Source organism: Lactuca serriola, chromosome 8 (genome assembly GCF_051521515.1).
Source record: "Lactuca serriola cultivar US96UC23 chromosome 8, Lser_US96UC23_V15, whole genome shotgun sequence".
Lineage (NCBI taxonomy): Eukaryota > Viridiplantae > Streptophyta > Magnoliopsida > Asterales > Asteraceae > Lactuca > Lactuca serriola.
In genome coordinates, this window is record NC_136415.1 from 323215039 (window position 1) to 323286549 (window position 71511).

Genomic DNA, 71511 nt, shown 5'->3' on the forward strand with positions numbered 1-71511 from the left:
AGCTTTAATGCACCTTCCAAGGCAACAAATGGCTCAAATAGGGGATATGGCGGCTAGGGTTTGGTATCCAGGGCTAAAGAGGCAGTAAGGAACCCTAGGAAGAAGATTAAGACGTTTATATAGGCTCCAAGTCCCGAATTTAGGGTTTCCCATGCACAGACCAGACTCGCTGAGTCACCTTGGCCGACTCGCCGAGTCGGTCACTTACTCCTCGACCCGGATCCCGCTCTGACTCGCCGAGTTCCTCCTTGGACTCGCCGAGTCGCCCCTTAACATTAAGGTTTTATTTCCTTTCTTGGTCTTCAAAACTTTGGGTGTTACATGCGAATTCTGTTATTTCGCAACAAACGCCCTTCCATGTGTGGGCTTGCGTACTTCTTCATCCTCCGTGTCTGTCGACTAGACTTCCAATCCTCTGAACTCACCTTGAGCCAAGTTTTCGTGTACAACAAAAGCAGGCATAGAATTATCATTAAATGTCTTCTTCCTAATCTCTTCCAGCTTTCGCATGTGATAGGCCTCCTCATCCTCTCCTTCATTCTTCTCATTCTTCCTTTGCAAGATGTTTTTTACCATGACAATAACTGCAATTGTATCCGTAGTCACCAACTACCTTTTTCTCCTTCTTCTTTTCCTCTTTCTAAGATCCACTTTTGTTCTCCTCTTTCACTTTCTCTGAGCTATAGCTTCCCCGCCAATTCCTATTTTTGCTTGAGGGAAACTTCTTCCTAGCAAAACGCTTAGGGTTAGACACCATTAAAGCAAAATCTTCGTTTGAGAGCTCGTACTCTGAATGATCTTAATCAGATCTGTCATCAGCAACAGTCTTGCCTTTCGCAACTAAGGCTAAAGACCCCATCCCAGACACCACCTTTGCTTCTTTCATTACTTCACTCTCTCATGCCTTCAGAATTCCTACAAGTCTCGCAAGACTATTGTTCTTGAACTATTTGTGTGCTTTAACAGTTGACACCACTGCCTTCCATTATGATCGTAATCCGTTCATGAACGTGACCTTTTGCTCAATCACCTCACGTCCAATCCCGTGCTTCGTCATCTTACTGAGAATATGATTATATCGATTGAAAGTGTCACTCAGAGTTTCTTCATGCTTTTGAACAAACTCGCCAAACTCGAATAACAAGAGCGTTTGAGTCGAGTGTTCTAGATCTGCGTCTGTGGAATAGAGCTCTCTCAGCCTATCCCATATAACATTTGATGTGCCACATGAACTTACAAGACGAAAAGTGTATGCTTGCAAAGCAAATCTGATGATCCTCATTGATTTAATGTTGCTTAAGAGTTTGTCTTTTTCGTCTTGAGGCACGTCCTTCACGTCAAGACGCAGTTGGTTGTATTCTTTCTGGGTTTTGATAGTTCTTTTGGTCTCTGTGTGAACAAACGGACCTTGAGTGATTGATTCACAGATCAGATAACCACTATCTTCCGAGCCTAAGACATAATCTTCAAAGTGCATTGCCCAGACTTCATATTCTTGAGGAAAAAGAATCGGGATTCTGGTTGTTGATTCGATGCTGCTTGAGATATTTAAGGAGTTAATGTTTGAATCGTCGTTCTGCATGGTGAAAAATCTTTTAATACCTGCAATTAATCAGTCTGTAAACACTTATTAGGTTAATATCGAGATCACAGAGTTACGTCAATAGATTAGTGACGGCTCTTAACAGATCCAATATTTGCGGAAACCCTAATAATTTCTTCAAACAGAAGAGATGCGTATTAAGTACACAGTCTCCTAATCTGATACCAATTGATAGGAATAAATCATTGATGATCGAATAGATTAAAACAAGTAAACAAGAACACGATATGATCAAACTGGTGCTGAATGATTAATAGTCACGCCTCAGAAGAACTCGATTAAGAATTGCTTTTGTAGAGGCGTAAAATAGGGTTACAAAGATAATTTTGAGAGTTAACTAAACTACGTAGTATGCATGCACCTTATATACTATAACCCTAGCAGTAAATACGAGTGGACATGCCCAACTCGTTTATACAAAATGGACTTAACAAAACAGGCCCAATGACGCAACATTAAATCTTCAACAGTGGTAGTAGAGGTGACGATGAAGGAGGTGGTTGGACGTCAAGGGCATAGCTATGCATTCAAATGGTGGGTCCTAGGACCTACCTTTTTTTCATTTTTAATACTACAAGTATATAGAGAAAAAAATTTAGGACCTACCTTATTTTTGCTAAAAGACTTACACTTTCATATTTTTTCAGTTTCATTTACATAAGGAACCATGTGATTTTTGGTTCTAGATTCGCCACTATTGGACGTGGTGGAGGAAGTTCTTTTTCGTTCACATTTAGTCTTTTTTTGCACACTATCGGGGTGTTTGGCTAAGCTTATGACTTTTCATAAGCACTTTTCAATTTATAGCTTATAACTAATAAGCTAATAAGTTAGGGGGGGGGGGGGGGGGGGTTACTTATAGATTTTAATTTATTTCCGGTATGATACATTGATAAGTTATTTTTATCCAAACACTCGTTTTAACGTATACCGATGTGGAACTGATAATAAGTTAGTTAAAAAATGAGCATAAATAAGTTTAGTCAAACACCCTCTATATATATCATCCAACTTGTTGAAACTGTTCACATATTACCTTTTTACCTAAAATAGCAAGTCGTAAGGGTAATATGTAAACATGTCCAACAAATTAGATGGTATATGATGTACCCAAAAAAAAAAACTAAATATGAACAAAATCATCGGTCCTCTTGAATTATTTTCCCCAAAATAAAATAGTTTTCTTATTTTGTTTAATCATCTTGAACAAACCAAATGCATCTTAATATATGCCAATATTACATGCCCCAAAAAGATAATCTAAAGACTATGCAACGTCAAAGATTTGGAATCTTGGCCCAAGTCTATAAGAAATGGGCTGATTTTAAGTTTTAACTAAATGAATAAACGGTGCTCGACCCAACTGGCCGAGTAACCTAATTTAAAACCCTAAACGACCTCTTTCGTCTTCTACCAGCTCATATCGCATTCTAGTTGCAGAGGCCGTCATCGAATCCAGAGGTATGCTCATCGATTCGAATTTTATGTTCATGTCTATTTGATTGATTTTAATTCCGAAGTTGTTGCTCTAAGAATCCGAATCATTTTTTTTTCTTTATCTCTTTGAAGCAGGAGCAAGATGAGTCGTGGAGCAGGAGGTGCGGGAGCCAAGGGCGGAAAGAAGAAGACATCGACGTTTGTGATTGATTGTGGAAAGCCTGTTGAAGACAAGATTATGGAGATTGCATCACTTGAGAAGTTTCTTCAGGAGAGAATCAAGGTCGGCGGCAAGGCCGGTAACCTCGGTGACTCTGTTACCATTTCACGCGAAAAGAACAAGATCTCCGTCACCTCCGATAGCAACTTCTCCAAAAGGTGCTTTACACGAATCTCCCTTGAACTACATTTCTTTTTTGTTGATTTGTTGATTGGCACATCATTGACACATTTTTTGTTAATTACAACATCCATTAGAGGCTAAGTTACACTTTTGGATCCATTTAGATCTTTTGGCTAAGATTATTCCTGAAAACATTGTTTGTTGTATGTTGTTTATTGTTTATGCATTGATTGGCAGCTTTCAGATGAAGAGTGTAGTGTTGATTTTTGTTGGTAATTTGAAGAAATTTATACATGATTGTTAGAATATTGTGTTGTTTATTAATTTGTATTGTATTGTTTTCCAGGTATCTTAAATATCTAACGAAGAAATACTTGAAGAAACACAATGTGAGAGATTGGCTCCGAGTGATTGCATCCAACAAAGATCGCAATGTGTATGAGTTGAGGTACTTCAACATTGCTGAGAATGAGGGTGAAGAGGAAGACTGAGCAGATCAGAGAAGTCGATTTTGCTTTTATGTTTGTTTTTTTTGGCTTTTTAAATTTGTTATGCCAGACATTTTTCTTTGTTGACCAGTCCAGAACTGTATTGTAGTAGAGATTTGAGTTATTATGCCTTTTCACTTGTCTTGATTACACCTCAATCCTTATTGCCTGCTTTGAGCTTTTGAATTCGTAGTTTTCTTTTGGGTTGATGATTTGAAACTGGTAAGATATATAATTTAACTAAATTTATAGTTATGTGTTTAGCATTAGTGATTAATAAATGTGAAAAATTCCATTTTGTAGTTCATAATTTATAAATTAACTTACTTATAAAAAATTAAATCATGCTATCATAATATTTTGAGAAATGGACTTAATAAGGTAATTAACTTTTCGGTTTGTTTATATCTGGGTAACTATCTTTTTTTTGTACACATTTGGGTAATATGACAATTATGACCGACTGTAGCAGGTTATATTCGGTCATAATGATTATATGTGAACATTTCCAAAAAGTTTGTTACACGAATGGTGCTTATAGTTTGGGTAATTTGTGTGTTTGGTCCGTAACTTATTTTTGAACTTGGATGATCCTTACTGTTTATTTTTGTTGTGTTTGGTCTTTGTCTTACCTTAAAAGACTATTGTGTCTTTTTTTAATTAATTTTCTTATATTTGTATTTATTTTTTATATATTTTTAAAAAATGATAGACCCCATATATTTGTATATCCTCACACTAAACTTGAAATCATATTCGAGAAATTTAAGTTTGGTCCCACCGGTCACAATTCTATTTGCATCCTCAACTTCTTTTTCCTTTCTAGCTTTAATGATATTAACGTCTTCACTATCTCTTCTTTTTTTGGTCCTTCAACTCCGGCGAACCAATACCATAACCCTTCTATTGGGTTGTGGTTGTGGAAAATTCAATGAAGAGACAGTGGGTTGTAGGGTTGGTTTGTCGAAGTTGAAGGACCGAAAAAATAAGGGATAATGAAGACGTCAATATCACTAAAAATGGAAATGAAATAGAAGTTGAGGATGATGAGAGATAGGATGGTGACTAGTGGGACCCAACTTAAAATTTTCAAATGTGGTTTCAGGTTTAAGGTAAGGAGATGCAGATATATGTGCGGTCTATTATTTTTTTTTAATATATAAAAAATAAATACATAAATAAGAAAAAAAATTAAAAATGAAACAATAGTCTTTTGAGGTATGACAGGGACCAAACGCACAACCAAAATAAACAGTATTGATCATCCAAGTTAAAAAAAATAAGTTAGGGACTAAACGTAAAAATTACCCAAACTACATGGACCATTCGTGTATTTTACTCTTACCTTTTCGGTTTGTTCACATCTGAGTAACTATCTTTTTTTTGTACACATCTAAGTAACAAACTTTTTGGAAGTGTTCACATATGACCATTATGACGGGTTATGACCGGATGTAATTGTCATATGTGAACACTTCCAAAAAGTTTGTTACTTAGATGTGTACAAAAAAAAATATCTAGATATGAACAAACCGAAAAATTAATTATCTTATTAAGTTCATTTCCTTAATATTGTTTGTTTTTTCTAGCATTTCCTTAATATTGTTTGTTTTTTCTGCTAGAGAGTAACCATGTTTAGTAGTGGAACTTTCAAAATGAGTGTGGAAATACCTTGGGTCATAAGTTTAAACTCATTTGGATTTAAGTAGATACTTTTTTCTCGTGTAAGCTAAACTAGAATGGGTCATGTTAGATGACTTACCTATTTTGTAGATATTTGTTGATAATGAAAAAAAAAATGAAAGGAATCTCTTTATTCTTAAAAGTAAATAAGTTTATTTTTCTATTTATAAATCTTTTCTAATAAATAAAAGATTTTTTTTTCTATTTATCACATTCTCATTCAATTTGTCAAATGTCATTTTATGGTTATTTTGAATTAATTTTTCTCCCACATGTCAATTTATGAGTTTTTCTATTTTATTAAATTCGACATAAAATTTTAGTATAATAATTGCAATAAATATAGTAATAAATAGGTATCATTTTCATTAATGAATTTACCTTTTAATTTCAAATTTCTCAAACTGAAAATTTTTTAGTTTCTTTTATTTATTTAAATTATATGTTTAAATTTAAAAGATAAAAACCATATATATTATAATAATTCATTATTTTTCTTACTTTCTTATAAATTCAAAGTTATCAAATATTTTGACATTTATATTTAATTCATTATTTTTCTTATTTTTTATAAATTCAATGTTCGCAAATATTTTGACCTTTATATATTTTTTTAAATCATCATTAATATTATATGTCACATGTTAACCTATTAATCATCGATTTAACATTTAAAATTTAAAATTTTCCATTTTAATTACATTAAATTAATAATTGATTTTTCATTTCAAATTTCAAATTTCACATTGTAATTGCATTAAATTAATAACATTAGAATAAAAAATAAAATTAAATTAAAATATACTATAAGATGATGTAATTTCATATATTTATTTAAATCAATGATTATAATTTTATATAACTAAAAAAATATCTCTTAATTAATAATTTTATGAAAAAACCCTTGCATTTTTTTCTATTTTTTTCGATTTACACCTTACATTTTCATTTTTTTCGATTTAGCCCCTATATTTTTTTCATTTTTTTGGATTAAACCTTAATTTAATTTTATTTTTTATAAAAAATCCTTACATCTTTGTTATTATGAAAGTTTTCTTATATTCAGTTCCATAAACCATAGTAGATGCACCAAACTTCATGATGGTTTGGACTAAATCTAAAGATATTGTATTGTAACTCCATTGTTTGACGATTGCATAAATTTCTCTTCCATGTGGCATCATTGATGTGGTGAATAATGTTGTAGGCGCATGTAATCATCTAAAAAGTTCAACCCAAGATGTGTAACAATCATCGGTATGACCAAGGATTATTCTCATTAGGAGTCAGATGGTTCGAAAATGAAAAAGAACAAACCCTCTCATATTCCTTTTCTATGCCAACGGATGTTATCCCTCTTGTCTTCTTGTCATTCTCATCTTCCATCATAGAACCCTATAACTCCCTAATGAGAATAAAAAAAGTCAACAATAACAACTTTTACCCTTCCTTCGCAATAACCAACATTAAAAAAAACTAAATGTAGATAACCCTTGATTAAACTAATAATCGATGGGAATCTTGGGTTGAACTTTTCCATATCATCATATGAACTTACAATGTTCTTGACCAATCGTCAATCAATGGGCTTACATGACCACCTCTTTAAATTTACTCAAAACCATCATGAAGCTAGAAGCATCTGCTATGAAATTATGGAATCGGATGCAAGAAATATTCCAAGATAACCACGATGTAAGGGTTTTTTAATATAAAAAAAGTTGAGGTTTAATCCGAAAAATGAAAAAAAATGTAAAGGATAAATCGAAAAAATAAAAATGGTAGCGCGAAATCGGGAAAAATAGAAAAAATGTAAGGGCTTTTTCAGGAAAAAATAATAAAGTTGAGGTTTAATTCGGAAAAAACCTATTATAGAATGTCCTTTTTGTGATTAACCCAAAATAAAAATAATTTTGTGTTAAATGTCACATTTCTAGATGCCTTATTCTTACTATCATGATGCATTTTAAGTATGCCACGTGTCATAGGTGAATGTAATTCCTAATTTTTCTTTTATAAAGATTATTCAAATTCAAATTGATTTGAAAATATTAAATGCTTTAAGAGATAATAATATAGAAAAAATGGACAATCCCTTAATACAAGGATAATTTTTAATATATATATATATATATATATATATATATATATATATATATATATATATATCACCTGGTTCCTGGTATGTAATTTAAACTAAGTATTTTTGCATTTTAGCTGGAACTCGGCGAGTTGTAGGCCCGACTCGCTGAGTAGGGTCGGGATTTCGAGCACGTTTAAGTTGGCGACTCGACGAGTCCATATCCTGGACTCGGCGAGTCCGCCAGTCTGGAAGAAACCCTAATTTCAAAGGGTTGCACCCTATTTAAACATCATTTTGTGCCTCATATCAGCCCCCATTTCGTCCAGAACACTCCCTCTCAAAACCCTAACCCCTCTTTTGGTAATTTGAGTGCTTTTGGTGCAATTCCTTGAAGTTTTGGAGAGAAGAAGAAGGTAGATCAAGAGGAGAGGAAGAAGATCCAGAATCTTTGTGCCATTTCAGAGCTTCTAGAGGTATTAGACTCGAAACGCTCTATGTTCCTTCATTATTATCTCATTAAGAGCTTATGATAGTCATTTTAAGGCCTCTTCTAGTCTTGATCTTTGAGTAATGAGCTTATAGTGTTAAGGGACTTCAGATCTAGGCATGATTGGGCTCTAGGAGCTCGGATCTACTGCCTTTAAGGAGCCATATTGCATGGAAGCCCTAGATCTACTCTTTTAGGGCATTTTGAGCCCTAAAACCTTCATTGGTGTTTATTTATACGTAAAGTTGGAAACTTTACGTTATAATCAAGCCCTAAGAACCCATTTCCATGAATGGAATGCACTGGATTCAAGCAGAATCGAGTATATAGTAATTACATGCATGCGACTCGACGAGTCGTTCTTCGGACTCGGCGAGTCGAGTCGCGAGTCCCCGATTTTTCCCCTTTTGAGTTATGCCAAGTGGGCTCAGTGAATCGGAAGCCAGACTTAGTAATGGAGGGACTCGAAGAGTTAATGCCCTGACTCGCGAGTCCAAGGCAACCTTCTTGCCTCAAGAACAGACTCGACGAGTTGTTCATACAACTCGGCGAGTCACCGACAAGAGTGTTCATCGGATGAAGATGGGCTCGACGAGTTGTTCATACAACTCGGCGAGTCGAATGAAGGACTATTGGATATCTGTATTTAAGGAGAACTCGTCGAGTCATGCCTAACTCGACAAGTAGGTTCGGGAGTGAGGACAATCGACTGGATAGGGACTCGACGAGTTAACGAGCCAACTCGGCGATTCGGGTCAGCTGGAAGTTGACTTTGACATTGACATTTGGCTTGGTTAGGGGTAAAATGGTCATTTTACCCTAAGGGCGATTAGCAGTGTTTGATTGAGTGTTTCGTGGGAATTACAGCCAGAGGATTTTCGGAGCAGCAGCAACAGACAGACAATTCCCGCGCAGATCAGCAGCTACTTCGAGGTGAGTTACCTTCCAGTAGCGGTGGGTCTACGGCCACAATGCCTGTGACAACCCGAAATTTCCATTCTGAACAAACCGTTTGAAGCCAATAGAAGTAGAATAGTTACAGTGAAAACTCAGATTTCGAGTATAAGTTTGGCAGTTTTCAGGATATTACACTTAAAGAGATATTAGGAGAGTGGATGCACTAGGGTTTTGTGCAACACTGTTATTCCAATACTCTAGGACATTAGAGTTCGTTCCAGGAATAAAAATATTTTCTGCCAAAAATATCTCAGGACTATAAATAGAATTCTGAACCAAATTGTTTCATTTGTTGAATTCCATTTAGAGAAAAGTCAAAATTCTCTCTCACAGATCTTTGGGTTTTTATCCCAAATTGTGAGTAACTCTTTCTAGTAGTGTTAGAAATCTTTAAATGTGTTCATAACATAGATTACATAGCTAAATCATCCGATTTAGGAGTTTACTCCCCAAGGTGTTCTTGGGCGGTAAACTCCCGAAACCAAGCCTAGATTGTCCCCCGTGATGTACTACTGCCTTGGACTTGTATAGGAGTGTATTAGGGACATGAAATCAACCTTGAATCACCCAAGTTTGGGAGTTCACGGCCCAAGAATATCTTAGGCCGTAAACTCCCTTGAACATGCCAAAAATTCTTTGAAAACACCTCCTAAAGCTTAGACTTAAATTAGGACAAGTACCCTAAAGTGTTTAAAGCCTAGGAAAACATAAGGAATCATTAATATTGAGGAGTTTACGGCCAAGACAAGTTCTTGGGCCGTAAACACCTATATAGGGGTCAAATGACACCCTAACTCCTTCCTTAAGCCAAGAGACCAATTTGGGCATGTACCTAAATGAGTTTTGGACTAGCTAACACACTTAGAACACCAAGAGTAAGGGAGTTTACGGCCCAAAAGGTTCTAGGGCCGTGAACTCCATAAAATGGTGCCAAATGGTGCCATAAACTCTTCTAAAGCCAAGTACAAAAGCCTAGTTTAGTTCCTAGTTAATTTAGAGACTTGAAAACACCATAAACACCCTCCCAAGGGAGTTTACGGCCGTAAACTCCAAGGGTATATGGTCCCTGGGCCGTAAACTCCTTAAAGGAGTTAATATGGCACCCAAACACTTGATTTAGCCTTGAAACAATTCACCACATGAGTTGTATAATTGATAGACTTCATTTAGGGGCTTTGTTGAGAGTTTACGGCCAGGAGTTTACTCCCCTGGGCCGTAAACTCCAATACATATGGTCATCTGACCATAAACTTCCATTAGAGGCATTGCACTCCTTTGTTGCAACCCATTAGCCTCCTAGCACTTGACCAAAAGTGTTTTCCTCGCGTTTAAATGTTTATACTTGTATAATTAGTGTTTTAATCACTAATTATTTATATACATATGTTTTCATATGTAATTAGAATCATTGTATGTGTCTAAGTCTTCACTTGACACCAAGCACTTGTCCGATCCTTCCGTACGATAACAGTCCGTTCAATTCCAGTCACTTACTGCAGGTGAGTTCATACCCCTTAACTAATGTTTTAAACTATTTTTAAATGTTTTATGGGGGGGGGATACAAGTAGAATCATGCTACTTATTATATCAATCACATGTGATTAATAAGTAGAATTATGCTAGTTATTACATCAATCACATGTGATTAATATACAACATTCAAATGATTTGGCTACTCATTAGCCGTTTTACCAAACAGTTTCCTTCAAATGATCTTTATAAACATTTTATATGTTTTAAACTCCTTATTACACTGTACATTTTACTCTGTATATTACATTTCAAACTTATTTACAATTGTGTTTCAAATAAATGTTTCTTTATACTAAACTGTTTTATCAAACCCATGCCTCCAAACTGTTTTATAGATTGACATCAAGTCGATCTTTTCTAAAGATAATAATTATGTTCAAATGTTTTACAAAACTTATTTATGCTTTTATATTATAAATTGCATGCCTCTATATGTATAGTTATATAAGAAATGTTTAAAAGACTTAGGAAGGTTATCCACCCTATTTCCTTTTCGCGCTTGAGATGTGGTCTGGTGGGATATCGGGTAGTCGTCCGAAAGTCGTTTAAATATTAGTTATATATCATGTGTACATATATAGTCATAAAAGGGTCCTTCCATGTAACGACCCGTTCCCGGTATGTTAATTCATTGGTAATTGTTGTAAGTTTTGCAAGAGGAACTCGGCGAGTTCATAGCCTGACTCGCCGAGTAGGGTCGCGGCTGCGAGCACGCGTGAGCCGGGGACTCGACGAGTCCATATCCTGGACTCGGCGAGTCCATCCGTCTGGGTGAAACCCTAAATCCCCGGGTTGCCCACTATTTAAACCACCTTATAACCCCCATTCTCGCCTCCCTCACCCTGTGAACGCAGTGAGAAAACCCTAATCCTCCCTTGGGAGCTTATAAGTGTTTTTGGTGCCATTTTGTGAAGGTGTGAAGAAGGAGAAGAAGAAAGAAGCAAGGAGAAGAGTTGGAGTGCAAAGATCCAAGGGCAAGTCTGAGTTATTTGAGGTATTTTCGGAGTTCCCTCTTGTTATATGCTTTAAACCTCCATTAGGGCTCTCCTAAGAGCTAGTTGATGCTTGTTCCAAGCCTTATGTGTGCATGTATGCCTTAATAAGTCGAGATATCTTTAGATCTGAATGATGGGGTGTTGTAGAGCCCAGATCTACTGTCTTTTTGGAGTTACTTTGCATATTAATCATAGATCTACCCATTTTGTGCATCTTTTAGCCTTATTTCCCTTTCTCATGAGGTTGTACACGTAAAGTTGGAAACTTTACGTGGTAAATCAGTTTATTGGACTCAGATCTATCAATTGTATGTGTTGGATTCAAACTAAATCGAGTAAAAATCAGTTGCATGGCGGCAACTCGGCGAGTCGGGAAGAACGACTCGGCGAGTTGGGTCGCGAGTCCCCGATTCCTTCATTTTGGTCAGTGTCGAGTGAATCCAGTGAGTTAGAGGGTGGACTCAGCGAGTTGAGAGTAGACTCAGTGATGGAGGGACTCGGCGAGTTGTTCATACAACTCGGCGAGTCCAAGGCAATCTTCTTAGGATCATGAACAACTCGTCGAGTTTGTTCATACGGCTCGGCGAGTCGGATGAAGATTGTATGAGTTCTTGGATCAAGAGGGTACTCGTCGAGTCGATGCCACACTCGACGAGTAGCAGCGTGTAGAACTGAGAAGTGAGAGTAGGACTCGACGAGTTGGGTGGCCCAACTCGGCGAGTCAGCCCAAAGAGAGTTGACTTTGACCAAGGGTAAAAGAGTCATTTTACCCCAAGTGCAGTGTTTAGTATTGATTGAGTGTGCTTATGGACTTGTAGCCGAGGAGATTCAGGAGCAGCAGTCGTTAGCTTCCCGAGCCACACACTCAGCAGCCAGCTTACGAGGTGAGTTTCCTTCAAGTAGGGACGGGTCTAAGGCCACAATGCCGGCCCGTCCAGGTAGCAGTAGTTTCCGGACTTCGGTCCGATGTAGCAGCTAGTATGTTTGATGCCTTCGTGGCTCAGACAGGATTTATGTGCTATGTTTTATGTGTTACGTGTTATGTGTTCCGGGCTACGGCTCGATGCAGTATGCAGTATATGTGTTCATGCTAGTTGATATGCTATGATATGTTTAGTCAGTTAGTTCCGGACTCCGGTCCGATGCAGGGGACAAGGTCCCAGTTAGTTCCGGACTTCGGTCCGATGCAGTTAGTTCCGGACTTCGGTCCGATGCAGGGGACAAGGTCCCAGTTAGTTCCGGACTTCGGTCCGATGCAGTTAGTTCCGGACTTTGGTCCGATGCAGGGGACAAGGTCCCAGTCAGTTCCGGACTTCGGTCCGATGCAGTTTCCGGGCTTCGGCCCGATGCAGTGGGCAAGGCCCAATATGTGTTATATGTTATTGTATGGTATGTGGTATTTTGGGGGAGCTCACTAAGCTTTGTGCTTACAGTTTCGGTTTTGGTTTCAGGTACTTCCGCAAGCAAAGGGAAGAGCTCGGGGTGATAGCATCGCACACACCACAATTTAGCTTTTATCCTGGGGATGGTTTTAGTTGTTTTGGATTTGATGTAGTATGATACACTTTTCCGCACAGTATTTTATTATGATTGGGATACATCGCGTATGTTTTTATGTTATGATATTCATAATATGGTTTTGATTATATTGAAAAATGAAAATTTTTGGGTCGTATTTTTGGGTCGTTACAAGTTGGTATCAGAGCCCTGGTTTGAGGGATTCGGATACACTTTCGGGTGTATCTGAACTCAAACTAAGGGGAAATAAAAAGATTTTTTTTAAAAAGGAAAATGTTTTCTAAAAGAATTTTGAAAGCACTTAGGAAGAAAGGAATTTTTTTTAAACAAGATAAGGGTGTGGTGCATGCGATCAGCCGAGCTCAAGTAAGTACTCCCAAATTACCCATACAAGTTATTTGTTCAGTTTCAGTTCAGTAGAATAACATGCTAGTATAGGACTAAGGATCTAGGAGGATGCCTTATGTGCCTGCTTTATGTGTTACATCTTTATGAGTATTGCATGCTAGTATTGAGTAGACAACAGTAGGATAGCCTGTTTAGGTTATGCCTGATAGTATGAGCTTAGCACTGCATGCTAGATCAGTTTCTCGTTTTGAGAATAGTTTTGCCTGAGTATGTTCCCTTATTCCGAATGCTGCTTGCTTCGTGCTTTGTGGGAGTTCTGAGTGATGGAAGTTAGCCATTAGATGAACACGTTACACCACATGTGATCAGGGTTAAATAATCCCAGAGTGCTGGAACTGGCCCTATTGCGCAGCTCTTGTTTGAGTCCAACCGTTATAGGGACGGGTCTTTTACTTGAAGGATTATCTGATCTTCGTCACATGTGATGGTGTTCAGGTGATGGTTAATTAGCATTATAAGGAGACCTGCAGCAGCTGAGGACTAGTTGAGTTGAGTCTGAGGTTTCCCTGGGGCAAGCCTAGGATGAGAGTAGCAGAGATCAGTAGTAGTAGAAGTGACTTGGTGGAGTAAGGGCAGTTCTTGAAGAAAGTACGAATAGATGTGGAAGGTAGTATGGGCCCGTACTACTGGAAGCAGAGGATCCGTACTCGAATCAAGAAAGGCTGAGACAAGACCAGGAAGCTAGTTGTAGTATCAATGATCCCTCAAGATATTTCTGTTTTCTGATGTAGTTGTGATGTGTTTCAGAATGGTGGTTCTGCGTTCGAGACCAGCAGCCGGCAGCGGAGGTGCCGGGGAGGGATCAGGTTCAGGTTCGGGGGATGAGCGCATGGATGAGCAGACCCGAGAGTTCCTTTCTTCGGAGATTACGCGCATCATTATAGAGCAGACTCCTGTGATCTTCGGTTCGATCAAAGAGGGGATTTTAGAGCTGATGGATGAGAGATTGGGCACCTTCCGTGCCGAAGTGGCGGCCATGATGGGGACGCGCACCCTTACTTTCAGGGAGTTCAGGGCATGTGGAGCTCCGGACTATCATGGGGAGCGAGACCCCATAGCGAGCAGCAAATGGTTGGCGGATGTGGCCAACGCTTTCCGCACTAGCAGATGTCCCGAGGGGGACAAGGTCAGATTGGCGTCCTGTCTTCTGAAGGACAGGGCACGTGATTGGTGGGAGGAGGTCGGGCATGCCATTGGGGATGATGCTGCATTGGACGCCATGACCTGGGCTGATTTCTCTACCAGGTTCAGGGCGGAGTTTGCACCGGTCATCGAGGTGCAGCAGCTAGCTAGGGAATTTCAGGACCTCACCCAGACTACAGAGACAGTGGCGGAGATCACCGCCAAGTTCAGGGAGAGGGCTCTTCTCGTTCCTCAGTATGTAGCTGATGAGGAAATGAAGAAGGCCCGTTATCATGAGATGTTGCGGAGCGATATCCGCCAGTTTGTGAGCCGGTCCAGCTGTAAAACGCTGGAAGATATGATTGCTAGAGCTCGGGAGAGGGAGATTGACCTTGAGATGGAGAAGAAGAGGAAACCGGAGGCGGTTTCGGGTTCAGGCGGTTCGGGCAAAAAGCCCAAGGTTTCGGATCACAGATCTAGGAGTCAGCAGAGCCACGGTCGATGTGGCAAGTGTGGGAGATTGCACGAGGGAGCGTGCAAGGCAGGGAGTTCCGGCTGCTACAAGTGCGGTCGGATTGGGCATTTGAGTAGGGATTGTACGGCCCCTGCTACTGCCGTCACAGCATCAGATCTGATTTGCTTTCAGTGCAATCAGAGGGGACATAAAAAGTCCCAGTGTCCGAGTTTAGCTTCAGCGGGGAAGGTGGCTGCGCCTGCCCCTGCTACCTTGAGGATTACAGATGGCCGGCAGGGCCGAGCTGATGCGCCAGTGGCGAAGAGTAGGGCGTTTCAGATGACAGCAGAGGAGGCGCGAGCGACTCCTGATGTGGTGACGGGTATGTATCTTCCCTTTTATCTCTTTATTATTATTGATTAAATGTTGCTTACGATTGAATGTTTTATTCAGGGTCGTTCTCTGTGAACGGCATTTCTGCTTTGGTATTATTCGATTCGGGGGCTACCCAATCATTCGTATCTCTTGCGCTTAGCAAGAGGTTCAGTAGAGCTCCAGGGGAGCTGGATTGTCCATTAGAGGTTGAGATAGCGGATGATAGGACCGTGAGGGTCGGCAGAGTGCACAGAGGGTGTTCTCTTCAGTTATTTGATGAGCAGTTTTCAGTGGATCTGGTACCTATTCCCCTGCGAGGGAATAAGGTTATTGTGGGTATGGATTGGCTAAGCCCTAATGGGGCGGTGATTGATTGTGAGCTTCAGCTAGTGAGGGTTCGCACTCCCAGTGGGGGAGAGTTGGTGATTCAGGGCGAGAGGCCACAGCGAGGACCGACCTTTTGTTCTGCCGCAAGGGCAAGGCGCTATGTTCAGCAGGGTTGCGCCGGTTTCGTAGCTTACGTTTTGGATGCCCGGGAGAAGGGCAAGTCGACAGTGGATGATGTTCCTATTGTTCGAGACTACCCGGACGTGTTTCCCGAGGATTTGCCGGGGATACCTCCTGAGAGACAGGTTGAGTTCAGGATCGACCTCATTCCTGGTGCGGCTCCGATAGCCAAGGCACCGTACCGACTAGCTCCCCCTGAGATGCAGGAGTTGTCTACACAGCTGCAGGAGCTGTTAGACAAGGGTTTCATTCGGCCGAGCAGTTCGCCTTGGGGAGCGCCGATCCTGTTTGTGAGGAAGAAGGATGGGTCGCATCGTATGTGTATAGATTACCGGGAGTTGAATAAGGTAACGGTGAAGAACCGTTACCCACTCCCGAGGATAGATGATTTGTTTGATCAGCTTCAGGGAGCGTCTTGGTTCTCCAAGATCGATCTACGCTCCGGATATCATCAAATGCGGGTTAGAGATGAGGATGTACAGAAGACTGCTTTCAGGACCAGGTATGGTCATTACGAGTTTGTGGTGATGCCATTTGGGCTCACCAACGCTCCAGCCGCGTTCATGGATCTCATGAACCGCGTGTGTAGGCCGATGCTGGATCGGTCAGTGATAGTGTTCATAGATGACATCTTGGTATATTCCAAGACGCAGGAGCAGCACGAGGAGCACCTGCGGGAGGTGCTAGAGGTTTTGAGGAGGGAGAGACTTTTCGCAAAGTTCTCCAAATGTGATTTCTGGTTGCGCGAGGTGCAGTTCCTTGGTCACCTCGTCAACCAGAAGGGTATTCTGGTAGATCCGGCCAAGATAGAGGCCGTGATGCAGTGGGAGGTCCCGAAGTCTCCATCTGAGATTCGGAGCTTCCTAGGGTTGGCAGGGTATTATCGGAGATTTATTCAGGATTTCTCCAAGATAGCAGTGCCACTCACCCGACTGACCAAGAAGTCAGTGGTATTTCGTTGGGGTCCGGAGCAGCAGACAACATTCGAGACCCTCAGGCAGAGATTGTGTGAGGCTCCGATTCTTACCTTGACAGAAGGAGTAGAGGACTTTGTAGTCTATTGTGATGCCTCGATCACAGGTTTGGGAGCAGTTCTGATGCAGCGAGGCCATGTGATAGCTTATGCCTCAAGGCAGTTGAAGCCTCACGAGGCTAATTATCCTACCCATGATTTGGAGCTGGGGGCAGTTGTGTTTGCCCTCAAGATTTGGAAGCATTACCTTTATGGGGTCCGTTGTACTATATACACAGATCACAAGAGGTTGAGATATCTTATGGATCATCCGAGTTTGAACATGAGGCAGAGGAGGTGGTTGGACGTGCTGAAGGACTATGACTGTGAGATCCTTTATCATCCAGGGAAGGCCAACGTGGTGGTCGACGCCCTAAGCCGCAAGGTGTCGGCGGCCCCTATCAGGAATCTGTGTATGAGGATGACAGTGATCACTCCACTGTTGGAGCGGATCAAGGAGGCTCAGATGGAGGGCCTCAAGGAGGAGAGGCAGAAGTGTGAGAGGATAGTGGGCCGAGTAGCTTCATTTGATTACGACAGTCGGGGTTTGTTGACGCTTCATGGTAGGGTATGGGTACCGTACTGGGGTGGGGTACGGCAGGTATTGATGGACGAGGCTCATAAGTCTCGATTTTCTATCCACCCAGGAGCGACAAAGATGTATCGAGATCTTCGACCTGATTATTGGTGGCCCTGCATGAAGCGGGACGTCGCCTGGTACGTCGAGAGATGCCTGACCTGCCGGAAGGTCAAGGCGGAGCATCAGAGACCTCACGGTAGGATGCAGCCGTTAGACATTCCCGTGTGGAAATGGGAGGACATTACCATGGATTTTGTCACCAAGCTTCCCCGGACCGCACGAGGAGTGGACTCGATATGGGTAGTAGTGGATCGGTTGACGAAGAGTGCCCATTTTATCCCGATCCAGGAGAGTATATCGGCGGAGAAGTTAGCCGATATCTATGTGCGTGAGATTGTGGCACGTCATGGAGTGCCGGTATCAGTGGTGTCTGACCGAGATGTCCGTTTCACATCCAGATTTTGGAAGCGGTTCCACGACGAGATGGGTACTCGTCTCCATTTCAGCACCGCTTTCCACCCTCAGACAGACGGGCAGAGCGAGAGGATGATTCAGACTCTCGAGGACATGCTTAGGGCATGTGTCCTAGATTTTGGTGGCAGTTGGGATACGTATCTTCCGTTAGCGGAATTCTCGTATAACAACAGTTACCATGCGAGCATTGATCGACCTCCCTTTGAGATGCTGTATGGGAGGAAGTGTAGGACCCCGATTTGTTGGGGGGAGGTCGGTCAGCGAGTCATTGGGAGCACAGAGGTGGTGCTCAGGACGACTGAGTTGATCCAACAGGTCCGTAGTAAACTGCAGACTGCTCAGAGTCGGCAGAAGAGCTACGCCGATAGGAGGCGTTCGGACTTGGAGTTCCAGGTGGGGGATATGGTCCTTCTGAAAGTCTCACCTTGGAAGGGTGTCATCAGGTTCCGGAAGAGGGGCAAGTTGGGCCCCAGATTTATTGGTCCTTTCAGGGTTTTGGCCCGGGTGGGTCGGGTTGCTTATCGGTTAGATCTTCCTGAGGAGCTTAGTCAGATCCACAACACTTTCCATGTGTCTCAGTTGAGAAAGTGTCTGGTGGATGAATCAGCAGTCGTTCCCCTAGAGGATATTCAGGTTGATAGCAGCCTGAATTATATTGAGAGACCGGTCGCAATTCTGGACCGGAAGACCAAGACCTTGAGGAACAAGGAAATTCAGTTAGTAAAGGTGAAGTGGCAGCACCGGAAGGGGTCTGAGTGGACGTGGGAGGCTGAGGAGGAGATGAGGGAGCACTACCCAGAGTTATTTGCAGATCCAGCCGTAGCAGACTTCGAGGACGAAGTCTGAGACAAGTGGGGGAGAATTGTAACGACCCGTTCCCGGTATGTTAATTCATTGGTAATTGTTGTAAGTTTTGCAAGAGGAACTCGGCGAGTTCATAGCCTGACTCGCCGAGTAGGGTCGCGGCTGCGAGCACGCGTGAGCCGGGGACTCGACGAGTCCATATCCTGGACTCGGCGAGTCCATCCGTCTGGGTGAAACCCTAAATCCCCGGGTTGCCCACTATTTAAACCACCTTATAACCCCCATTCTCGCCTCCCTCACCCTGTGAACGCAGTGAGAAAACCCTAATCCTCCCTTGGGAGCTTATAAGTGTTTTTGGTGCCATTTTGTGAAGGTGTGAAGAAGGAGAAGAAGAAAGAAGCAAGGAGAAGAGTTGGAGTGCAAAGATCCAATGGCAAGTCTGAGTTATTTGAGGTATTTTCGGAGTTCCCTCTTGTTATATGCTTTAAACCTCCATTAGGGCTCTCCTAAGAGCTAGTTGATGCTTGTTCCAAGCCTTATGTGTGCATGTATGCCTTAATAAGTCGAGATATCTTTAGATCTGAATGATGGGGTGTTGTAGAGCCCATATCTACTGTCTTTTTGGAGTTACTTTGCATATTAATCATAGATCTACCCATTTTGTGCATCTTTTAGCCTTATTTCCCTTTCTCATGAGGTTGTACACGTAAAGTTGGAAACTTTACGTGGTAAATCAGCTTATTGGACTCAGATCTATCAATTGTATGTGTTGGATTCAAACTAAATCGAGTAAAAATCAGTTGCATGGCGGCAACTCGGCGAGTCGGGAAGAACGACTCGGCGAGTTGGGTCGCGAGTCCCCGATTCCTTCATTTTGGTCAGTGTCGAGTGAATCCAGTGAGTTAGAGGGTGGACTCAGCGAGTTGAGAGTAGACTCAGTGATGGAGGGACTCGGCGAGTTGTTCATACAACTCGGCGAGTCCAAGGCAATCTTCTTAGGATCATGAACAACTCGTCGAGTTTGTTCATACGGCTCGGCGAGTCGGATGAAGATTGTCTGAGTTCTTGGATCAAGAGGGTACTCGTCGAGTCGATGCCACACTCGACGAGTAGCAGCGTGTAGAACTGAGAAGTGAGAGTAGGACTCGACGAGTTGGGTGGCCCAACTCGGCGAGTCAGCCCAAAGAGAGTTGACTTTGACCAAGGGTAAAAGAGTCATTTTACCCCAAGTGCAGTGTTTAGTATTGATTGAGTGTGCTTATGGACTTGTAGCCGAGGAGATTCAGGAGCAGCAGCCGTTAGCTTCCCGAGCCACACACTCAGCAGCCAGCTTACGAGGTGAGTTTCCTTCAAGTAGGGACGGGTCTAAGGCCACAATGCCGGCCCGTCCAGGTAGCAGTAGTTTCCGGACTTCGGTCCGATGTAGCAGCTAGTATGTTTGATGCCTTCGTGGCTCAGACAGGATTTATGTGCTATGTTTTATGTGTTACGTGTTATGTGTTCCGGGCTACGGCTCGATGCAGTATGCAGTATATGTGTTCATGCTAGTTGATATGCTATGATATGTTTAGTCAGTTAGTTCCGGACTCCGGTCCGATGCAGGGGACAAGGTCCCAGTTAGTTCCGGACTTCGGTCCGATGCAGTTAGTTCCGGACTTCGGTCCGATGCAGTTAGTTCCGGACTTCGGTCCGATGCAGGGGACAAGGTCCCAGTTAGTTCCGGACTTCGGTCCGATGCAGTTAGTTCCGGACTTCGGTCCGATGCAGTTAGTTCCGGACTTCGGTCCGATGCAGGGGACAAGGTCCCAGTTAGTTCCGGACTTCGGTCCGATGCAGTTAGTTCCGGACTTCGGTCCGATGCAGTTAGTTCCAGACTTTGGTCCGATGCAGGGGACAAGGTCCCAGTCAGTTCCGGACTTCGGTCCGATGCAGTTTCCGGGCTTCGGCCCGATGCAGTGGGCAAGGCCCAATATGTGTTATATGTTATTGTATGGTATGTGGTATTTTGGGGGAGCTCACTAAGCTTCGTGCTTACAGTTTCGGTTTTGGTTTCAGGTACTTCCGCAAGCAAAGGGAAGAGCTCGGGGTGATAGCATCGCACACACCACAGTTTAGCTTTTATCCTGGGGATGGTTTTAGTTGTTTTGGATTTGATGTAGTATGATACAGTTTTCCGCACAGTATTTTATTATGATTGGGATACATCGCGTATGTTTTTATGTTATGATATTCATAATATGGTTTTGATTATATTGAAAAATGAAAATTTTTGGGTCGTATTTTTGGGTCGTTACATTCCAGTTCATCCCATGCCCTTGGGTAGCAAGGGTATACATCCATGTCCATACGTACCAGTTAGATTACTAGTAAACTACCATATGGGTAGTTTAGGAAGATACTAGAACTATTACTAGAACACAATATCATACTATGAGTCAGTTCATTCATGAGTCAATACTTACTACTATGTGAACGTATACAACTATACTAGAGAAGAACATATACAACTATACTAGAGAGAGATTGTTCATTCATGAGCCTGTTTAGGTTATGCCTGGTAGTATGAGCTTAGCATTGTATGCTAGTGCAGTTCCTATTATGAGGATAGAGTTGCTTGAGATTGTTTCCTTTTGTCTGAATCTTGTTTGCTTTGTGCTTTGTGGGCCTTGAGTGATGGGAGTTAGCTGTTAGGTGAATACGTTAAAGTCACATGTGATTAGGGTTGAATAAACTCAGAGTGTTGGATTTGACCCTATGGTGTAGCTCTTGTTTGAGTCCTAACCATTTTGGGGATGAGTCCCTTACTCGAAGGATTATCCAAGCCTCGTTGCATGTGATTGTATTCAGGTAATGGCTAATTGGCATTACAAAGAGACCTTCAGCAGCTGAAGACCGGTTTGGGTGGCGTCAGAGGTTTCCTAGGGTAAGCCTAGGATAAGAGTATCAGAGATCAGCAGTGGTAAAAGGGATCTGGTGGAGTCAAGGCATTCCTTGAGGAAGGTACGGATAGATGTGGAAGGTAGTATGGGCCCGTACTACTGGAAGCAGAGGATCCGTACCCGACTTAGGGAAGGCTAAGACAAGACCGGGGAACTTGTAATAGATGTGATCCCTTTAAAGATATTAGTATCACTAATAGTTGCTTGTATGTATTGCAGAATGGTGGTACTACGTCAGAGGCCAGCAGTTGGCAGTTCTGGAGAGGGATCGGGTTCGGGATCAGGTTCCGAGCCAGCAGATGAGAGGCTACACGAGTTCATAGCGTCAGAGATCACGAGAGGCATCCTTGAGTCGACCCCCATCATTTTCGGGTTGATCAAGGAAGGGATAGTTGAGCTGATGGAGGATCGCCTCAGAGCATTCAGGAGTGACATAGCATCTGGCCAGTCAGGATCTCGCACATTGTCCTTTAAGGACTTCAGGGGCAGTGGTGCGCCGGATTTCCATGGGGCGAAAGGACCCCATAGCTGCCAGGCGGTGGATTGCAGACATCGAGTCTGCACAGTTGACTAGCTTCTTCCCCGAGGGGTCGAAGGTGAGATATGCAGCAGGACGTTTACGAGACCGAGCTAGAGATTGGTGGGAGTCCGCCGGTGACTCATTGGGAGCCTCGGCTGTTGAGGCTATGACCTGGTCGGACTTTGTGACCAGGTTCAGGGCAAAGTTTGCGCCGGATGTCGAGCTTCAGCAGTTGGTCAGGGAGTTTTTGGATATGAGGCAAACGACGGAGACTGTGGCAGAGATCACCGCCAAGTTTCGGGAGAGGGCGTTGTTGGTGCCCCAATACGCAGGTGATGAGGATATGAGGAGGACCCGCTATCATGACATGCTACGAGCTGATATTTGGGAGCATGTCAGTTTTTCAGCTTGCCCCACCCTAGACTCTATGATTTCCAGGGCAAGGGAGAAGGAGATAGATCTGGAGCACATATGGAAGAGGAAGGAAGAGGAGGGCCAGGTTACGGGAGGGGCTTCGGGGAAGAAGCCCAAGGGATCAGATGGTAGGCCGAAAGGCCTGTCGGGACCGGGCCGCTGCAGGAAATGCGGCAGGCCACATGAGGGGGCATGCAGATTGGGATCTTCGGGCTGCTATAAGTGTGGCAAGGCGGGGCACTTTAGCAGGGATTGTACTGCTCCTGCCTCGGTTATTCAGACGTCTGAGTTGCTATGTTTCCATTGCAACCAGAGGGGCCACATGAAGGCCAACTGCCCCTAGTTGACAGCAGCATCAACGCCAGTGAAGGCGCCAGCTCCAGCGACCTTGTGGATCACTGATGGCCGGCAGGGCAAGGCAGAGGCTCCAGTGGTGAGGAGCCGGGCATTTCAGCTGACTACCGAGGAGGCACGCGCCACACCCGATGTGGTGACGGGTATGATTCTTTTCCTCTATTTTATTTTTATGATGTTATGATATTGATATGTGCTCTGTGTATATGCGTTAGGCTCGTTCCATGTGAACGGTATCCCAGTTCAGGTGTTGTTTGACTCGGGTGCCACCCGATCATTTGTTTCTCTTGCGCTTAGCAAGAGGTTTACCGAGTCTTCGGGCATGTTGGATTGCCCTTTGGAGGTAAGGATTGCCGACGATCGATCGGTGCGAGCATCATCAGTGTTCAGAGATTGTGTCCTAAGGTCGTTTGAGGAGCGCTACTTGGTGGATTTGGTTCCCATTCAGTTGCGTGGGAACAAGGTGATTATAGGTATGGATTGGTTGAGCCCTAATGGGGCGGTGATAGATTGCGCACAGTAGCTGGTGCGGATCAGGACCTCGAGTGGGGGAGAGTTGGTGATTCACGGCGAGAGGCCATAGCGTGGACCCACAGTATGTTCAGCAGCGAGAGCTAGGCGCTACCTGCAGCAGGGTTGCGCTGGATATGTCGCGTATGTTATGGATACCCGGGAGTCGGGTAAGGCAACAGTGAGCAAGGTTCCGGTGGTACAAGACTACGCTAATGTGTTCCCAGAGGATCTTCCTGGAATACCTCCGGAGCGACAGGTAGAGTTCAGGATCGACCTAGTCCCTGGTGCGGCTCCGATAGCCAAGGCACCATATCGATTGGCTCCTCCCGAGATGCAGGAGTTGTCTACACAGCTGCAGGAGTTGTTAGACAAGGGATTCATTAGACCGAGCAGTTCACCCTGGGGAGCCCTGATTCTGTTTGTGAAGAAGAAGGACGGGTCGCATCGGATGTGCATAGATTATCGGGAGCTGAACAAGGTAACGGTGAAGAACCGTTACCCACTCCCGAGGATTGATGATCTCTTTGACCAGTTACAGGGAGCATCTTGGTTCTCCAAGATCGATTTGCGTTCGGGTTATCATCAGATGAGGGTCAGAGAGGAGGATGTGCAGAAGACCGCGTTTCGGACGCGCTATGGCCATTATGAGTTCGTGGTGATGCCGTTTGGGCTCACCAATGCCCCTGTCGTGTTCATGGACCTCATGAACCGCGTGTGCAGACCGATGCTGGATCGGTCTGTGATAGTTTTCATTGACGATATCTTGGTTTATTCCAAGACGCAGGAGGAGCACGAGGGGCATCTGCGAGAGGTGTTGGAGACCCTGAGGAGGGAGAGCTTATACGCTAAGTTCTCCAAGTGTGAGTTCTGGCTGCGCGAGGTGCAGTTTCTCGGACACCTTGTCAACCAGGATGGGATTTCGGTGGATCCAACCAAGGTGGAGGCCGTGATGAGGTGGGAGGTTCCAAAGTCTCCATCCGAGATTCGGAGTTTCCTGGGATTAGCGGGCTACTATTGGAGATTCATTCAGGACTTCTCCAAGATAGTTGTACCCCTGACACGGTTGACCAAGAAAGCCGTGGTCTTTTGATGGGGGCCTGAGCAGCAGGCAGCATTTGAGGTTCTGAGGCAGAGATTGTGCGAGGCGCCAATCTTAGCCCTGCCAGAGGGCGTAGAGGATTTTGTGGTATACTGTGACGTGTCTATTTCAGGTTTGGGCGCGGTATTGATGCAAAGAGGGCATGTCATTGCGTATGCCTCGAGGCAGCTGAAGCCTCACGAGGCGAATTACCCGACACACGATTTAGAGTTGGGAGCAGTGGTCTGCGCCCTCAAGATTTGGCGGCATTACCTCTATGGGGTTCAGTGTACCATTTACACGGACCACAAGAGCCTGAGGTATCTCATGGACCAGCCGAATCTGAACATGAGGCAGCGTCGGTGGCTTGACGTAGTAAAGGATTATGATTGTGAGATCCTTTACCACCCGGGGAAGGCCAATGTAGTGGCCGATGCGCTTAGACACAAGGCGGCGCCAATCAAGGATATTTGCGTGCGGATGACAGTGGTGATTCCGCTATTGGAGCATATTCGGGAAGCCCAGCAGTAGGCCATGAAGGAGCAACACCGGAAGAGTGAGCGCATAGTGGGTCAGGTTTCCTCCTTCGATTATGACAGCCGGGGATTATTGACACTACACCGTAGGGTGTGGGTGCCATATCATGGAGGCGTGCGCCAGGTCTTGATGGAGGAGGCGCACAAATCCTGATTCTCCATTCATCCCGGGGCAACAAAGATGTATAGGGATCTTCGTTTAGACTATTGGTGGCCCTGCATGAAGCGGGATGTGGCTTGGTATGTGGAGCGGTGTTTGACCTGCAGGAAGGTCAAGGCCGAGCATCAGAGACCGCACGGCAAGATGCAGCCGTTGGATATCTCGTTGTGGAAATGGGAAGATATTACGATGGATTTTATCACGAAGCTTCCCAGGACCGCGCGAGGAGTGGATTCGATATGGGTCATCGTGGATCGATTGACCAAGAGCGCCCATTTTATTCCGATTCAGGAGAGCATATCGGCCGAAAAGTTGGCCGACATCTATATCAGGGAGATAGTGGCGCGGCACGGGGTGTCGGTATCAGTGATTTCAGATAGGATGTGCGTTTCACTTCCAGTTTTTAGAAGAAGTTTCATGACGATTTGGGCACTCGTTTGCATTTTAGCACCGCCTTTCACCCGCAGACAGATGGTCAGAGTGAGCGGACCATCCAGACTCTTGAGGATATGTTGCGGGCATGCGTGCTAGACTTCGGTGGTAGTTGGGATACCTATCTTCCTCTAGCTGAGTTCTCATACAACAACAGCTATCACGCGAATATTGACCGTCCTCCCTTCGAGATGTTGTACGGGAGAAGGTGCAGGACCCCTATATGTTGGAGCGAAGTTGGCCAGAGGGTCATGGGGAGCACCGAAGTGGTGCTCAAGACGACCGAGAGGATTCAGCAGGTGCGGAGTAGGCTTCAAACCGCTTAGAGTCGGCAGAAAAGTTACGCCGATAAGCGTCGACCAGACCTGGAATTCCAGGTCGGGGATATGGTTCTCCTGAAGGTGTCGCCATGGAAGGGCGTCATCCAATTCAGGAAGCGAGGCAAGTTGGGCCCAAGGTATATCAGACCGTTCAGGGTTGTAGCCCGGGTGGGCAAGGTGGCGTACCGGCTGGATCTGCCAGCCAAACTCAGTCAGATCCACAGCACTTTCCACGTCTCTCAATTGCGGAAGTGCCTAGTGGACGACTCAGCAGTGGTGCCTTTGGAGGATATTCAGGTTGATGACAGCATGAATTACATTCAGTGGCCAGTAGCGATCCTCGACCGGAAGTCGAAGGATCTGAGGAACAAGAGGGTGGAGCTAGTAAAGGTGCAATGGCAGCACCGGAAGGGTTCGGAGTGGACTTGGGAACCGGTAGAAGAGATGAGGGAGCACTATCTCGAGCTTTTCCAGGAGCCAGCGGCAGACTTCGAGGATGAAGTCTAAAATAAGTGGGGGAGATTTGTAGCACCTGGTTCCTGGTATGTAATTTAAACTAAGTATTTTTGCATTTTAGCTGGAACTCGGCGAGTTGTAGGCCCGACTCACCGAGTAGGGTCGGGATTTTGAGCACGTTTAAGTTGGCGACTCGACGAGTCCATATCCTGGACTTGGCGAGTCCGCCAGTCTGGAAGAAACTGTAACACCGAAAAATTTTAAATTTATTTTATTCATATTTATTTCATAAAAATGCACATTTTTCTATATAAACACTTTTTATTTAAAATCATCAACAAGGTTTTCAGAACATTATGAAATTCCAGGATCTGTATTCATCACTCTTTTCTCTTGTGTGTGTACAATCGAGTCGCCGCCTTCCCGCGATTCTGAAGAACCTGAAACACATAACACGTAACACGGTAAGCACAAAGCTTAGTGAGTTCCCCAAAATACCACATACAACACATACGCCACTCAAGGCTACAATATGACCCTCCGGTCGGTGTGTCTCAGCGGAACCCTCCAGTTCCGTATCGTTGGACCCTCCGGTCCGGTCTATAAACTCCGCATAGCATAAATCACAAAGACATGATGCATAGCATATCACATATAACATAATACTCAATGTAAGCACATAAGACCCTCCGGTCACACATAACTACCACTCAAGGTAACGTATAGTGAGAAGACTCACCTCGGGTAATTCTCGAAAAGTCTCGAACTCGAAATACCGATCTAACCGCCGCCTAATCACATAAATAAATAACTCTAAATCAGCAATGGCTCTCAAAGGCTAGACAAGTCTTGTACTATGCTTCCCAGAAGGGTAAAAGACCATTCTACCCCTCCCCTGGCCCCATAGTCCACTGGTTGACTAAACACTACAAATCAACGGATGTCAACGGTCCAACTTTGACCAGACTCGTCGAGTCAGGCAACGAATTGGCGAGTCCACACGCGTAATCAGATTCCTCACAAGGTCTCACTCGACTCACTGAGTCGCCCACCCAACTCGTCGGGTCTCCACTGATCACGAAATTCGGGTAAACTCGATCCGACTCGTCGAGTCCTCCAATGGACTCGGCGAGTCTCCTCCATGACCAAACTCATCTGACCTTTGAGGTCAGATCTGCTTCACCAACTTGTAGATCTATCCTTCTAGCACCCACAAATCACGTAAAGGTCCAAACTTTACGTCCATGCATCATGATTAGAGCCATAAATGAAGAAATAGCCATCTAAATGGAAACTTAGGCTCAAACTCTCTATGTGACTGCATAAAGCTGAACATAGGGACTCTCTGGACCTCCCATGGTCCAGATCTAAGGCTTATTCCACATTGGGACCTCAAACATTCCATAAACCTTTAAAGAGAATGGTTAAGAAACCCTAGATTCATGAAATCAACATCAAACAGGAGAAATGGTCTGATTTGTTACCTCAAAGTGAAGCTCCAGGATTCATAACCTCAGCACATCAACCCCCTCTGGTCCCTCTTGCTAGAATCTCATCTTCTCTTTAGAAATGACACACCAAAATGCTCAAAATGGCTCTTCTTTACTCTCCAAGCTCTCAAGGATGATTTAGGGTTTCTATAGGGTAAGGATAGCCGCAATTGAAGACCTTAAGGCTCTTTAAATAGGTCCTAAAACCGGACAATTAGGGTTTTCCTCCACAGCGCCGACTCGGCGAGTCCAATGCTCGACTCGTCGAGTCCATTCATTTAAACACGTCACCTGATCGCACCCATACTCGACGAGTTAATCCACCAACTCACCGAGTCCCTTCGATTAAATCAAAATATATAGATAATATAACATACCCAAGAATATGGATGTTACAAAAAACCCTAATTTCAAAGGGTTGCACCCTATTTAAACATCGTTTTGTGCCTCATATCAGCCCTCATTGCGTCCAGAACACTCCCTCTCGAAGCCCTAACCCCTCTTTTGGTAATTTGAGTTCTTTTGGTGCAATTCCTTGAAGTTTTGGAGAGAAGAAGAAGGTAGATCAAGAGGAGAGGAAAAAGATCCAGAATCTTTGTGCCATTTCAGAGCTCTAGAGGTATTAGACTCGAAACGCTCTATGTTCCTTCATTATTATCTCATTAAGAGCTTATGATAGTCATTTTAAGGCCTCTTCTAGTCTTGATCTTTGAGTAATGAGCTTATAGTGTTAAGGGACTTCAGATCTAGGCATGATTGGGCTCTAGGAGCTCGGATCTACTGCCTTTAAGGAGCCATATTGCATGGAAGCCCTAGATCTACTCTTTTAGTGCATTTTGAGCCCTAAAACCTTCATTGGTGTTTATTTATACGTAAAGTTGGAAACTTTACGTTATAATCAAGCCCTAAGAACCCATTTCCATGAATGGAATGCACTGGATTCAAGCAGAATCGAGTATATAGTAATTACATGCATGCGACTCGACGAGTCGTTCTTCGGACTCGGCGAGTCGAGTCGCGAGTCCCCGATTTTTCCCCTTTTGAGTTATGCCAAGTGGGCTCAGTGAATCGGAAGCCAGACTTAGTAATGGAGGGACTCGAAGAGTTAATGCCCTTACTCGGCGAGTCCAAGGCAACCTTCTTGCCTCAAGAACAGACTCGACGAGTTGTTCATACAACTCGGCGAGTCACCGACAAGAGTGTTCATCGGATGAAGATGGGCTCGACGAGTTGTTCATACAACTCGGCGAGTCGAATGAAGGACTATTGGATATCTGTATTTAAGGAGAACTCGTCGAGTCATGCCTAACTCGACGAGTAGGTTCGGGAGTGAGGACAATCGACTGGATAGGGACTCGACGAGTTAACGAGCCAACTCGGCGATTCGGGTCAGCTGGAAGTTGACTTTGACATTGACTTTTGGCTTGGTTAGGGGTAAAATGGTCATTTTACCCTAAGGGCGATTAGCAGTGTTTGATTGAGTGTTTCGTGGGAATTGCAGCCAGAGGATTTCCGGAGCAACAGCAACAGACAGACAATTCCCGCGCAGATCAGCAGCTACTTCGAGGTGAGTTACCTTCCAGTAGCGGTGGGTCTACGGCCACAATGCCGGCCCACCAGTAGGGTTCGTATGTTAGGTAATTATCTTTGTGATATCATCTGGGTTTGCTACTATCTGATATGTTATATGCTAGCATGATATGTTGTATGTGTAGAGTTTGGTTGTTATGACCGAAGGGTAGTCAGACACCCCAGATACGTCTGACAGCATGTGATGATATGTTTGTATGCTGGCTTGCATGTTATATGCGATAGAGGTAGTAGGAGGGGACCAGTCCCGAGGTTCGGTTGTTTGGACCGATGGGTAGTCAGCACCCCAGAATGGCTTGACACGGGTAGGTCGGCGCCCCAGAATGGCTTGACACGGGTAGGTCGGCACCCTAGAATGGTCGTACGGGTAGGTCGGCACCCCAGAATGGCCGTACCGGGTTGGTCGGCACCCCAGAAATGCATGGCAGTATGTATGTGATATGATTGTATGGTATGTGGTACGATGGGGGAACTCACTAAGCTTCGTGCTTATAGTTTTCAGTTTTGTTTCAGGTGCCTCTTCAGCGAAGGGGAAGGAGCCGGCGCGGTAACGGCACATCAAACACACACACACTTTGGTTTTCCGCATTATAATGTATTCTGGGATTGTACTCTGACACTATTACTATTTTCATGTGTTGGGTATTTAGACACGAGATATGTTTATTGAAATGATATGATCGTATGATGTTTTACTACAAATATTTTACAAACTACTTAATATAAATGAAATTTTTTGGAGGTGAAATTTGGGTCGTTACAATATATATATATATATATATATATATATATATATATATATATATATATAACTCAAAATCTGTTATCTATTATACTTAATAAATCAAATTTTAACATGTTTCTTTGGTATAATTATGTATATATAGTTGTAAAAAGTTTTTTCATGGATTTTAAATGATTAAAAAAAGGGTTGATATTATTTTTGGGTGTGAAATGGAAAATTTAGACATTAAAGGTTATATCATTTGATAATTAGGTTTTAAAAGGTGTAAGTATTCCATTTTCATTTTTATGTTTTAATTTTTATGCGTGTTTTTAATTTTTCATAAGTTATATATAAAATGCTACAAAAATTATGCAGTTAAAGTAAATTATATATTTGCTTTTGAGACAACATGTTTTTATATATGAGCAATTAGCATCATCTAGAGTTAAAACTAAAGAATGACTTAAACTTTTAGTTATAGATAAATAAATCAAATTTATCAAACAGAACATGTATATAAAGAAGTATTTATAAATTTATGATTTTTTTTCATTTCTAATATTATTATTTTTAAACTGTTAATGTAGCTATGTATGTGTAATATCAGTTGTATATTATATGAAAATATTTTTTCATCTTTTCTTGTTTTTCTTTATTAAATATTGAATCTTTTTCTTATTAAATAATTATCATATAACATTCTACTTACAAAAATAAAATCTTATTTCAACATTATACTTCCAAATTTTTATTATTTCAACATTATATTTTTAAAGTCTTGTTATTTCTTCATATTTGTGTGGCTTTTTGTGTATACATTTATTAAATTACAATACCGTTCTACATTGAAAGTATAATTATGAGATACAAACAAATGAATATTATAAAAATCATATTTCATATTTATTTATCATTGTACTATCATAATCTTTCATATTTTCTATATATCATCATATTTTAGTATTGTATTTATTTTCATATTTTAACAATGTATTTTGAATTTCTAAATTGTCAATTTGTATAATACACGAGTTTCCAACCTAATTAAGTTAATATAATAACAAGATATATATAATATATGATTTTAAAGACAAAAATATATAAGATCAATTTTATATTAATAAAATAAATATAAACTCGATAAAAAATAGTGACGTTGAAAATGTTGAAAAAACCAATGTACTAATTGCAATAAACGAAAACACCGAAAATAAAATATAAAATAAAAACATAATTACTGCAGTTTACCAATCTTTATAATATTACTATGCTTGTGACACTTTTTTATATATCTTTGTTTACCGTACTTTAAAATATTAAATTTATAATATTAATATGTTTATGATACTTTTTACATATCTTGTTTATAATAAGGCTATGAGGAGGGGAGTACGGTCAGAATCATATGAGTTCTATGTGGCATAGTGAACACCATCTCTATACGGTTTAGGGAATGTCGTTTGAGGTGTGTTACAAAAATTGGGAACGTTCGTGTCTCTCTCTCTCTCTTTCTCTCATTCTTCCTCCCTCTCTCTATATCTCTCTTCTTTTATCTTTCATCTTTTTATGGTATACCACTCCCTAAATGTGATAAAAAAGTGTGCCAAAATAAAGAAGTGTGACATCACTCTCTCAATCTAAGATTATTTCCAAAAAAAGATGAGTGTATAATTGTCTACTCATATAGAGACTTAAAGTAATTTTATTTGATAGAGAGTTTTTTATATGTGCAAAATAAAAAAAACAATGTCCTTGTTTAATATATATATATATATATATATATATATATATATATATATATATATATATATATATATATATTAAACAAGGACATTGTTTTTTTTATTTTGCACATATAAAAAACTCTCTAACAAATAAAATTACTTTAAATATATCTCTCTCTCTCTCTCTCTCTCTCTCTCTCTATATATATATATATATATATATATATATATATATATATATAGTTTTCAAAAAATCATATTTGCCCAATTTTTTTAATATTTAAAACATTTTTATAATCATTTATTGTAATTTAACAATCACTGTAATTATAAAAAAATAAAATAACTATAATAACCTTCGATTATTATATACGATTACATTATATTTGGAACACAAAATGGAAACATGAACAACGCAAGGAATGACGTAGGGAACGACACAGGAGGGGACCACCTATAGTAGCAAGTTCATCGCTTGTAGTCATCGTCGCTGGACCAACTAGCTCTCCGTCAACAACAGCATCAAGGAGATTCAAAGACATGAGATTTCTTCCAAACGCCACCGTTTTGTCTTCATCAGCAATTTTGTCCACCTGTTTAGGAACATCTGCTTGAGGGTAAAGCCTCTCTCATTGACTTTCTCTTGGTTTCAGTTAATTTTGCAGCAAATTTTCGAAATTCAGTGATTTGGGAGGATAAAACTTGAGATAAGCTGATTTTAGGTTTCCCTTGTTATGCATTTAGATCGACATATATATGTTTAGGAGCATGGAATGTCACGTAAATCCAAATTTAACTTGTAAAAACGCATCACAAAGTCACTCTATAACTATAATTATAAACGTGTTTTAAGACCAAATATGAAAACCTATCGTATGGATTGAAAATCACATTCAATACTTATACCTGTAAAAAAAACATACTTATACTTGTAAAAAAACATAGAACAAATTACAGTAAACAGAAAGATTATACAAAAGCCACAACATTCGAAAGCTGAAACTTGTTTTGGTTTTTCTAAATAATCTCTTCTTAACACCCCCTAGATAGAATAAATACGAAAGTAGATTAACACACAACAACAAACAAGATTAGTTTGTGCTTCTAGGTTGTATCCAGAACATGGGCTTGAGAATGTACAACATAAAGTTAAAAACATCAAGTTCCTTCCTTAATTTGCTTTTAGGTATAAAATTCTTGATCTAATATTGTCACCATTGTTGAGTTGCTTGACTTCCACTTGACCTTCACGCTTGACTTTTTGAGCAAAAGCCAAAATGGTGGAGATTGTAGCAGCAGTTGATGGGTTTTTTTAGGTTCCTTTTGTCCTTAATTATTGTATTGAACTTGTTTTCATATATTACCACTTTCATTTAATGTACTCATAATTGGATCAAGAGCAATACAGCACCCTTAATTCCCAAGGAAAATTCATCATTTACATTACCAATACTTGATAATGTGATCTTATTGACCCGTTTCCCTGTTTTGATTAATGTCATCTTATTGAAACTGTTTCTCTGTTTTGATTTTATTGGCTTGTAATTGAATGCGTAATGGATTTTATCTTATTATTATTATTTTTTTTTATCAGATTGTATCTACTTTCATGTATTTTATTAATACTCATCATATATGAATAAAAATTAGGGATAAATAGTCGATTAAAAAGAAAGTTGGGTAAATGTGATATTTTAAATATTTATGAAGGATATAGAAACTTTGCTTTATAATAAGGGTATAATACTCAATTGATAAAATATAATTATAAATTATTAAAAAAACTATTTAAACAAATATTATATTTTGAAAGTTTATTTAAGATATACATAATATTTAGATATTAAACATGGACAAATGATATTTTGTTGTTTATTTAGGGTTATTTTGTTTAGTGTATAAACAAAATAACTATCATTCAGTTGTCAAATTATATAGTATCATTCAATATTTCTTGAAATCGGTTAAAGTTATAAGGTTTATATAGAAGCGAATTGGCAGTTATCCTTGAAACAGGAGATAGTGGAAGATCGAATTGATTAACAAGCTCGCTCTAAATCATCAATCATGGAAGTTGAGTGTTTTATAGGACGCTGCTTTGTACACTCACCAGCAGCTCCTCCTATTCTGCGCCAATCACTGTTTTCCAGTTCAATTCAAAGAAACAACAAAAATGGCAGCCTCAATGTTACAGCCAAAATCTGCTTCCACGAAAATGACCCCCATGACCACCTATTCTTCAAATCCGCCATTTCTCGAGCCTCCTATCGTTTCCAAGAAGCTCTTCGACCAGGTAAAACACTCACCTCTTTTAGGCATATCATCGAACACCTTATGCTCAAAGGAAAGACCATTCTTGTTTTTCAAATTTTGATTGTATAATGCAGAGCCTCTTTTTGTCGATCCTTACGCTGGCTGCTTTGTGCCTCCTGACCTTGACCTTGAGCTCGACAAAAATTCGGATCACCATTACTGCATTGGCACTAGATTTATCGATGATAAGTTGCTTAACGCAACCAAGGGCGCTGATGGAGCTAAACAAGTAGGTACCAAGTTCGTCAAAATTCCCTAAACTTCCTGAATCATCCATCTCTGCCTCTGCAGGTTGTAATGTTCACAGATGGAATGGATACTAGGGCTTATCGCCTCAATTGGCCTTCTTCAACTGTAATCTATGATGTATCACCACAATCAGTATTCAGTAAAGCATCTCAAAAGCTCAAAGGTTCGTAATTATAAGCATCTTCCAACGTTTTAGAAGCAAAGCAGATAATATTTGATTGAATGCGCAACAATCCTTATGATGGATTTTCTTAGAAATTCATAGATGTTGGTGCTAAAATTCCAAGAAGCTGTTTGCTTCTTCATGTTCCTTTGGAGTCATCTGATATGCAACAACTTTTACGTGATAAAGGATTTAATGGTTCCAGACCAAGTATATGGGTTTTCCAGGTGAACAAACCGATCATCTTCTAACTTCTAATCCCATTATCATCATCATCATCATCATCATCTGATCTTGCCCCTTTTTACTTTTTACTATAGGGTTTTCCAGTCACAAATTTGGCTAGTTTTAAGGAGATTCTGTTTATGGTTAGTAATTTAGCCATGAAAGGATGTCTGTTGGTGGGTGAATTTCCATTGTGGTTGACTGAAAATGACAAGGTGGCAAAGGTTGGCTCATACTCTAATGATTTTTTTTTTTACTGTTTTTACTATACCTGTAATGTTCACCATTTTAATGGCTTCTTGGACAGCTAAATGTGGAGACATGGATGTATGAGGTTTTCATGAGCTATGGTTTTCGAGTGCAAATCATAGGTTATGATGATGTGGCAAGAAGCCTTGGTCGAGAACAGGTAGAAGGAATCCCCAATAATTTGCTTTTTGTTGCAGAGCACCTACGCTTTTCTGATGATGAGGTAAGAGATAATTTATGGTCCCATTTGAATGTGTGTAAGTTGTTACATGTTTATGTAAACCTTTACAGATGGAGACTTGGAGGATGCAATTTCAGAGGGTCGAGGAAGAAGGTGATGAAGAAGGATTTGAGGAGCTCTAAAGTCTAAACACATTTTGTCAATCCTTATTACACACAATCATCAATTCTCTTCTTCATTGTCATAAGACTTTGTATCATTAAAAGAAATTATCATTACATTTTAAGTGATGGCTTTTTTTTTCATGCAATGATCTCTTTGGTTTCAAATAAATATTAATGCAATCACTCATCATATAAACAACAGATTCCCAACTTTCTCTGTATGAATACACACATTTCTAATCCTCATATCAAGAAATTACAATTTACATTACATTACGTCACACCATACACTTTAATCTTAGAATCTGATAACCACAAGAACATAACGAAAAGTAAGTTTTTTTTTGCTATTTCTTACATTTAATTAACCCTAGGACAAAAATGCTGGCTACCGTTGTAGGACTGGGATAGTTTGACGTGGCCTTATCACATTCATAACTCCTTGTGCAGTTTGCTATCAACATTAATTATTACAAAGTCAGAAAAATATATAAATAAACAAATAAATAAAGAGATTTAACTCGATACATAATTTTAACGAGTATTACTGTTTTACCTCAAAGAAGGAATTGAAGTTTAGTCGCAAAAGGAAACGCCTAAGAAAAGGGGCCCGCTGACTTCCCGCAAGCCTGCTACTTCGCAATATTGTGTACAATGAATTCGACTTCTTGTTAAATTCCTGTACTTCCCAAAAAAAAAATGTTAAAACTAATATTGATGTCAAAAGACGTAAATACCCTCATCATACATACAGAAAGACGAAAGCAAAAAATGACCTCGGTTATACGTTCGAGTTCAATGGTGCTTGCATTGGTTTCCTGGTTTTCAATCTTCCAGCAAAACTGCAAGCAAAGCTTCATGATTCCATCCAATATTCTTGACACTGAGCCAATATCCAAGAAGGATTGTGATATCAAAGCTGATAAGTATCTACAAAATACCAATTTAATTTAAACAATAAGATAAAAGCAAAAACATACTCTATTTTTATAAAAGAAATATATATATAGGTAGCTCACTCTTGATGAAAGTCCACAAGCTGAGCGAAATCACGTGACTCATCTATATGGGTTTGTAATACGTTCCATTGAGATTCTATGACATCAACTTGGATATAAAACTGAAGATTTCTAATCAAGAATGCCATATGTTCTCTAACACGCCACATAGGCCTAAAGCATTGTCTTCTTTGTTGTGATGTTGATGTTGATGTTGAACCATTTACACGTTTGGAAAAATTAGAGTGGTCTTGCTGCATTACTGATTCCCATGACTTCTCTAACTCCATCTGTGTCCTCTTTAACCGCAGTAAATACTGAAAAATCCTGCGATACCTGTTTACATTTTATAGATAAGGATTGTGATTTGAGTTTGGGATTGAGCATAAGGTGTTTGATAAAATGTCAGAAAGAAAACCTGGAGAGAACTTGTTGTGTGAAGAACAATTGTAAGGGCCAATCAATGGAATATTCTAGGGCTATACCATCCCACCCATCAAGTGACATCTCCATTGAAGTATCAGATAACAAACTTGAATCACCATCAACATATTTTGACTTGGATACATCTCCTTTTGTCCCAATCCCAGGCATCCTGGAAGTAGTTTATAAATATCTAATTATTCAAGTTACAATTCTGAAATAGAAAATGCATTATTTTACCTTAGTGTTACTCTTGAAAAATACTTATCATCATCACTAATAGTCTTTGTTACTGCCTGCATTACAAATATGTGAATCTTCATTTCAATCCATTTAAAATGAAATAAATTGGTTCTACTGCATCCAATTTTTTGAAGGGTAAATTACACGAATGATCCCTATGGTTTAGGGTAACTTGCGCGTTTGGTCCCTAACTTATTTTTCTAACTCGGAAGGTCCCTACTGTTTGTTTTTGTTACACGCTTGGTCCCTGTCTTACATAAAAAGTCTATTTTTCCCTTGATTTTTTAATTTATTTAAATAAACACACCCTCCATCTCATCCTCTCTCCTTACCTTACCTACTCTATCATTTTTCTCTATTTAAATAATTGTCTTTTTACGTAAGATAGGGACCAAACGCGTAACAAAAACAAACAATAGGGACCAAATGTGTAGCAATAACAAACAGTAGGGACCTTCCGAGTTAAAAAAATAAGTTAGGGACCAAACGTGCAAATTACCCCAAACCATAGGGACCATTCGTGTAATTTACTCTTTTTTGAGTTTTAAAAAAAAAAAAAATACCAGTCTGAATGGAACCAGAAGATCAGCTTCAGCAGTTGATTGTCGAGGTGGTAAACGCATCAACTGACGACTCTCCTCAAGAAAACTCTATTTTATACACAGTGAAAATCTTATTAAATTCACATTAAATAATATATATAACAAAATACAAATAAAAAGACGAAAATGGTCATTCATTGAATTACCTGGAAGAAATCGCCTTTTGCAAGAAGAAAGTAGTCTTTGATGGCTTTCAAATGTCCATTTAGATCAGCACGTACAACCACAAGCTGCACATATTACACATTAATTAATGTTCCAAGATATTAATCAGATCATAGAGACAAGATAAAAAGTAAAAAAAAAAAAATATAGTAAACATTTCTACCTGCCAAAGATGACTTGCTGCAATAGCTCTGATTGAATCAACAGAACCCTCAAATGATCTTTTGTGAAACTCAGATGATTCCTTAAGATTTTGAAGCATGGATTCAATCTTATCAGATTCAGATTGTGGCAAAAGTTCATCTCCCATTAATTTTGTATGTTTTGCATCTACAGAACGAAATGCAGAACTTGGATTACGAAGAACCCTAATTGCTTTTCCAGCAAATAGAATGGATTCTGCCACGTGTAATGGAATATATTCTGGCAACATATCCTGGAACAAACTTTTATGAAAATTAGCAGTTTTGAATAAAACATAAAAAAAAGAAGAAATTTAGTTATTAAGTACCGAGGAAATATGAAATCCCAAATGCCAATCACTTAAAGTTCCATCATTAACTGACATACGTGTTAACTTCTCAGTTATGTTCATATCTGAGTTTCCTTCTTTCCTAAAAACATTAAAATCAAAATCATCATTTAGACAGCTGTCAACAAACAGTATTGTATCACAAAAAGAACATTTAGAAAAAGTATTACTCAGAGATGAAAAATTCTCCATATTGATCGTGAAGAATCCCATACACCATCCAGGAAGCAAGTTGATTGTACATGACCTGATGTCCATGCCAAAGAAGTCTGTTCACAATACAAAGTTTAATAGTTTGTTATTTTTTATATTCTTTTTGATAAAAATATATATATATATATATATATATATATATATATATATATATATATATATATATATATATATATATATATATAATACCTCTGAATGCATGTTTGTAACTCTGGGACCCCACAGTGGCATCGTTTATGTAGAAGATTAAGAAGCTTCCCTCCACAAATGCCATCACGCTCAATCTCTAGAATCAGTTCATATAGAGGTGGCAAAAGAACAAAAAACTAAAAAAAAAAAAAAACTTGAATCATTAAGAGCTAAAAGAACATGAAAAAACAAAACAGTAATACAATGAGAGGAAAATACTGCACCTTGTTCAGGCCTTGAGTAACTGTAGCTAAGATGGGTAGATGATCTGAAAGTAACTTCTGCTCCATATGCAAAATGGCAGATCTGTAAACTGAAAGAATTTCTGTAATGCCATTGGCAATGGCCCTTCTATAAACACTCTGATTTTCCATCTTCTCTTTTGGAAAGACAGAAGTGTATGGCATAGGAGACTCATTCCCGGACCTTATCCAGCTTAAATTTCGTGACTTTGTGGCAAATCGATCAAGTTCACGATAGTAAAACCCTAAAGCAATCGTCTTCTCAATAATATCCCTGTGATTCATAACCATAACCACATGTTTAGAAGTTGATACTGACTGAAAGAGTTGCCAGAAATGTCAAAGATGTTAGGATATGAGATCAACCATTGTGCAATTATGATTATGAATACCGAGTTTATACGTACATTTACACAAATCTAGCAAGGACTTCAAGTTTTGTGCCTAAACTCGAAGTTGATTTATTAGTATGGATTATCCTAAAACAATTTCGTGCAACCCAAGGGAAGTGTCGATCAAATCCTCTCATCATCCAAGTTATTCGATTATCACAGCCCCAGACTCTAGCATATTCGACCAGCCAAGCGATAACTTAACTCGTACTCTTAAAAAAAGATTGAAATTCAAAAACCCTAGTGATTTGGGGAAATTTAAAGATTGAACAAAAAAGAAAAAACAGCAGATGATGAGAAATACCTTTCGCTGGGCTCGACAAAAGATATGTCGGAAGCAAGCTTGAAGGTACATTGATTGGAGATGGGGTCGTCGGGAGACAAACCAACGGATAACTGCCGATCTCTCTCGTCGACAATTAGGTCTCCTGTGTAGCCTAACAGTGACAGTAGGAGTTCGTGTAGCATCGCAATCACCAACTTGAAAGACGCACAAGAATTTGGGTGGGATCACAGAAAGAAAGATGGTCTTTGCGCTTCTCGTCTTTCAAATATCAAACTTGCAAACAAAAAACGTTCTTAGGCAAGGTTTTTTTCTTGAAAAAAAAAAAATTCTTTCACTTGAACACCATTAATTTTAGACCGTTAACTTATTATAAAATGAACATTTAGTGCTTTGATTCTATTTTTGTTAAAATATTATTAGTTTATAGGGCATATAAGGACCGAGCATATACGGGCAAGTGATGTGGCCATCTCGTGTGGGGTAGCTTAAGCACAGTACGTCTGGGTCTAATGTTGCTTGGAGCATAACAAAGACAAATATGGTGGTCTCTCTCTCATCCTAATACGATCGGCACTAGCCGGGCATGGGCACCAATCATACCTCAAAATATGCAAGTCTTATTGCTATGTATGAAGCTACCCCATACACACAAAAACACTAGTCGGGCATGGGCATCTTTTGTGCTTTGAAGATAGCTTCATATATGCCATGATGATACTGAATGTCTGACAATACTTCACGATAATGATTGTGTATTCCCGGTCGTTAGTTTTAGATTCGTGAGCAGGGATCAGATCAAGAGGCTAGTTTTAGATCCGTGAGTATGGATCGGGTAAAGAGATAAAACTTGTTATTAGTCCGGGAGTATGGATTAAGACTGAGTTAATTGTCCTTAGTCCGGGAGTATGGATTGGGCACAGTTATTGATCCGGGAGTATGGATCAGATCAGGATTAAGGTATAGTTAATTATCCATATTTCGGGAGTATGGATTGTGTACAAATATTGATCCAGGAGTATGGATCAGATCAGGAGGTTAGTTTTAGATCTGTGAGTGTGGATCAGGTAGTTTTAGATCCGTGAGTATGGATCAGGTAGTTTTAGATCCGTGAGTATGGATCAGGTAAAAATGTTAGTTTTAGATCCATGAGTATGGATCGGGTGAAGAGGATAGTTCTAGATCAGTGAGTATGGATCAGGTAAAGAGGAAAATTTTAGATATGAGAGTTTAGATCGTGTCGTTGTGAGGATCGATGGGGTGGGATAAGGGTTGCCTTTATATGGTGAAATTGTACAAGTTTGAATGTTCTATATATATAAATATATGATATAACATTGTGGGATGAAAACCCTATATGCTCACCAGGCTCCCAAGTCTGATCCACTCAGTTTTCTTTGTATCACAGGTATCAATACGAAGACATATTTCACTGAGAGATTAAAGGAGATGTAAATCACTAGTGTAAATAAATGTATGTTCTGTTTATGCTTATGTATCAGTATCGGAACATGACATCCCGAGATTTAGTTATATAATGAAAATACTTTTCTTTAAGAAATGTTTTGATAAATTCTTATCATATTTTGTTTTGGGAATAAATTCCGCAACCGTTTTCTTTGAAAGATTACTCTGATTTTTAAAAACAAAGCATAAACAAATCGGTCTTTTCTGGCCGTGAAATTGAGGATGTCACAGACCCACTCAGTTTATTTGTATCACATGTGTCGATATGAAGCTACATTACACTGAGAGATTAAAGGAGATGTAAATCACTAGTGTAAATGAATGTAAGGTCTTTTTATACTTATGTTTCTGTATTCATGATGACATCCCAAAGTTTTAATATAAACAAAATACATTTCTTCGGAAATGCTTTGATAATATATTTATCATGTTTTCTGGGAACAAATTCCGCAATATTATTCTTTAAAATGAATACTCTGATTTTCAAATAAGCATAAATAAAATTTTTAAAATGACCGTAAATTTGGGGATGTCACAGTATTTCTATAAAGAAGCTAGCAGACATCTACATTTGGGAGGTTGTGACACGACAAGGGGTGACGGTTTCGGTTGTTTCAGATAGGGATGTTTGGTTTACTTCCAGGTTTTGGAAGAGATTTCATGAGGAGTTGGGTACTCGTCTGAATTTTAGCAAGACTTTCCGCCCATAGACTGATGGTGTAACGACCCAATTTTCAAGACCAAAAATTTCTTTTTAATTAACCGACTCATAAAAATATTCATAAGAAAATACTGTGAAATCACAACATCTCATAAAACAATGTATCATGTCTGAAAACTCAAGTCATAAAATAAGAACATGTCAGAGTACAATCCCTGAATATCCATAGTGCGGAAAACAATGAGTGTGCGTATGATGTGTCGCTATCGTGCCAACTCCTTCCCTTTCGCTAAAGAGGTACCTGAAACCAAAACTGTAAAATGTAAGCACGAAGCTTAGTGAGTTCCCTCATCGTATCGCATACCATACAATCACATAACATACACATACTGTCAGGCATATGAGGGTGCCCAACCTACCCCTTCGGTCCTCTCGGCCGGATGCTGCCTAGCATACCTGGGTGCTGGCCTCCCCTTCGGTCCTCTCGACTGGATACTGCCCAACATATCTGGGTGCTGGCCTCCCTAGCGGTCCTCTCGACCGGATACTGCCTAGCATACCTGGGTGCTGGCCTCCCCTTCGGTCCTCTCGACCGGATGTTGGGACTATTTCACCCCTCTACTACTACCACATAGCATGAAACACATAATCATATTCTATCTAGTATGACTGGGTATAACCACCCCCTTTGGCTCTGTCGACCGGTAACCTTGGGGACTATCTTCCTTACTGTTACTAGCATCTAATATCATATCATACTAGCTCATAACATATCAGGTAGTAGCAAACCTAGATGAGTATCACAAAGACAATCATCTAACATACAACTCCTATTGGTGGGCCGGCATTGTGGTCGTAGACCCTCCACTACTGGAAGGTAACTCACCTCGAATGAGTAGCTGCTGATAATCTGTGCGGGAAACCTCTGTCTGCTGCTGCTCCGGAAATCCTCTGGTTGTAATCCCCACAAAACACTCAGTCAGAATCTGATATCTACTCTTAGGGTAAAATGACTATTTTACCCCCAACCAAGTCCAGGTCAAAATCAACTTCCAGTTGACCCGACTCGCCGAGTTGGGCCGTCAACTCATCGAGTCCCTAACCCTTTATCCCTCCTTGTCCACGACTCGACTCGTCGAGTTTAGCAACAACTCGACGAGTTCCTCCTCTACATGAACACCGAATGAAACCTTCATCCGACTCGCTGAGTTGTATGAACAACTCGTCGAGTTCACCTTCATCTGATGAACAAGTTTTGTCCTTGACTCGCCGAGTTGTATGAACAACTCGTCGAGTTCATCTTCAACCATAAGGAGATTGCCTTGGACTCGCCGAGTCTGTTCTAGCACTCGTCGAGTCCCATGAACTCCAGGTCTAAGGCTAAGTCCAATACGTTGGGTCCTTCCTTCGGACCTTCTACAACCCTTCTAACACCCAACTGAGTTCTTTTGACCCTCAAAAGATATGGGACTTTATGCCTTGGACTCGTCGAGTCCCAAGAATGGACTCGCCGAGTCTATAACATCCATGCCCTATTTCCTCGATTTCTAATGTACAACCTTTGACCAAATGATATATCCAAGCTCCTAAGCTCGATCTAGCACGTAAAGTTTCGAACTTTACGTGCATGCATGGGATTTTTTAGCCTAAAAGGCTCTAAAATGGCTCTTATGTTGCATGGGACCTTCATTGGGTGCAAAAGCAACCCAAATCTGCCTTGTGACTCCTCCTAAGACTTAGATTCAAAGTCTTGACCCCCAACCATGTTTGAAATCATGGTTGGCCACCTCATATGGCTTTAAAAGCCCTAAATCTTCCCCAAAAGGGATCTAACAAATGAACAAGCAAGGTGCAAACTTTATACCTTTCAAAGACTGAAAATGATGCACCAAACTCGAATCCTTCAGTCTCCTCTTGATCCTTCTATGCTCTTCCTTCTTCTTTGTGAACAAAACTACCAAAATCACCACAAAAGCCTTAGATCTTGCACCAAAACACTTAGGGTTTGCTATGGAGGGTTTCTGGGAGCAATAGGGACGAGTGGTGGCTGAAAGAGATGATTAAATAGGGTGCAAACCCTCATACTAGGGTTTTGTCCAGTCAGAGCCTACTCGTCGAGTCCGGGACCCGACTTGACGAGTCTGTCACTTAAATCCCGTGTCCCATCCCGCTTCTACTCGGCGAGTTGGTCCTTCAACTCGCCGAGTCCAAGGCCAAAAATGCAAAATACTTAAATAAATTACATACCAAGAACCAGGTGCTACAGATGGTCTGAGTGAGTGGACTATCCAGGCATTGGAGGACATGCTTCGGGCATGTATACTGGATTTTGGCGAGAGTTGGGATATGTATCTCCCTTTAGCGGAGTTTTTGTACAACAACGGTTATCACGCTAGCATTGATCAACCTCCTTCTGAGATGCTCTATGGGAGGAAGTTTAGGACCCCGATATGTTGGGATGAGGTCAGTCAGCGGGTTATGGGGAGTTCGGAGGTGGTATTCAAGACGACACAATTGATTCAGCAGGTTCGCAACATACTTCAGATAATGCAGAGTTGACAGAAGAGCTATGCCAATAGGCGCCGGTTAGACTTAGAGTTCCAAGTTGGGGACATGGTACTCCTGAAGGTGTCACCTATGAAAGGTGTCATTCGATTCAGGAAGCAAGGTAAGCTAGGCCCTAGGTATATTGGTCCTTTGAGGTTTTTAGCCTGGGTGGGCAAGGTTGCGTATAATTTGGATCTACTCAAGGAACTCAGTCAAATTCACTGCACATTTCATGTCTCTCAGTTGTGGAAATTCTTAGTTGTTGATTCCGTAGTAGTTCCATTGGATTGTCTGAATTATATAAAGAGACCGGTGGCGATCCTTGACAGGAGGATGAAGATCTCTGCGAAACAAGGTTGTGGATCTCGTAAAGGTGTAGTGGCAACACCGAAAGGGTTCAAAGTGGATGTGGGATCCTGAGGATGAGATGAGGGAGCATTATCCCGAGTTATTTTCGGCAACGAACTTCGAGGAAGAAGTCTAATTCAAGTGGGGGAGAATTGTAACACTTGATTTCCAGGTATTTTACATTTTGACTCTTTGTATGAGAATTGTTTGCAAATTGGTCACAAATGGCATCTAAATAAAAGTGGGGGCTGCATGAGTACGTTGGGCGTACATGGTCAGGGGTCGTTGAGTTTTGGGCATATTTTGGTCCCATGAATGAGTTCTTGTGCGTAAGTGTTACTCTAGAAGTTTTGAGTTGCTCCTTTTGATGTTTATGAGGTTCATAGTTCATTAAGTTGGCATCTTGATGGTTGTAAATCAACCATGCATGAGTTAATCAGCATTTGATGAAAGTAGAATGTTAAGTCTAGGGTTTGAGTCTCTTTGAGCCATGCAAAGGCATCAAGTTGGTGACTTTATCGTTTAAGACATTCCCTAATAGCTATATCTGCAAAATGTGTTAGGTTTTCTACGCATCAAATACACTCTAAACTAGGTAGCGGAAAAATCGAAACTACGATATATCGTAGACAATAGAAACCATAGCTTTACACATGATAGGTGATGATCAATCAAACACAATTAATAACTAAACTAATAAAATCCAAAATCACACACATAAAATCGAGTTTCATCTACTCCAAACGAAAGCAGTAGGTTTTAACACCCAAATTCAAAAAGTAAAAATACAAATAAAAACAATTGGAATGCTAATATTGACCAAAACAAGAAGCTGAATGATTCCAATCATGAATTAGCTTTTGAATTCTTCATATCTTCACTCCATATCAACTTAACAGCTCTTTGGCCGCCTTCGAGAACCTCAAAACGGAGTAGAAGAATCGTCGAGGAAGAAAGACATTGATCTGAGCGATGATGAAGAAGCGAAGGAAAGATATGGACTTCGGCGGTAGGATGGTTAGATCCTTGAGGAAGTCATAGAGTTTTCCTTTGTGTGAAAGAGAAAGAGAGAGAGAGAGAGAGAGAGAGAGAGAGAGAGTATGTGTGTGTGTGTGGTATTCTTTTTAATTAAAATAACAAGAAATTAAACAAAAAAATTAAAAAAATATTTTAGGGCATATTCATCATTTTAGGTTGGGTTTGAACTAAAACCACACAAAAATATCAATCATATGGACCAAAACCATATAAGATATCCAGAATTTGACCACTGATGCACCATCAAACTTTTTTGGATCAAAATCATATAATTTTGACAACCACACTGACAATTTTTACAATTATGTCTAAGATAATGAGCCTAGCCATTAGACCAATTCCAACCTTGATATTATATCTTCCACATTTTTTTTGTAAATCTACAATAAAACTATTTTAAAATCCAATCATACTAAAACTTTACAAAAAAAACATATTTTAATATTTTAATAATAAAATAATTTTTTTATTGTCATAAAATTTTATTTAATCTTATTTATTTATTATTATTATTATTATATTATTAAAATACAAATAAAAGTGGTGACTTATGATTCAATAAAACAAAATTCATAGGGAATGTAAAAGTCTGTTAGGATGCGTTTGGTACAAAGAAATAGAATTGAAACAAAGAATGAAAATACATAAAAAAAAATTAAAGTATAGAAAACAAATAATTGATTCTGCTGTTTAGTACAATAAAAAATTTATTATAGAAGTGCATTTGAGAATGAATTCCTTTGTTTGGTGTAACAATGTAATAGAAATGATCTTTTTTACTATATTTGTTCTTTTCAAACAACAATATTTTATAATAATCCAATTACCATTTAGATATTTATTTTAATTATGAATGTTTCTATTGCTAACTTTTTATTTTCTCAATTATTTTTTATCCATTATTTATCACATTATACAACAAACACAAATTATGCAACTGCATCTCAATCAGATAAACAGGTCTCAATAAGATAAATAGTTCCTTCTTTGGGTTTTAAAACAAAACGACATTACATGTTTCATATAAAAAATTGAGAAAAATATGAGATTATTGTTGCTTAAATCCACAAATAATAGTTACAAATATTGGCTTGTAGAACAAAAACAATCTTAAAAACTTTATTTTGTATCAAGTTTAGAAAGATACAAAACAGTACAAGAGTTGATAACAATTGTAAAACTTGGAGTGCTAAAATTATTGGCTTTAATGGGATCACTACAAGAATCTCAAATTCCTCATTTATAGTGCCAATACATGGTAATGTTTTTTTAGAAATCTTAATCTACCAACTGGATTTCCTACTTCAAGATCACCCTGATTGGCAGCATCCATCAGCCCTTGTCCAGCCTCAACAAATATTGACCTCCTAATTTGAGTCCTGGGCATTGCTAAGGTTTTTTAACCTCAAAGAAACCATTTGTGCTCCAAATAAATATTCTTACACCATAAAATGTCAAGTACATGCATTGTGCATCAAAAATTTATAAAATAGATCGATATTTGATTAAATAAATTCATGAAGAAACATTACCTTTTACACCAAAATGAAAGATACCATTTGTATTTCTTTTGTTGAAAAGATAGCAAGCAAGATGCAAACCTCACTGCCCATCTCTATTTTTTTTTTTTTTTGGAGGTATAACTTTTGTCTCGGAAACTGAATAAAGTAAACTTTAGGACATAACTGTGAAAACTAATGTACAAGGGGGTAAAAATGAAAATTTTGAAACAGAGCATACAGTAAAGTTTTCCCTCACTAGTCACTCCAACAGACCCATCAAAACAGCGCACAAGGAATCGCTACCGCAGCACCGTCCACCGGCGATCCTGCTCTCCGGTCGCATACTTCATCCAGAGCTTCACAAGGAAACGCCACCGCAGCACCGTTCTCCGGCGATCCATCTCTTCGGTGGCACACTTCATCTAGAGCATCACGAGTAATACTCTTATAACTTTTCTATTTTTTTTTCTCGATTGTCTACGAAATTTGTATATGTATTTGTGGTTTAGAATTTGGTAAATCAATTTGTACATGTAGTTGTTGAACTCTATAATTTCAAATTGACACCATTAATCAGATGATTCAAATCAACTTTCACTCCCTTCGTTCTAGGGCAGAATCAGTTATACGATGTTTTGCTTTAAAAAATCTGTTATGTAATTGGTGCGTATGTGTTGTAATTAAGAGTGGGAGATAGAAATGGCTGGTGATGAGCAGCAGCAACATCCACATGATAATCAAATGCATTCTTCTCCACATCCATCTCCAGCAAAGGATGATATGATTGGATATGTGATGGCATTGGAGGCTGCGTTACTTCCATGTCTTCCTGCAAGAGAGCTTCAAGCAATTGATCGATCTCCCCACCCTTCACATCAGAGTAAGCTTTTTCTCTTTCTTTTTATCATCGTCATCATCATCATCATGGAACATTTATTAGCTTCTTTATATGAAGAAGTTTTCTTTTTGTGTTAGTTGATGTGGAGAGACATGCTAGAGATTTCATGGAGGCTGCCAAAAAACTCCAACTTTACTTTATCAGTCTGCAGCGTGAAGATCAGCCAACCAAAGAAGAAATCTTGCAAAAGGTAGTTACTACTCCATTTGATTTTGTTTTTAATGTTTTAAAAAAATTAAGGAAGACATAAGCAATATCTAATAAAATTGCATTATAGGATATTGCGATGATGGAAGAAGAACTGAAAACAAAGACCCAACTTATCAAGAAACAAGAAAGATGGATCCAGGGTTGGAGAAAGGAGTTAAAAGACCAATTGGAGAAGCACAATACTGAATTAGAAAGGGTTTAGATGTGTATTTACTTCTTTAAATTCCTTCTTTTGATTATCTAAATAGTTACTAGTAGTAACTTTTTTTGTTTATTTTGGCCTTGTAAACACTTCTTGTATCAAACATGACTTTCAAACCTTTCTTGAAGACAGGCGAGCTTTCAAACTGTGATTATGGATAACAATTGATTGAAACAACGATTTAAACACAAAATTCATATCAATGAACAAAATTTTAAAATGTAGTCTTTTTATCAAATTACTTTTTTGTTGGAGAAGGCCCAAGATTATGGGATTTTGGATAGACAAAACTGCAAAAATGGTCCCTGTGGTATGCATTTTTTCCGAGGTTTAGTCATAATAGACCTTCGAACCCACCATCTCACTTCCCTATTCTCTAGTTGACATCTCACTCAGAAATCAAAATCAAAAAACCGAAACTTATAGCAAACTTGAATCCTTGCGCCTCGTACTCACAGAGGTGTTGTGGTGTTTATGATGAGAAACGGCAGCACGTGGTTGAGATTAGGCAGAAGGAAGCCGTATGAGGAGTTGTTTTGGCGGAGATGTATTCCGTTTGTTTGTACTATAGCCCGAGATAGATTCAATTGTTTCCATAACACTCGTCGTCGTCCCGGATCAGATGTTTATGTAGAAAGAGGATTTGATTAACACGTAAGTTTGAACTTTGAACTCATCCAACAAGATGTATCCCATTCCCCTAATTGGTAGGAATTAAAGTAGAACTAAAAAAAAATTAGGCTCGATTGAGGGCTTAGTTTTTTCGTGTTATGTAAAAGATCAAGCTCTGATAGTGATGTGCATCCTTATATCACCCATAGTAATGTTATAGAGTTACAAGTTTTAGAACTGATGAAGGAATTGCAGGGAGAGAGAGAGAGAGAGAGAGAGAGAGAGAGAGAGAGAGAGAGAGAGAGAGAGAGAGAGAGGCCCAACTTTATTGTTTATTTTCTTTTTCATTTAAATTAAATAGAAAAAACATAAAAAATAAATCAGAAGGACAGTACAATCATTTCAGTTTACCGAGGGACTAAAACCACAAACAAACTACCTTAAAAGGACCATGAAGCCAAAAGAAACAAGATTTGGATTAAACCTCTGAAAAAATACACAAGGACCATTTTTGCAGTTTTGTCATTTAGATATTGTTGTTTTATTGAATTTAGTTGAATCTTTTTCGAATAAAAAATAAATCTTCCAAATAGATTAAATAATAAAGGTTGCATAAAGTAGTAATTGACTACAAAATCTAGAATACACAAAAATCTTACACTTTTGAGTTCAAAGTTGAAACACAAGCAAATGTGGCTAGGCTACTACTCTATTTCTTAGCATAGGTGATGAACATAGGGCTATCAGGATTAATCTTAAATCCTTGAAGACTTTGCATGGCAACAGTTGCTTGCATCTCATCTCCATACTCTATAAAAGCAATCCCTGGTTTTGCTTCCACCATTCTTACTTCTTTGAATCCTTGATGTTGCCCAAACAACATTTGCAGCATCATGGATGATGTTTGATGAGGCAGTTTTTGCACAAACAAGATGCTGTTTGGTGGGGCCGGTGCCTCTGGCATCCCGGATTTTGCCCCACCACCCATGTATGGTATTTGTGATAACTTCATCAAAACAAACATATTCATTCATTCATTCATTCATATATAACATAAATAAATAAATAAATCTATGAAAGATATGCTTACAGGAGGAGGACCACCATAAGCACCACCATAACCTTGGTTTACACCAACTGCAGCTTGATTACCATCATGTTGCCCTTTGCGTTTCTTACCTCCTATTGCATGACAAAAAAAGTAAAGATAAAGATGTTGAGATTTTATATGGAATTGACAGATGTAAAAAAAAAAAAAAAAAAAAAAAAAAAAAAAAATCATGTTTTTACCTTTTTCTTCGTGCCTCTTTCGTCTTTCACGAGGTACGAAAGTCCCATCTGATTTTGCAATCACGTCTGATTTTGTTTTAGCATATTGTATTCTCTGTGTGATCATTTAGACAATTAAAAAAAATAAAATCTTTAGTTTTCATATTATGATTATGATCACCCCTTCTCTCATTGGTTTAACATCCTTATAACAGACACAGAAAGTAAGAACTGTATTGTAGAACTTCTGTAAGTATAGATAAAATGGATTCAGACTCTACCTCCTAAATACACTCATTTTTGTTGAATTTTACAATGAATATGCTTGAAAGTTTGAAGATACAACAGGATGAAAAGAATACAGGTGACTAACAAATGAAAACAAGTGTTTTCTAAACTTAGAAATTTAGCTTGGTTTGTAGATACAGGTTAAGCATGAGGTGCTGTGTTGTGATAAATAATGAAGAGGAGATAAAAGCAATTGAATTCAACACACCATAGGTTTGTCGTAGAATGGAAAACCCTGCATCTGTTTGAGAGCACTGGTGGCAGATGAAACATCCTCAAAAACAACCCACGCTTGACCTTTGTGTTTTAGGGTTTTAAACGCAAGTATCTCCAGGATTTTGCCAAATTGTGAGAACACCGCTTGCAGCGATTTCTTTAACTCTGGAAAAACAATTGCTCATATTTAGGCCATGAACAATGTATGAAAACACACTAATTTTCATGCACGAAGAATCGAAGATACAAAAAAAGGTTTTATAAGGAGAACAAATAGGGCAAACGAATATTACAAGTTAGTGAGTGGACAAAAAGAATAGCGAATACCATCAAGCTTTGTTTTCTCGTTCAAATTGTTGATGTATATGGTGTTATTCGTTGGAATGTCGCCGCCGACCGCCATCTCCGCCATCTTTCTCTTTCGATCGTAGAGGAATTAGGACAGTAATGTGAAGAAGATGTTTCTTCCACTTCGAAGTTCCAAGTTTCTAAGTTCCAGAAAATTCAAGAAATAAATAAGGCCCAAACTCGAACTGTAAATTAGTAACAGACTAGGTCCATTGGGCCCAGTACGCAATGATCCACGTCTAAAGACACAAAGACACTCATATTAACCCAGAGATGCAAAATAAATACATAAATAAAATAAAAATAAATAAATGACTTATACAGTGTAATTATGTTTCAAAATCGTTTAAAAAAAAAAATAATAATAATAAAATAAGTTTGGTATGTTTAAAAAATACCATCAAAGTAAAGCCTTTGTACAAAAAACACTAACGAACTACATAATTTATTCAAATTTCACCTAATGGTAACCGACAATTACCGGTAAAAAATAATTAAAAGGAAAAAAACAAGAGGAAATGAGTCAAAATGATAACTATGTTTTAAATCGTTCAAAAAACATCATTCATATTTTGTATGTTCAAAAAACATCAACAAAAGTTATATGTTTTGTTCAAATATTACTTATTGATAGTCAGCTCTTATAGTTTAAAGGATGACTTAACCTAACTATTATGACATGTCATAGTAATTAGTGACAGGATATTAATTGATATATTCATCCTTTATAAATCGATTTAGGGTTTCTTTATGAACGAATGACTTCTCCTCTGATTGCTCATCTTCTTCTAAATTGATGATCTCCAACTCAATCTCACACATTTTAAAGACATATTATAAGGCCACACCTTATGATTTGATGAGTCAAACACTCTATACGATGACTGCCAGCGCCAACACAAGCATCAACACTAACGTCAACGTCTCAAGCCTTATCAGCGGCAACGTGTAGTTAGTAATCTAATGTAATATTTGTATATTAGGTAATTATACATATATGTATACAATAGATAACAGATCTGAAATCTTGGTGATAAAGATCAGTTCTTAGTATAAATTAGATACAATCCATTGAAGGGATATACTAATATAGTTTAGTATATATTCAACATTAGGGTGAAACTCTAATGTAATCGTCATGGTGACCATATTTGTGACAACCCGTTTTCTTGGTGAAAACTGTTGGATTTGGTGTCTAAGCTCATAACTATAACTGGGATGTACTTGACCCGATAGTAGCATGGTCCTTTTGAGTTGCCTTCACCAGTGCAATTTGATAGGATTGACTTTTGAGAATAAGGTTATTTATGATTTATTAATAAATTACAAGTATAATATATTAATATGAAATCATATTATTTAATTAGTATTGATCAAGAATTAATTTGGAATTAATTTTATGGTCAAAAGAGACTAATTAAATATATGGGGATTGATTATGTAAATAAATGATTCTTATAATGTGGGCTAATGATCCATGATTATGTAGATGAGCTAAACCTAAAATAATCCATGGATAGTCCATGGAGGTTAAAGCCCATGGAGCATAAGAATGTGAAAAGTCATGGAGCATTAGGGTTTACAAAGTGTAACCCTAGCATTTGCCACATTATAAATAGACTACCCCATGAACCAAAATCTGCTACACCCTCTTTTGAGTCAAGTAACTTATCCTCTTAAAGCCTCCTCTTGCATATTGGTGTTTGTGAACCATTTCTTGCATATTGGCATTTGTGAACCATTAGAGGCATCACACTTGAGGTGTGTGTATTCCTTGGAGGTTTAAGCTTGGAGGAAGGTTTTTGGTGAAGGAATCACTTGGGAAGCAAGGTAGTTGAAGCATGAGTTTGTGGGTTTCAAGTCCTGCATCAGAAAGGACTCTCTTGAAGGTATTAGATCGTTTTTCCCTTGGCTCATCTTCTCCTAAACCCTTTTGTGCATGAGTTTAGGAAAGGGTTCTTGTGTTTAAGCCAAGATCTGAATTTGTAACTTCAGATCTGGACTCCCCTTGGCTTCTAGATTCATAAAGCCATCGGCCTTGTCTAGTATGAGCCTTCTCTCAAGGATGTGACTTCATTGCAAACTTAGTTTGGTCAATTTAGAGTCTTAAAGCCTTGCAAGCACGTAAAGTTTGCAACTTTACGTGATAAGCATGCCTAAGGAAGTTGGATCTGCAATTTGGGGCCTTGGCATGGCTTAAAAAGTGTCTGCATGGTTAAAGGGCTGAAGGGACTCGGCGAGTCGCATAGTTGACTCGGTGAGTCATATGAAAATAGGCATGAACTCGTCGAGTTTGATGAACAACTCGGCAAGTCCGACGAATACTGTCGTAGACTCGACGAGCTGGATGAACAAATCGGCGAGTCGGTTAAGGTTTCCCCAAATTGATGAATGCGTGTGAACCGGTCGAGTTGCAAGAAGGAAAACTCGACGAGTGGCCTTAGGGCTCCGATCACGAACCTTCGGAACTCGGCGAGTGAACGAGTATCTCAAGGATCTCGGCGAGTAGTTGAGGGTACTCGACGAGTTAGGGTCAACATGGACTGCTGACCTTGACTGTTGACGTTGACTATGACCAGGGGTTGACTAGTTGACTTATGGGGTACCTTGAAAGGTTGTGAAATTATGAGTATGATTCTATTATGATAATAGGTGGTGGAGTTTGCGGCTGTGATTCGAGAGTTGAGCTTTCTATTTCCAGTCGGCAGTCGCAAGGTGAGTTATCCTCCTTATACTCAAGGGTCTAAGGCACCAAGGCCGACCTTTTTGATTATTACTTGGTTATGTTATGTTCGTATGATCTGTTAGATTGGTATCCTAGAGGGTAGGATAATATTACGTGGTATGTGTTGATCTGTTAGATTGGTATCCTGATAGATAGGTTGGTATTATGTGATATGTGGTATGATCTGGTAGATCAGTGGTTGTCTATAGACTGTTATGTGATTATCTGTTATATGTATGTGCACATATTTGTTTGGCGGTTGAAGTTTATCTTCTTCGTGCGGAGGCCAATAGACATGGGCATTCCAACCTGTTGGTTGTGGGCCGTGAGTATTCCATCCTGAGGATGATTGGACTCATAGTATGTGGGCATTCCAACCTGTTGGTTGTGGGCCTGGGGTATTCCATCCCGATGATGATTGGACCCATAGTATGTTGGCATTCCAACCTCTTGGTTGCGGGCCTGGGGTATTCCAACCCGATGGTTGACTGGACCCATAGTATGCTGTTTGTGATTCTATGTGTATATCTGTGAGTATGGGTATTTTGGTGGAACTCACTAAGCTTTCGGGCTTATAGTTTCAGTTTATGGTTTCAGGTACATCGGGAGATCGCAGTAAGGCTAAGGCGTGATCGTATAGCTCCTCATCGTTTGTTATGATTGCTGGGAAAACTATGATATAAACTATTTTGGAAAAAAAGTTGTAATGATTATTGATTTAAAGTGCTTTTGAAAAGTTTAAATCTGGCTTGAATTTTTGGGTGTTACAAGTTGGTATCAGAGCCTTTGTTTGAGTGAATTGGAGGAACATTCGTGTGAATCCAGTCTCAAATTTAAGGAAAGGTTTTCAAATGATTTCTAAAATGGGTTTCAAAATAAGTAAAGGATGATGCAGGGTGTACGATCAGTCGGAGCCAGTAAATAGACCCCAAAATACCATACAATTATTTGATTATGTGATATGTTAGAACAACATGCTAGTGCTAGGCTAGGGATCTTCAGGAATTGCATGATAGTATTGCCTGATAACATGATGCCTGCTAGCCTAGGGTTTCCTTATATGAGATTGACATCATTACCGTAGTTGCTTAGTGTATGCATCAATGTTATACATAATTAAGATCTTATAGCCTGAGAATGTTTGATTTGGCCTTATGTTCTGTTCTTGTTTGATTGGGAGATTAGGGTAGGATTGGATATTCGAAAGTCTATAGGGTCCAGCGTTATATATGGCTATCATACACTAGTACTGCAGGGTTGGTGGAAGTTTCATGGATGGGTGGGTCGTGAGAGGCCGGGAGGCCAGTTATGAGATATTCAATATTCCTCTAGTAGTGAGAATTGAGTGCTCGCTGTGTTTATGTATATTGTTAGGGTGTTGTGGTGATCCTTGAGACAAATATGGGTAAGTGTGGAAGGTAGTATGGGCACGTACTACTGAAAGCACATGACTCATACGCGTAGCAAGGAAGTCACGACCCCTAGGATTGGGATTGGGAGTTAGCTCCCAGTTATTGTGCGGGCTATATGATATCTTCCTATTGTATTTTCAGTATGGTGGTTACGAGGCGTTTCATGTCGGGATCTGGATCGTGATCAGGGCAAGGTGATCAGGAGGCCCCAATAGCCCCTGAGGTTATCAGTCAGGAGGAGCCCGTGTTGACAGAGGATCAAGTCAGGGAGATCATCCATGAGGATGTGGTCGAGATTGTCCGGGGTCAGATACCGGAGTTGTTTGGGACCATTAGGTCCTCCATGATTGATTACTTTGATGACAGATACGCAGCCCTTGCGGAGACGGCTGCCGCAGCAGCTACATCAGTTGTAATAGCGGCAGGAGGTGGAGGGGAGCCGGTCGGGGCTTCCAGTACAGGGACTTCGACAACACGAAGCCCCTTACTTTTGATGGGACCCAGGACCCCATCAAGGCTATGTGGTGGGTCTCCGATGTGGAAGGATGTTTTTTACATGTTCATATCCTTCTGACCAGAAGGTCAAATGTGCCCTGAACCTGCTCAAGCTTGGGGCCAAGGACTGGTGGAGGCTGACGACAGGGTCGTATTCTGATGAGCAGAGAGCTATTGTTACTTGGGAGCAGTTCCGAGATATGTTTCGTGCCCGATACATTCCGAGGGTTGATCGGGAACGATTGGCTCAGGAGTTTTTGAGTCTGAGACAGGATGGGGAGTCGGTGACGAAGATCACCCGTATGTTCACTAAGAGGGTGATGTTCTGCCCAGAGTTTGCCTCTGAGCAGGCTCAGATGACTCGTTATCTGAGCATGCTCAAGACCGATATTCGACAGTTTGTGTCTACCCAACGATGTGGTACTCTTTTGGAGTTACAGGAGGCCGTGAGACGGCGTGAGTTGGAGATCGAGCGACAGTTGAGGGAGCGGAAGCAGGCCTCGGCACAGTCGCAGCCAGTGCCGAAGTGGCCTAAGACCACTGAGGTCGGGATTGGGGAACAACCAAGCCGCACTTGTGGAAAGTGCGGAAAGGGTCATTCAGGGACGTGCCGATCAAGGAGTGGTTGCCACCGGTGTGGCAAGCAGGGCCATCTAGCCAGGGATTGTAGACAACAGACTCCAGCTTCCGGAGTCAGACTTTGTTATCACTGTGAGCAGGTGGGCCATATGAATTCCCAATGTCCTCTTCTAGCTGCCAAGACGGCGTTGGCTCTAGCGCCGACTACTCTGAGGATGACAGACGAGATGCCAGCTAAGGCAGAGCCTCCAAAGGCGCAAGGTCGTGCCTTCCAGCTTACGGCCAAGGAGGCCAGGGTAGCACCGGATGTGGTTGTTGGTATGTTACTCTCCTTTACCTCATGTATTATATTTGTGCTATGCTTATGTGTGGTACCTGTGCTTAGGTACATTTTTAGTAAACTCCCTGCCTACTTTAGTTCTATCTGACTCAGGGGGCAAGTCGGTCTTTCGTTTCTCATACATTTAGTAGGGAGTTTGGTGTGCCAGTTGACGAGCTAGAGTGTCCGTTGCGAGTTTCTATCGCTAATGAACACGGAGTTTCGGCTTCTTCGGTCTACCGAGGATGCCAGTTGGAGATCTTCGGAGTGGTCTTTCCGATAGATTTGATTCTGATTTCCATGGGGGAAGTATGCGTAATTGTGGGTATGGATTGGCTTAGTCGTTTCGGTGCCATGATAGATTGCGAGGGCCAGCGAGTGGTGGTTTGAACCCCAAGTAGGGGAGAACTGATTGTATATGGTGAGGGCACCAGATTGGGGCCAGGTTTCTGTTCAGCCGCCAGAGCTCGACAGTATATTCAACACGGATGTGTGGGTTACTTAGCGTACGTGGTGGATACGCGAGTTGGAGACCAAGCTTTAGTTTCAGAGGTTCCAGTGGTCAGGGATTTTGCCAACGTGTTTCCGGAGGAGTTGCTAGGGATACCTCCGGAGAGGCAGGTCGAGTTCCAGATCGACCTCGTGCCGGGTGCGGCCCCTATTGCCAAGGTGTCGTACCATTTGACACCACCCGAGATGCAAGAGCTTTCTTCACAGCTGCAGGAACTGTTAGGCAAGCAATTCATCCGACCTAGCAATTCTCCATGAGGAGCACCGATCCTCTTCGTCAGGAAGAAGGATGGATTGCACCGAATGTGCATTGACTATAGGGAGTTGAACAAGTTGACGGTGAAGAACCGTTATCCACTCCCGAGGATAGACGATCTCTTCGACCAGTTACAGGGTGCATCTTGGTTCTCCAAGATTGACTTGAGATCAGGATATCATCAGGTCCGGGATAGGGAGGAGGATGTGGCGAAGACCGCTTTTCGGACTCGTTATGGTCATTACGAGTTCGTGGTGATGCCATTTGGGCTCACCAAGCCGACAGTATTTATGGACCTGATGAACCGGGTATGCAGACTGATGCTGGATTGCTCGGTCATCATGTTTATAGATGATATCTTGGTGTATTCCAAGACTCGAGAGCAGCACGAGGAGCATCTCAGGGAGTTTTTGGGAGTTTTGAGATGAGAGCAGCTATACACCAAGTTCTCGAAGTGCGAGTTTTGGTTACGATATGTCCAGTTCCTTGGACACCTCGTTAACTGGATGGGATTTTGGTCGACCCAACCAAAATTGAGGCAGTCACGCAGTGGGAGGTTCCGAGATCTCCCTCAGATATCAGGAGTTTTCTGGGATTGGCAGAGTACTACTGGAGATTCATTCGGGATTTCTCCAAGATAGCAGTACCCCTTACTCGTCTGACGAGGAATGGGGTGAATTTCCGGTGGGGCCCTGAGCAGCAGAGGGCGTTTGAGACCCTCCGTCAGCAGCTGTGTGAGGCTCTAGTTTTGACACTCCCGGAGGGAGTTGAGGATTTCGTGGTGTTCTGTGATGCATCCATCACAGGTTTAGGGGCGGTTCTCATGCAGAGGGGACAAGTGATAGCTTATGAATCACGGCAGTTGAAGCCGCATGAGACAAGATACCCTACACATGATTTAGAGCTGGGGCGGTGGTGTTCACTCTCAAGATATGGATACATTACCTTTATGGGGTCCGTTGTACCATTTATATGGATCACAAGAGCTTGAGGCATATCATGGACCAGTCGAACCTAAACATGAGGCAACACAGGTGGCTGGATGTAGTCAAGGATTACGATTGCAGGATCCTTTACCACCCTGGTAAAGCGAATGTGGTGGCAGACGCTCTGAGTCGCAAGTCAGCTGAGACTTCCACCCCAACGATATGTATGATGATAGCAGCAGATTCCCCGCTGGTGAGTTTGATCAGGGATGCCTAGGTCAAGGGCATACGACCAGAGAACTGGAAGTTGGAAAGGATCAAGGGCGAAGGCGATCGGTTTGTTTAGGATAGTCGGGGGTTATTGACCCGATGTGGTCGAGTTTGGGTTCTGATGACAGGTGGAGTCAGGCAGACAGTGGTGGAGGAGGCTCATAAGTCTCATTTTTCCATACACCTGGGGGCCACCAAGATGTACCGAGACTTGAGTTTGAGTTACTGGTGGCCATGTATGAAGCCAGAAATCGCTTGGTATGTTGAGAGGTGCTTGACCTGTAGGATGGTCAAGGCCGAGTATCAGAGGCCGCATGGTAAGCTGTAGCCTCTGGAGATCCCCATGTGGAAATGGGAACAGATCACGATGGACTTCATCACGAAGTTGCCAAGGATGGCGAGAGGGTTCGATGCTATATGAGTCATCGTGGATCGATTGACCAAGAGTGCCCATTTCTTGGCGATACGGGAGAGTTCTTCGGCCGAGAGGTTGGCCGAAATATATGTCTGCGAGATCGTTGCTCGCAACGGGATTCCGGTCTCCATTTTCTCAGACCTAGATGTTAGACTTACCTCCTATTTTTGGCAAAATTTCCACGAGGAACTGGGTACACGCTTGCACTTTAGCACAGCGTTTCATCCGCAGACAAACGGTAAGAGTGAGCGGACCATTCAGAACCTCGAGGTTATGTTGAGGGCATGTGTCATTGATTTCGGTGGGATCTGGGATTCCCACCTACCGCTTGCAGAGTTCGCTTACAACAACAACTACCATTCCAGTATTGGCGCCCCGCCTTTTGAGTTATTATACGGGCGCAGATATCGCACCCCGGTTTGTTGGGGTGAAGTTGGACACCGAGTGATGGGGCGTACGTAGGTAGTCCTGTAGACTACCGAGAAGGTCCAGCAGATTAGGCAGCGACTGCAGACCGCTCAGAGTTGGCAGAAGAGCTACGCCGATAGACGTCGATCTGAGTTAGAGTTTCAGGTGGATGATATGGTGCTCCTGAAGGTCTCCCCCCTGGAAAGGGTGTGATTCACTTCAGGAAGCGGGGAAAATTGGGTCCCTGATACATTGGGTCGTTCAGGGTCATTGCCAGGGTTGGCAAGGTGGCATACATGCTAGAGATTCCAGAGGAGCTTAGTTGGATCCACAACACTTTCCACGTTTCGCAGCTGTGGAAGTGCATTGTGGATCAGGAGGCAGTGGTGCCACTGGATGATATTCAGGTAGATGATCGCCTGAACTACGTGGAGAGGCCTGTGGCCATACTTGAGAGGAAGACAAAAGTTTTGCGGAATAAGGAGATACCTTTGGTAAAGTTATAGTGGGAGCTTCGCAAGGGGTCCGAGTAGACATGGGAGCCAGAAACAGAGATGCGGGAGCACTACCCAGAATTGTTCGTCGCGGCAGACTTCGAGGACGAAGTCTAGTTCAAGTGGGGGAGAATTATAACGCCTCGATTCTCAGGTATTGAATTAAATAAGAGTTTCTTTGATTTAAAGGTCTACTCGACGAGTTGGTTGCCCTACTCGTCGAGTAGCAGCGGGTTGGATCGCGTATTTAGTGGCCTACTCGCCGAGTCCAAGAAGGAACTCGACAAGTAGGAGCTGGCAGATGAAACCCTAAATCCCAGGGTTTTGCACCCTATTTAAAGAAGCACAATCCTCCTTTGGCCTCTTTACAGTCCATTGATAGTCCAGAAAAGCCCTAACTCAAGTGTGTGTGTGTGTGTGTATTCCTTGGAGGTTTAAGCATGGAGGAAGGTTTTTGGTGAAGGAATCACTTGGGAAGCAAGGTAGTTGAAGCATGAGTTTGTGGGTTTCAAGTCCTGTATCAGAAAGGACTCTCTTGAAGGTATTAGATCGTTTTTCCCTTGGCTTATCTTCTCCTAAACCCTTTTGTGCATGAGTTTAGGAAAGGGTTCTTGTGTTTAAGCCAAGATCTGGAAGTTGTAACTTCAGATCTGGACTCCCCTTGGCTTCTAGATTCATAAAGCCATCGGCCTTGTCTAGTATGAGCCTTCTCTTAAGGATGTGACTTCATTTCAAACTTAGTTTGGTCATTTTAGAGTCTTAAAGCCTTGCAAGCACGTAAAGTTTGCAACTTTACGTGATAAGCGTGCCTAAGGAAGTTGGATCTGCAATTTGGGGCCTTGGCATGGCTTAAAAAGTGTTTGCATGGTTAAAGGGATGAAGGGACTCGGCGAGTCACATAGTTGACTCGGTGAGTCATATGAAGATAGGCATGAACCCGTCGAGTTTGATGAACAACTCGACGAGTCCGACGAAGATTGCCGTAGACTCGACGAGTTGGATGAACAAATCGGCGAGTCGGTTAAGGTTTCCCCAAATTGATGAATGCGTGTGAATCGGTCAAGTTGCAAGAAGGAAAACTCAACGAGTGGCCTTAGGGCTCCGATCGCGAACCTTAGGAACTCGACGAGTCACTTCAATGACTCGGCGAGTGGACGAGTATCTCAAGGAACTCGGCGAGTAGTTGAGGGTACTCGACGAGTTAGGGTCAACATGGATTGTTGACCTTGACTGCTGACGTTGCCTATGACCAGGGGTTGACTAGTTGACTTATGGGGTACCTTGAAAGGTTGTGAAATTACGAGTATGATTCTATTATGATAATAGGTGGTGGAGTTTGCGGCCGTGATTCGAGAGTTGAGCTTTCTATTTCTAGTCGGCAGTCGCAAGGTGAGTTATCCTCCTTATACTCAAGGGTCTAAGGCACCAAGGCCGGCCCTTTGGATTATTACCTGGTTATTTTATGTTCGTATGATCTGTTAGATTGCTATCCTAGAGGGTAGTATAATATTATGTGCTATGTTTTGATCTGTTAGATCGGTATCCTGATAGATAGGATGGTATTATGTGCTATGTGGTATGACCCGGTAGATTAGTGGTTATCTATAGACTGTTATGTGATTATCTGCTATATGTACGTGCACATATTTGTTTGGCGGTTGAAGTTTATCTGCTTCGTGCAGAGGCCAATAGACCTGGGCATTCCAACCTGTTGGTTGTGGGCTGTGAGTATTCAATCTCGTGGATGATTGGACTCATAGTATGTGGACATTCCAACCTGTTGGTTGTGGGCTTGGGTTATTCCATCCCGAGGATGATTGGACCCATAGTATGTTGACATTCCAACCTCTTGGTTGTGGGCCTGGGGTATTCCAACTCGATGGTTGACTGGACCCATAGTATGCTGTTTGTGATTCTATGTGTATATCTGTGAGTATGGGTATTTTGGGGGAACTCACTAAGCTTTCAAGCTTATAGTTTCAGTTTATGGTTTCAGGTACATCGGGGGATCGCGGCAAGGATAAGGCGTGATCATACAACTCCTCATCTTCTGTTATGATTGCTGGGAAAAGTCTGATATAAACTATTTTGGAAACAAAGTTGTAATGATTATTGATTTAAAGTGTTTTTGAAAGTTTAAACTTGGCTTGAATTTTTGGGTGTTACACCTACCTTCAAATATTTTACAATTGGATTACGGAATCCCTCTTCGTAATTGTAGAATATTGTGTTGGGTCCTTGCCTTAATATTTTATTTGGGTGTAATATTAAGGATTCTCATCTAATTTAAACTTTGTTCTTTTTCAGATGTCTATCCCAAACAATGTTTCTACACCAATCCCTTCAGGCTCTTTCTCCCTCATGAACCTATGTGGGAGGGTCATTTTCGATGGCTCGAACTTCAATGACTGGATTCATAACATAAGAATGGCTATTCGCTATGAGTACAAAGAATATGTCCTTGATAAAGAGCTTAAGGAGATTGATGTAACCACTGCCACTCCTGAACAAATCGTTGAACACACTACTCATGAGAGGGATACGATAAAGGTGTCGTGTCTTACGATCACTACCATGACTGCTGAGCTACACAAGTCCTATGAGGACTACTATCCCTATGAAATGTATCATGATTTGATGGAAAGATATCATCAAAGTGCTCGGCAGGAGAGATATGAGATCATTTCCTCCATGACCACAACCAGAATGAAGGATGGTGAACCCATCACGACCCACTTGCAGAAGATGTAGAGATACGTGGACCACTTGCTTAAATTGATTGTCAATTTTGATGAAGAGTTGGCCATATATATAATTCTACACTCTTTACCTTCTTGTTATGATCAGTTTTGTATGACCTATCATATGAACAAGGAGGAGGTCACTCGTAGCAAGCTTCAAGGCCTTTTAAGGACTGCAAAAAGCAACCTGAAAGGCAAGTCGGTTGTGGATACTCCTACTACTTCTACCCCTGTTCTGGCAATAGGATAAGGAAAGGGAAAGAAGAGGAAGGCTCCCTCCAAGAGCCGCAAGGGAAAGTTTCTTAATGGATCCTCTTCTAGTGGGACCAAAGCTAGTTCTGCTAATTCCTCTTTCAAATCCGAAGGATGTTGATTGCTTCCATTGTCATGAAAAAGGGCACTGGAAACGAAGCTATCCCAAGTACTTGCAGGACATAAAGGATGGGAAGATCAAACCCTCATTTGCAGGTATTTACACTATTCAATCTAATAACTCATCAGATGCTAATTCTTGGGTCCTTGATACAGGTTGTGGATTTCACATTTGTTCTAATTTGCAGGGACTAAAAAGAAGTATGGATGTGGAGCACGGGAAGATAAACTTCATCATGGGAAATAGGAAAATGTCGCTTGTGACCAAGATTAGAGTTTACTCTTTATTGCTTAGTAATGGTTTAAATTTAGATTTGAATAATTGTTGTTACTCGGCCGATATGGCGAGAAATATTATTTCCTTTCATAGTTTGTACAAACAAGGTTTTACCTTTTCTTTTAATAATGAAGTTGGTACTATTAATGCTTATTATAATGGTGTATTTTATTTTGAAGCATTACCTTGCAATGGTGTATATGAAATTGTGAATGTTGTAGATAACCTTGGAAATAATGTGTTAAACATTGATTCGTCCAATGTTTTGTACAAGGCATGCTTGTGGCATTGTCGTCTTGGACATGTCAACAAGAAGCGCATAACCCAACTCCAAAAGGATGGAGTCTTGGAGTCATTCGACTTAAAGTCGGATGACACTTGAGAGTCTTGTTTACTTGGAAAGATAACCAAGTCACCCTTCACTGGTACTTGTGAAATGGGTGAAGGTCTATTGGATCTCATACACACTGATGTGTATGGACGATTCAGAACGGCCACAAGGGATGCAAACCGCTTCTATGTGACTTTTGCTGATGATTACAGTAGGTATGGCTATATGTAACATCCTGTTTATTAAATAAATAAGTTTTGAATGAATAATAGCCCTAAATGCGGAATACTTAGCAATGTGTTGGTCTTCGGGAGTTAAAAAGTCATAATTGTAAGTTTGGGAGTTAAAATGTAACTTCCGGATTAATTTGTAAAGGATTTTAGAAGTTAAGGTGGGTTTGGTAAATTATGGGCTTATTATGAAAGGATTTTTGAAGGCAGGGGCTTAAGGGTAAATCTTGGATTTAATTTGAAAACAAATCTTGTGAGGAGGGACGAAAGTTGGAAAATGGGGCATAAGTTTGGAAGAAACACGGGTTATATCGGTGCTCCCTCCCCGTCATCTAACCCTAAAACTGGAGTCACCATTCTTCATCCGTGAGCATCGTTTTGGAGCACCTCAATAGCCGGTTGCATCACCAAACCCTACCACTACTGCTATAGCGTTGTCGAGCGTCGCCATCACACACCTGCTGTCGGAGACGTCGGGGGTAATCGAAGAACTGCCGAGGACCTGAGAAACTCGTGATGCTTGCCGTGTGTAGGTCATAAGCCACCAGAAACGCTTGGTAAGTCCCCCCACAACCCACCTTCTTCTCTCTATCTCGTTGTTTTCAGTGGAATCGACGTCAGAGGCGTCGTTACCATCTTTGATGGTCGTGGGGCTATTGTTTCATCTATCCGACGATAACTGCCGCCTAGGTGGTGGTTGTGTGGGTGTATGTTTGAGTTTTTACTTTGCTATCAGTGTTTGTGTTGTTGTATGAACCATTTCTGGTCAGAAATCCAAGGAAAACCCATCACCAACACCTCATGGTGGTGGCTGCCACCTTTTCTGCTACCCTTTACCGCCACCAGCCACCGTAGGAGGTGGCTGTGTGTGTGTGCTAATGTGTGAAGAAGTATGTGTGATTTTTGGACAAGAACCACCACCACCACCATTGAAATGGTGGCTACCGCCACCTGCCGCCGTGAGCCACCGCCGACCACCACTACCCGAGGTGGTAGTGGGTGGTGCCCGACCTAGTGGAACCCTAATTGGCCCAATTGCTTAAATTTGGACTGGGCTGGTTTGTCGTTGGGCTTGAAAACCCTAATTAGGGTTTAGAAAACCCTAATTTTAGAGAATGTTAGTCTTGGAATGTCGGGACCCACATGTGGACCAGTGGACTGAAGTTATAAACTACGTTGACTTCATTGTACGATGGCTTAATGGAATAATGGACTTAATGGGTTAAGTGAGAAAACTTAACCCTAATCATCATTTCATGTGAAAACCCTAATTGTGTTGGGTTTAGAGTTGGGCCTCTTGTTGGGCCTAGATGTTAGGACTATTGATGGGCCATCCAAGAACAAGTATGGACTAGAATATTTGGATTGGGCCATAGGATAAGGCCCATTGGACAGGCTTAGGCCCAATTTGGAAATTGGGCCATAACTGGGCCTTGATGATTATGAGATATTAGACCATCAGAATGTCAAGTGTTGGACCAAGAATAAATAGGTGGGCCTTAAGGCAAGCCCATGTAGAGGTTTGCGCCCAATTTGGAAAATTGGGCCATAGTTGGGCCTTGGTTGATTGTTTGACTTTTGGGCCTTCAAAGTATTAGTTGGGCCTTGGTCTTGGACCAAGATATGTTAGGGGTAAATGTTCCTTTTACCCCAAGTGTCTATTCTAAAGTTATGCATTGGAAACCCAAATGGTTAATTGGGTTTTATTTTGATGATTGACAGTCTAGGGATCTATCAACTAGCAGCCAAAGATTTATTCGTGGGACTCCAACAGTGCGAGGTGAGTCCTCTTCCAGTAGAAAAGGGTCTAAGGCACCAAGGTCGGCCCGTATATGTGATACGTTAGTAGTTGAGTATGGGCGGGGCCCGTATCTTATTATTATCCGAGTATAGATATCAGTCAGATTATTGGATTGCTATACTTGTTGTCTATGTGATACTTGTATGTGCTGTTAGGAATGTGAGTGTGGACGGGGCCCGTATCTCATAGTAGCTGAGTGTGGGCGGGACCCGTATCTCATAAATAGCTGATATGGTACAGATTTATATGCTTAGCGATACTTGTTGTTTGTGTAGTACTTGTATGTATTTTCATGACTAGCTGAGTGTGGGCGGGGCCCATATCTCCTAGTCAGCGGAGTGTGGACGGGGTCCGTATCTACTAGTCAGCGGAGTTTGGACGGGGTCCGTATCTCCTAGTCAGCGAAGTGTGGGCGGGGCCCGTATCTCCTAGTCAGTGGAGTGTGGGTGGGGCCCGTATCTCCTAGTTAGTGGAGTGTGGACGGGGACCGTATCTCTTAGTAGCATGATTATGTGGTAGTTTGGGGAGACTCACTAAGCTTCATGCTTACGGTTTTTCAGTTTTGGTTTCAGGTACTTCGGTTTTCAAAAGAACAACTCGGGATGATTGCAGTGCATACACCATTTGTTCAGTCTGGGATGTTTATACTCTGTTATTTTTTACAGTTGTTATGATATTTTGAGATACACTGTTTATGATTTCTTTATGATGTTTGATGACTATGGTTTTATTATTGAATTAAAACGAAAATTTTAGACTGTATTTTTGGGATGTTTCTCTATATCTACTTAATCAGCATAAGTTAGAAACCTCTAAAAAGTTCAAAGAGTTTAAGCAAGAAGTGGAGAATCAATTAGGCAGGAAGATAAAGATGCTACGATCTGATCATGGAGGAGAGTATCTTAGTATCGAGTTCCTTGCCTATCTTAAGGAATATGGAATTGTTTCATAATTAATGCCACCTAGGACACCACAACTTAATGATGTGGCTGAGAGGCGCAATAGAACCTTGCTAGACATGGTTCGTTCCATGATGAGTCGAGCTTCGTTATCTATCTCATTCTAGGGGTATGCCTTAGAGACTGTCGCCCATATCCTTAATCTAGTCCCTACCAAAAAGGTTTTCAAAACACCTCACAAGATGTGGACAGAGAAGGTTCCCTCGTTAGACCACATCAAAGTTTGGGGTTGTGAGGCTTTCGTGAGACGCGAGACTAACGACAAGCTCAAACCTTAGAGTGAGCGATGTACTTTCATCGGCTACCCGCAAAAGTCCTTTGGATATCTCTTCTATAGACCGAGTGACAATGTTGTATTCATTACGAGGAGAGGAGTCTTTCGTGAGAGAGAACTCATATGCCAAGAGGACAGTGGGGGGCAAATTGACCTTAAAGAGCTTCAAGAGTTAAGCGATGAAGGAACCTCAAACACTAGCACTCAACCCGAGGAGGAAACTTCGGTTGAACAATTGACAAGTCCATACCACCGAGGCATTCCAGTAGAGTTTGTGTTCCACCTGTGTTATATATTTTTCATATAACAGCTGAAGGTGATACATTTATAAGTGATAGCACACTGGTAAATCTAGATGAACCTAACAATTACAAGGAAGCCATGGAAGGCCCCGAGTCTGCTAAATGGAAAGAGGCAATGGACAGCGAGATTCAGTCCATGTATGACAAGAAAGTTTGGAACTTGGTTGACAATGTACCGGGCCGTAAGACAGTCGGGTGCAAATGGATCTTCAAGAAGAAGACCGACATGGATGGGAATGTACACACATATAAGGTGCGACTAGTTGCGAAGGACTTTACTCAAACTCCGGGAGTTAACTATGATGAGACCTTCTCATGAATAGCGAAGATTAAATCTATAAGGGTTATGTTAGCCATAGCTGCATTTCATGACTATGAAATATGGAAAATGGATGTCAAAACCGCTTTCCTTAATGGAAAGTTGGTTGAAGATGTTTACATGAGTCATCCAGAAGGGTTTTGTCAATGCAAAGTACCCTAATAGAGCATGTAATCTTGATAAATCCATTTATGGATTAAAACAAGCATCTCACAGATGGAATCTGTGTTTCGATGAGAAAGTCAAAGAGTTTGGTTTTTCGAGAAGCGAGGACGAGTCCTGTGTGTATGTCAAATCTAGTGGGATTATAGTTAGCTTTCTGGTATTGTATGTAGATGACATACTACTCATAGGAAATGACATCCCAACCTTGTAGGAGTTCAGGTCCTGGCTTGGGAAGTGTTTCGCTATGAATGACCTCAGAGAAGTTGCCTATATCCTAGGGATAAGGATATTGAGAAACATAAGTAAAAGACTAATAGGACTTAGTCAAAGTACCTATTTGGACAAGGTGTTGAAACGTTTCAGCATGGAGAACTCCAAGAAAGGTGACTTACCTATCCAAGGCAATACCAAACTGAGTAAGACTCAGAGTCCGAGTATAGAGGCTGAGATAGAAGAAATGAGTCATATACCGTATGCTTTCGTAGTTGGTTCTATCATGTATGCTATGACTTGTACTCGCCCTGATGTGGCCTTTGCTTTGAGCATGGTCAGCAGATATCAAGGGAACCCTGGTAAAGCTCATTGGACTGCGGTTAAGAACATTCTTAAGTACCTGCGGAGGACTAAGGACTGGGTCCTTACCCTTGGTGGGAGTGATGACTTAAGAGTGACAGGGTATAGTGACGCCAGCTTTCAAACTGACAAAAAGTACCACTTCATAAGACATAAAGTAGAAGAAGGACACCTCATGGTGAAGAGGATATCGTCAGAGGACAACCCATCAGATCCTCTTACAAAGGGATTGACTAGGTTTAAGCACTTGCAACATGCGAGGGGCATTAGGCTAAGAGACGATATTAGTTTTAGTAATTAGACAAACCGAAACTTGTAATAGCTAAATTGTATTTGACATTTGATGATTGAATAAAAGGAGTTTTATTATAAGTAAAGTTACTGTCTTATGTCAATCATTTACTATTGTTTCACTTTGCGTGTTTTGACTTCCACAATAATAAGATTTATTCAAACTATCCACAGTCGATCATACTTTGGAAGTAGGTATGAAAGAAGATTGTCATGATTTGGCTTGTAGATTGTCTAAAGAGTTAGGCATAACAACAGGTTTGCTACACCATTCATGAGTACTTCTGAAATAAGATTTAAGTATTGGATCAACCCGCGCTCACTTGAATCACTTCATGGAATTTATCACGAGTGATCATGTGACGATAATATCATATAAGTCTTCAAATCAAGATATATGAGTTGTTGACTACAAGTTGGTTGTGCATTGATGGCACAAAAACGCATCAATAACTTGATGTTATAAAACGTGTCGTTGTGCATGATCTAATGAGTAGTTAGTACAAGCATATAATGTCAAAGTTTATCTATTCCTTTTATCCTAAGAGGATTAAAAGCGATATCTTGGGCCCCTCGATGATTCTGTTTTGACTTATGTGTCGGGACCGGTCATAACTAAATTGATGTGTTTAGTTATGTTCTATGTCAGACGAATCGGAAATCGGGAAACAAACTGCTGGACAATAAGTATGACTTTGTTCCATGTATTTGTCCAACTGATATCTTGAGAACGGAGGATTATATGATCCCTTATCTAAAGGATGCGTTACTGACTAGGTCAGAGTTGACACCGGCTTTTGAAAGCTTACGATTGCTAAGTCGAATCTTGAAGTCATATTGGCAACTATAGTTATTAGACTTATCCAAGTGTGAGACTGTTGGATTTGGTGTCTAAGCCCATAACTATAATTGTGATGTACTTGACCGGATAGTAGCATGGTTCTTTTGGGTTGCCTTCACTAGTGAAATATGATAGGATGGACTTTTGAGAATAAGGTTATTTATGATTTATTAATATATTACAAGTATAATATATTAATATGAAATCATATTATTTAATTAGTATTGATCAAGAATTAATTTTGTGGTCAAAAGAGACTAACTAAATATATGGGGATTGATTATGTAAATCAATGATTCTTATAATGTGGGCTAATGATCCATGATTCTGTAGATGGGCTAAACCAATAAGATAATCCATGGATAGTCCATGGAGGCTAAAGCCCATGGAGCATAAGAATGTGAAAAGTCATGGAGCATTAGGGTTTACAAAGTGTAACCCTAGCATTTGCCACATTATAAATAGACCACCCCAATGAGCCAAAATCGACTACACCCTCTTTTGAGTCAAGTAACTTATTCTCTTAAAGCCTCTTCTTGTATATTGGTGTTTATGAACCATTAGAGGCATCACACTTGAGGTGCTCAAGCTTTCAAAGGTCAAGAACTTTACCATATTCAAGAGGTAAGTATCCAAACTAAGTTTTATATTATATAGCTTCAATTATATACTAGCTAGGGTGAATGCTTTAGAAAAACAAAAAACATGTATAATTAGAGAAAACATAGATCCAAAGAATTTAGGGTTGCATGTGCACCATAGGAGTGTTATAGTGCTCAAAACCCAACAAAAACAACTCCTTTCTTGGTGAAAGACATCTTTGTGATTATTTTGTGTTCTTTACTTTTCTGTTCTTTAATTTGTTTAGTTAGTTTGTTCTTGTTTATTATACTTGAAGTGTATCTAATCAATACAAACCTTCAATTGGTATCAGAGCGGGTTTTTGATACACTCAAGTTTTCATGTCGACTTCCTACAATCCTAAATCATTTGGTATCAGAAAGATTCCTCCCTTCTATGAGCACAATTTCTCCATGTGTAAACCTAAGGCCATGGTTGTTCTTGAAACCATGGACTATAAGATGCTTAAAATTGTTGAAAGGGGTCCTCACTTTCCTACGTATCAACCTATGATCAACAGTGATCCTGTTGGTCTTTTGAAGCAAAAACTAGAGACTAGTCATGATGACGATGACAAGAAACTGATTAGTCTTGATGTGAAAGCTAAATCAACGATAGGAAACTCTCTTCCTTATTATGTGTATCATCTTGTACAGACTTGTGAGTCGACTCAAGAGATGATGGATATGCTGATAGTGGCTTATGAAGGCACTGTGGAAGTTCAAGCCAGTACCATCTACAACCTCAGTCGGAGATACAATCATTTCTTCATTTAACAAGGCGAGTCACTAACCCAAACTTTTAACAGGTTTAACTGTTTGATAAATGATATGCGTAGGCTAGGAATTTTTCAAGCATTATTCTCAGTTGGTTCTGAAGTTCGTGGACTCTCTTGGGAAAAGCTGGGAACATCATGCTGATGTCCTTAAGAACAGTGAAAAGTTCAATGCCATGGATCTGAACTCCTTGTTTGGAAAAATATAAAATTACAAAGAGACCAAAGCTCTTCATAAAGAAATCATGAAGGAATCAAGCAAGGAAAAGTCTGTAACCTTG

General features: G+C 40.8%; 4 protein-coding genes and 1 pseudogene across 7 annotated transcripts; 3 read left to right on the top strand and 2 right to left on the bottom strand.

Moving 5' to 3' along the window:
• Positions 1-2914: 2914 nt before the first annotated feature.
• On the top strand, positions 2915-4057 carry LOC145068839 (large ribosomal subunit protein eL22z-like). 2 transcript variants are annotated; one of them, XM_079015818.1, is made up of 3 exons: positions 2915-3064; positions 3176-3418; positions 3730-4057. In XM_079015818.1, exons 2-3 carry the CDS (start codon positions 3183-3185, stop codon positions 3872-3874), a joined length of 381 nt encoding a protein of 126 aa, XP_078871944.1. In that variant the 5' UTR covers positions 2915-3064; positions 3176-3182; the 3' UTR covers positions 3875-4057. The 2 variants fall into 2 exon arrangements, with proteins under 2 accessions (XP_078871944.1, XP_078871945.1); XM_079015819.1 differs by having other exon boundaries at positions 2921-3064; positions 3173-3418.
• A 29996-nt stretch (positions 4058-34053) lies between these two features.
• On the top strand, positions 34054-35807 carry LOC145066094 (S-adenosyl-L-methionine-dependent methyltransferases superfamily protein). Its single transcript, XM_079013274.1, has 7 exons — positions 34054-34410; positions 34505-34659; positions 34722-34842; positions 34945-35069; positions 35163-35291; positions 35375-35539; positions 35608-35807. The coding sequence occupies exons 1-7, from the start codon at positions 34185-34187 to the stop codon at positions 35677-35679; spliced, it is 993 nt and encodes a 330-aa protein (XP_078869400.1). The 5' UTR covers positions 34054-34184; the 3' UTR covers positions 35680-35807.
• A 7-nt stretch (positions 35808-35814) lies between these two features.
• On the bottom strand, positions 35815-40223 carry LOC145066093 (gamma-tubulin complex component 4-like). 2 transcript variants are annotated; one of them, XM_079013273.1, is made up of 15 exons: positions 39965-40080; positions 39676-39872; positions 39251-39542; positions 39027-39163; positions 38795-38893; positions 38604-38706; positions 38256-38528; positions 38074-38157; positions 37889-37975; positions 37323-37378; positions 37078-37254; positions 36681-36995; positions 36438-36591; positions 36218-36340; positions 35815-36115 (listed from the first exon to the last, which is right to left on the bottom strand). In XM_079013273.1, coding segments are annotated over exons 2-15 (1968 nt in total). In that variant the 5' UTR covers positions 39678-39872; positions 39965-40080; the 3' UTR covers positions 35815-36049. The 2 variants fall into 2 exon arrangements, with proteins under 2 accessions (XP_078869399.1, XP_078869398.1); XM_079013272.1 differs by lacking the exon at positions 39676-39872 and having other exon boundaries at positions 39965-40223.
• A 7565-nt stretch (positions 40224-47788) lies between these two features.
• On the top strand, positions 47789-48943 carry LOC145071431 (uncharacterized; annotated as a pseudogene). Its single transcript, XR_013690455.1, has 4 exons — positions 47789-47942; positions 48192-48386; positions 48482-48594; positions 48682-48943. The product of XR_013690455.1 is annotated as an uncharacterized LOC145071431 (transcript).
• A 1055-nt stretch (positions 48944-49998) lies between these two features.
• Positions 49999-51690, bottom strand: U1A (spliceosomal protein U1A). Its single transcript, XM_079017658.1, has 5 exons — positions 51529-51690; positions 51194-51366; positions 50719-50812; positions 50519-50610; positions 49999-50434 (listed from the first exon to the last, which is right to left on the bottom strand). Exons 1-5 carry the CDS (start codon positions 51611-51613, stop codon positions 50138-50140), a joined length of 741 nt encoding a protein of 246 aa, XP_078873784.1. The 5' UTR covers positions 51614-51690; the 3' UTR covers positions 49999-50137.
• Positions 51691-71511: the final 19821 nt, after the last annotated feature.

Coding starts and splice junctions, on each gene's coding strand:
- LOC145068839 (XM_079015818.1), top strand. CDS start 3,183: ATGAGTCGTGGAGCAGGAGGTGCGGGAGCCAAGGGCGGAAAGAAGAAG. Junction 3,419..3,729: donor GATAGCAACTTCTCCAAAAG/GTGCTTTACACG, acceptor ATTGTTTTCCAG/GTATCTTAAATATCTAACGA.
- LOC145066094 (XM_079013274.1), top strand. CDS start 34,185: ATGGAAGTTGAGTGTTTTATAGGACGCTGCTTTGTACACTCACCAGCA. Junction 34,660..34,721: donor GCGCTGATGGAGCTAAACAA/GTAGGTACCAAG, acceptor CTGCCTCTGCAG/GTTGTAATGTTCACAGATGG. Junction 35,292..35,374: donor AAAATGACAAGGTGGCAAAG/GTTGGCTCATAC, acceptor CTTCTTGGACAG/CTAAATGTGGAGACATGGAT.
- LOC145066093 (XM_079013272.1), bottom strand. CDS start 40,128: ATGCTACACGAACTCCTACTGTCACTGTTAGGCTACACAGGAGACCTA. Junction 38,529..38,603: donor TGGGATTTCATATTTCCTCG/GTACTTAATAAC, acceptor AGTTTGTTCCAG/GATATGTTGCCAGAATATAT. Junction 38,158..38,255: donor CAGCAAGTCATCTTTGGCAG/GTAGAAATGTTT, acceptor TAATATGTGCAG/CTTGTGGTTGTACGTGCTGA.
- U1A (XM_079017658.1), bottom strand. CDS start 51,613: ATGGCGGAGATGGCGGTCGGCGGCGACATTCCAACGAATAACACCATA. Junction 51,367..51,528: donor CGAGAAAACAAAGCTTGATG/GTATTCGCTATT, acceptor TTGTTTTTCCAG/AGTTAAAGAAATCGCTGCAA. Junction 50,611..50,718: donor AAAGAGGCACGAAGAAAAAG/GTAAAAACATGA, acceptor GTCATGCAATAG/GAGGTAAGAAACGCAAAGGG.